This window comes from Lactuca sativa, chromosome 7 (assembly GCF_002870075.4).
Source record: "Lactuca sativa cultivar Salinas chromosome 7, Lsat_Salinas_v11, whole genome shotgun sequence".
Classification (NCBI taxonomy): domain Eukaryota; kingdom Viridiplantae; phylum Streptophyta; class Magnoliopsida; order Asterales; family Asteraceae; genus Lactuca; species Lactuca sativa.
In genome coordinates this window covers 150931843-150982934 of record NC_056629.2, presented here as the reverse complement: position 1 = coordinate 150982934, position 51092 = coordinate 150931843, and the positions used below count along the sequence as shown (strand labels likewise).

Genomic DNA, 51092 nt, shown 5'->3' with positions numbered 1-51092 from the left:
TACGGAACAAGGAGGTCAGGTTGGTAAAAGTGCAATGGCAGCACCAAAGGGGCTCCGAATGGACTTGGGAGCCAGAGGAGGACATGTGGGAGCACTACCCGGAGCTATTCCCAGCTGCAGACTTCGAGGGTGAAGTCTAGTTCAAGTGGGGGAGAGTTGTTACATCCGAAAAAAAGGTATGTCTTCGAACCTTTGAATAAGAATTTTTAGCATAAATGGTCCCTTAGTACGTTGGGCGTACTTAAGTATACGCTTAGCGTACAACGTCCTTTTCTGGCCGCGGGTGTTTGGAGGTACGCTGGGTGTACCATGAGCTACGCGGGGCGTACGTGCCAGAGAGCAAAACCCTAAATTCTCGGACTTGAGGCCTATATAAACGACTTTAAGCTCCTTGGAGTGAACCCTAGAGAGCCTCAACTGCCCTTAAACATTATTACACCTCTGGAAACCTTGAGAGAGCACCTTTGAGCCTTATAAGTGTGTATGTGTGGTCTTTAGTGTCCATTTCAAAAGGAGGAGTTAGTAAAGCAAGCTTGGATCAAGTGGGTGCTTCTGGATCTTGCATCATAATCATCTTTCAGAGCTTTTGGAGGTAGTCTTGGACCTCATTTGTTGACTTGGTCATCCCCATTTGATTAGAAAGTCAGATCTAGGGTCCTTAAGCCATCTAGAAGCATAAAAATAGGATCTTGGTGGTAGTCTTGACCTTGAGCATGAGTTAAAGACCTTGGGAAGGTCTTGATGATGGTTTTGGAGGTATAAGGAACATGCAAAGACATAAAGTTAGAAACTTTATGCCTTAGGACGTGTTAAAGAACTCAAATCTAGCTTTTGGACGTAAAAGAATGGGATATTAAGCACCTAATAGGGAAAGTGCTTAACTCGGGCGAACATCGGGCGTACTCAGTGTACGTTGTACGTAGCCTTTGAGAGCCCAGTACGCGACGCGTGCCAAGTGGTACGCTGAGCGTACGCAAAGCAGATTGGGCCGTTTCTGTTTTGGGGCTGGCAACTTTTGGGCCTTATCTAGGTTATTGGGATGAATGCATTCTGTGAAATATGGGCTATATCTTTGGATTTGGGTCATGGACTTTTGGTTGGGCCTTATTGGGCCAAGAGGCCCACTAGTAATTTTGGACTTGGACTTTGGGCCCATTATCAAAGGAAGATTAATTGGGCCGCATGAATAGGGTTGGGGCTTGGGTCTTTCCCTCCTGATTATTTTAAGAATCTAATATTATGTAATACTATTATCCAGCCGCGAGATTTCCGGATTATTAGGAGAGCAGCTTTGGTTTTCGGCAGATGGAGGTGAGTCTCCTCACCATACCCATGGGTCTAAGGGACCAAGGCCGACCCATTATATGATATGTGATACGTGTTAGCCATTCTGTGGAACTATGTGCTTTGTGATTATGTTGGTATGGAAGACCTCGGGGGGTTCCCGGGGCACTTAGGTATAAGACTTGGGAGGGTTTCCTTGGCATCCTAGGTCGAAGACCTCGGGGGGTTCCCGAGGCATTGGGCTAAGACCATGAGGGGATTCCTATGGCACCCGGAGTAAGACCCTGTAGGGTTTCCAGGGCTTCCCTATGTGTTGGCTTGCATGGTTTATATGTTTGTATAGCTGATCAGCATGTATTATATACTTTGTGCTTATGTGTGGATGTGCCCTGGGGAACTCACTAAGCTTTCAAGCTTACCGTTTGTGGATGTGTTTCAGGTACACCCGAGCCCAAGGGTAAGGGCAAGGCGTGATGGCACGGCGGACACTCTATCTCTCTTTTCTTACTACCTTTTGAGACACTCTGATGTTTTAAACAAATTGTAATAAAGGTGGATTTGAAAACAATAGTGATGAAACTTATGGTTAATGCAAGTATGTTTATTAATTAAAAATGAAAAAAAAATTGCTGAAAATTTGGGTTGTTACAATTAACCCCCTTGGTCGGCCTCCCTATCAGACTCTTTGCCCAGAGAAAACCCTAGAATCGCCTACCCCTCTTGTTCATTGAGTTTTGTGAGTGTTTGAGTGATTATTTGAGATCTTTGAAGGAGGTTTTGAAAAGAGAAGTATCAAGCTTGGAGGAGTGAACTTGGATCCAGAAGCTCTACATCAAGGGCTACATCTTTGAGGTATAAAGTCATAACCTTGACTTGTAGCTTATTAGATCTTATAGTGTGTAGTTTAGGGCTTGGTTTCGGGACTTTGGCTTGGATATCCAAAGAAAAGATGTTTCCAGAGGTTGAGGGAGTATATCTAGCCTCTATAAGACCTCTAGAGGATTAAAGTTTCAAACTTTAATAGCCTCCATGTCCCATTCATGCAATATGTCCATTATAAATCCAAAAATGAACGATAGAGGGTGTTTCTTTCATGCATGGACATAAAGTTGGAAACTTTACATGATTAAACCACCTTAGGACCTCAGATCTGTAATATGAAACGTTGAAGCAAGGAGTTGAGGCTTAATGAATCAACACCCTCTTCAAAGGAGCTAGGGTTTAGGTCTAAAGCTTATTAGATGATCTTTGGGGGTAAAGTTGGAAACTTTACCCCTTCTAGTCGTCTCTATGGTTAGGGATCTAAAGTTTGGAACCTTTGGATTCAAGAAAAAGGGCTTAATGCATTAAGTGGGTTGACAGACTGGAGAGCTCGACAAGTTCACATGGGATCTCGACGAGTTGGGTTGGAGTTACCACGATTCTGTTGGAAAACAGAGGAACTCGGCGAGTTGTAAGAGAACTCGACGAGTTGGATCGCAACATCGCGATTCTAGCTTTGGGATGGACTCGACGAGTTATTGGGATAACTCGACGAGTTATTGGGATAACTCGACGATTCAGGTCAACTTGGAGCATTGATTTGACTTTGACCTTGACCAGGGTTGACTTTTAAGGGGTTTGAAGGGTTGAGTTGGATCTAAGGAATTTTTTATGATTAGGTGAAAGGCGAGATAGTTATTGTGAGGTGAAAGCCGGTAAGTCGTTTTATTAGGCGTGTAGTGGGTAACCTTTGGAGGTTCAACTATTGGGTCGGAGTCGACCTGGTACTCAGTGTTGGAAGGGACAATTGAGAGAAGTTGGGGCTTATGATTAAGAGTGTCAGAGGATCATTTCGTTCTGACTTAACCGTTTTCTTGTGCTTGAGGATAGAGTTTTGAGGATCATTTCCTTCAGAAGAGTTCCTATAGCTGTTCAAGCGGTGGGTCCTTAGTAGGTTATGACCTTTCCGTTCCTCTTGAGTTCGTTCTGGATCGATTAGAGAATCAGAGTTGGTAGAGTGTTCTTAGAGTCTGTTTTTCGATAAGCACTTAGCATGATGATATTTCGCGAGGATGGTCTAGCAGGGAGGCAGACCACTAGAGTTTTCAAGTTTTGGAGACTCAGATCGAGTATCGCGGCGACAGAAGGGTTTGTCCTTCTTCGGGGTCTAGAGTTCCTGTTGGGTTCAGGTGTCTTTGGAGGAGATTGTTGAATGATGTGAGGTCCTTTCGGTGGTGCTTCTCGGGTTTTGGGTTCGATCTTGTGTTGATAAGGAGCAATTTTGAGGGTGAAATCTAATTTAAGTGGGGGAGAATTATAACATCCTGTTTCGGATCGTCTGTGATTAGGGTTCATGGGCTGCAACCCGGGCATGAGCAAGTCTCGGGGTTGCGATGAGTTTCTAGAAGCGTAGGGTATCTCGTCACCTTTTTTGTGGGTATAAGGTTCTTTGGAAACGGAGTCATATCGAGGAAGCAATGGAAGTTTGGAGTTTTGGCAGGATAAGTCCTTAATTTGAGAAATGTGGCAGCTGAGTACGCTAGGCGTACATGTGTGTACGCTTAGCATACTCATGGGCATGAAATTGAAGCGAAGTCACCCAGTACGATGGGTGTACTAGGTCCAGAAAGAAACCCTAATATTTTGGAGTGTCTCTATTTAAGGAACATTATGTCTTCATATCCAGCCACAATTTCCAGATTTCAACTCTCTCAAAACCCTAAATCTCGTTCTTTGAGCTTTGGTGTCCATTGTGAGCTTATAAGTGTTCTAGTGGGATTTTTGGAGTGAAGAAGGATCATGGAAGAGAATAGAGTTGGAGTCCAGGCTTTGGATCTGAGCTTTTCTATGGATGGAGCATTATTTGAAGGTATAAAGCTCAAAGCTTTCCCATCCTTTTTTTATTTGTGCATGATATGGTCCATTTTAGGGTTTTTGGTCCCAAAGCTTGAAGCTTTATGAGTTGTTGCACTCCAGAGCCTAATGTTTGTCCTTTGAAGTGTTTCTACTGGAGATTATCCATAAAAATGAGGTCTTGGACGTTTGAATCAAGCCATGCATGAGGTATAGGCATCTTGAGCTAAGAAAGTGAGAGTTTTGTGTGTTTGTGACCTTATCAGCCATGCAAAGGCTTAAACTCACTGACTTTATGGAGTAAGAGCCTTTAAGGAGTCCAAATGTGGGGTTTGATTTAATGTCTCAACGGGTTAAGACCAAAGGATTAGGAAAAAGCAATCTTGGTTGTACGCTGAGCGTAATTCCTGTACGCCCCGCGTACTGACCAGGTGTCCCCGATGGCTAATCTGGATTCGTGAGTATGCTGAGCGTACCAAGAGAGGTATGCCCCGCGTAATCTCAATGTGGACTTTTGGGCAAAGTCTCATTTTGGGCCTTGAGTGTTGGGCCTAGAGTTTAGGCTTGTTGTAATACAGTTTTGGACCAAAGGAATACACATTTGTGCTTTGGGCCCTTGAGTTGGGCTTGCCATTTAGATTTGAGAGTTGGGCCTCGGGAGAGCCCATTTATTATTGGGCCTTGGTGGGCCGAATGAGTTTTAGTTTATTGATGGGCTGGTTAGTGGACTACCCTTAGACCTAATGAGTGAGAGTTTGGACTTAGTTTCTAATTGGGTTAATTGTGGGTTTGGTTTAGAGATAGAGGCCGATACGCAACAACAACGTTTATAGGGGTTGTTCTTCATCCAATGTGAGTCTTCTCACTATACTTACCATGAGTGGTACCTTTGTGTGATTGAGATGTTTATTGTGCTTACCTGTGTATCTTAATATTCTGCATTATGTCTTTGTGATTTCTGCTGAGTATTGTTATTATGAACTTATTGAGTTGAGACCGGAGGGTCCCACTGAGATACATTGACGGGAGGGTCTTACTGAGTTATAGCCTAGAGTGGCTAATGAGCTGTGTGTGGTATTTTGGGGAACTCACTAAGTTTCGTGCTTACCGTGTTATGTGATATGTGTTTCAGGTTTCTTTGGATCGCGGGAAGGCGCTGACTTGATTGTACACACCATCAAAAGATTTATGTTTTGAGGATCCTGGATTATCAATCAAACAATTATGGAGTTGCGATTGTAAATTAAATAATGAGATTTTTGTGAAATGTGTTATGAGAATTATGTGGTTTTTAAATGAAAATTTTGTTTGAAAATTTACTGTCTTACACTCCTCTAAGATGTCATTCGTAAGAAATGATGCGCATTGTGAACTTCCTTCATCAATAAATATTCTTCTAAGCTTATACATCTCCTTTTTTCGTGCATATATTTCTCTACGACATTTTCTATAATTTTCTACAATAATATTTATTATGAAATATAATTACGTAACGTTTTATGTAATTGCATACAGGACAGGTCCTTTAATATTTCGTGCCTAGGGAGAGATGAGTAATAATGCCCCAATGTTTGTATTGTTTAGTGTCGAACATATATAACAAAAAACATATATTAATGCAAACAAAAACTTGCAAAATCACCTAAAGGGATGCTTGAGATTAATTACTTAAGACAACTCATGTTTTAGTTTATAGAACGTGTTAAATTATCTATACCAAGACAATGTTCTAACAGTGTGTTTTGATTAACATATGTGGCCGAAATACAAAACGTCAATAAGTTATTATTGTTTAACAAATTCAGATTATACATATAATTTATATGACCAAAATACCGTCCTTATATATATATATTATTGTCATATTTGTTTTTTTTTTTTTTTTCACATATAACAATTTCATTTTTATCACTTGGAATAATATTTTTTTAAATAAATTTTATCAGCCAGAGAAAAATGAAATAGTTGTTCATTGTTCTTCTCTTCGCCTCTTCACCCTTAATCTCATTCGAGTTTTTTTATTTATTTATTTATTTTTTTAATTTTGATTCCGCCTACAAAAACGATCAAATAAATCCAAGGTTTGATTAAGACCGGAGGGAGTGGGAGAGAAGCTTCTCTCACTTTTATGGGTCATACCCTCATTTCTCCTATTTTTCTTCCCCTCACCTAAAACCCAAGATATGGGTGAGAAGACTTCCTTCACTGTTTTTATTTTTTTTAAATAAAATTAATTGCTTTTTATGATTTATAATTTTTAGATTAAAAATAACCAAAAAAATTAATTAAAAAGAAAATGAATTTCATTAATTAAAATAAAAACTACAATAAACCTAAAATTTTAAAAACTAGAAAATTAAAAAAAAAAAAAAAAAACACAAACTAAAAACCAAACAAACCAACGACCTACGGAAAATATTTTTTCAGAATTTTTTCCCTCTTCTTCATCACGAGCTCGAGAGCCGGTCCTAAAAGATGATCGTTGTTTTCAATAAAAAAACATCATATCATCCATTTCTTGTCTCTCCGCCCGCTCCTTTTTTCTTGTTTCTTCTTTTTCTTTGTCGAAAGCCAAACGTTCGGAGAAATTAAGATTATATCGATCAAACGATGCTGTTATTTTCCGCATTTCATTAACGTCCATTCTGAAATTAGATGCACCCGAAGAAGTCATTTTTCCCTTTCTCTTCGCTTTGTCCCTACCCAATGGGCGGACAATTTCTTCTAGCTCGAGTTCGTCATCCTGATTTAAATCTAGACCGACCCGAACACCGGAGGATGTTGTGTAACCACTAGAGCCTGTTTTCGTTCGCTTTGATTGTTAGACCCTAAAAATAAAATCATGCTCGTATTTTTTTCCACCTACGACATCAGACCAATAATTTCCAACAATTATGCCACTTAAATGGTTTTCCGACTTCCTCAAGGTAAAGCTGCAAAGCTTCTTGAACTATTTCTTTGTCGCATTGGCCGCTTTTTCGTTGGGTTTTTAGGTTGTTGTACAACCCGTTTATTTTTGAAACCCCCTTTGCTATTTCTCGAAACTTTGAATCCAGTTGATGTTTCGTACGGTAGTCGTCATCTTTTCCTAGCTCCTCTCAAAACCGTTCTAAAATGCGAAACCAAAAATGTTCTTCCGGTTGTGCGTTTCCTTGAATCAAATCTTCAGAAATGTCAGCCCAAGCTTTGACCAAAACTAGCTCTTCGTGTGGAAGCCATGTTGTCGGATTTTGTCTTTCCGGTTGTGCGACACCCTCGCGCGCTTGTTTTTTCCCTTTACGCCTTTGTGGGGGTGGTGTTGGTTGAGTTTCGGGAACCATCTCTTCTTCTTCTAAGTCAGCCAACTCATCGACAAGTTGGCGTTGTTGTTGGGTTTGAGTTTGAGTTTGGGTTTGGGGTTGAGGTTGATTTGACAATTGTTGATCCGGAAACACAACAAAGTTTAAAAACATTTGCGGCGAAACATTTGGAACTTGGATCGGGTAATATTATCCAACATTTTGGTATTGGAATTGTAGTGAGGATTGAATGGGAACATCCATTTGGGGGCGATAAACTCCTTGTGGCGATGAATCGATAGCAAAAATATTTCCAGAAGGGATGTTTAAACTCGAACCATGGTTTTTTTTCCTTCGATCGGAAGTTAGGGTTTGATTGTCGGGATATTTTTTTTAGAAAAAAAATAGAGAGAATAGAGGGTTTGTTTGAATGTTGTTTGATGGTAAATAGTTGTGTATTTATAAGTTTTTAAAAAGGTAAAAAAAAAAATTGGTGTTAAATGCATTTAGCCGTTAGTAAAAAAAAATTATTTTTTTACCGTTATTCAACGGCTCATTCACAAAAAAAAAAAAAAAAAAAAAAAAAAAAAAAAAAAAAATTGCTTCAACCAATCATAGACGGAGAGAGAACACGGGAGAAGCTCCCCTCACCCGTTCCCGCGCAACCCTTCCCCGCACCGACGGTGCGGTGTTCCGCCGGGCGGGAACCTTCCCGCGGATCTTCCCTGCTACCATTTCGTCCAGCCTAATAATAACAAATCAATGTCAAAGACATTTATTCAAAACAAATATCGTTAATGAGAAATGGTACTAAGGTGTTTGTTTTTGTCTGTAAATTTTCTTGACTTCTTCTGTTTGCACCGCACACATCAATGCAGACATTAACCTTCACAAATTGTCTTCTAACATCTTCTAGCTTTAAAAAAAACACATCTTTATCTTTTTAGTGTTTTTATAAATTTATATTTATTCCAACTTTATTAATGATAAATAACTTGAATAAAAAAGAAAGTTACAATACTTTTAAAAAAAATTGACAACACAAACATGATATTTTTGACAAATTTATAAATAAAAATTTATTACAATAATGGTCGTTGAAGTTGTTTATATAAATATGAAAAAATATCATAATATATTTTTATATTTTTTGTGCTAAATTTTATAAACATTATTTAATATATGATCGCCAATTTCTTGGGAAAATATTAATGATATGTTTTAAATTGATTTAATTGAAAAAAAAATCAAAGTTTATTTCTATCCGTTTATGTATCAATTTTTTTGATTCATAATTACAATGTTGAAGTACAACTTTACGATCAAAATTGTTGGTTTTTATCAAATATATACGTTAATTTGTACCATTTTTATTTTCAATTTTTATACAATAATATATAAAATTTGATCTAGATTTGTTAATTATTTATAACAAAGTTATAAAAACATTAAAAAATCACTTTGAAATTTAAAAAAGTCAGTTTATTTATATTTAGTTTATTTACTAGCTTGCAGATGTTAAAAAAACAAATATTCTTTTTTTTTTTCACACTGTAGATATTTGGTCCACCTCTTCTACTGTCTACAGATATGATCTGCAGACTGCATATATTTTGTCTAAAAAAAACAAACAACACCTAATAGTTCACAAGAACTATAACCAATCAGATTTTAATGCCAAAAATAGGCCACTAGTAGCAATTTAGGGGGGGTGTTTGGGTTTGCTTTTCAAGTAAGTTTATTGATTTATTGGTTTTTTTAAAAGCTAATAAGTGAAAAAAATTAATTTAACAAACTCAAAATCACTTTTCAAATAACATTTTCATTAGTTTCAAAAAACATTTTTTATAAAAGCATGTAAGACTTGACTTTTTGAAACTAATTTTAGCTTTTTAACTAGAATAACTTCAAAAAACACTTTTTTAGCTAAATATTTTTTAACTTATAGAATTATTGACCTTTTCACCATAAAAGATAATCCAAAAACTTTTTAAAAAACTCATTTTACCACCACTATTAAAAATAAATACTTTTATCTAAAAAAACTTTTAGAATTCAAAAAACACTCCCCAACATACCCTTAAAACAATAAAAAAACAATTTTTATTATCTACTTTCTTAAAAACAATCATAAGCACTAGGGATGTGCGTTTGGATCGAATACCCGAACCGAAACCCGGACCGGACCGACCTAAATTAGGACCGAATAAGTTATTTAGGTCGGTTCTCGGGTATCTATTTTTGCCCAATTCGGGTTTCGGGTTATTCGGTCCGGGTTACCCGAATAAAGGTTTAACCGAGCCAAAAAGACCGACCCGGAAAGTGAATAGTCACTTAAATCGAACAACCCAAATAAACCGAAATGACCTAAATAACTCAAATAAACTGAAATGACCCGAATAAACCAAATAAGGAAAATGTATATTTAGTTCAAGAAAAAAAAATTATTAAATTAATATTTTTTTTCTTGAACTAGATATATAATTTCCTTATTTGGGTTATTCGGGTCATTTCAATTTATTTGGGTTATTCGAGTCATTTCGGTTTATTTGGGTTATTCGGTTCAAAACATAGTGTAAATGTTTATTTGGGTTATTTCGGTCATATCAGGTTAATAACCGAACCGAAACCTATATTACCTGAACCGAACCGGTCGGTATTAGTATAATCGGTCCGGGTTTCGGTTCCCATTTTTCATCCAATTCGGGTTCGGGTCGGTTCCGACCCGAAGCACATCCCTAATGAGCACAGTAACACCAATTCAAAAAACAATCAAGCAAATAGGTGTACAAAAAAAATGAAAATCAATAATTGAATAAAAAATTACCAACAGAAAACAAAATATCTAATTAGAACCCAAAAACTAGTGATTTCACTAATCCTCCATAATAAATAAAGAACTTTTTGTAGGGGTGAGCATGGTGCGGTTTTCAGACCAAACCGAACCGCAAACCGCATGGTGCGGTTTTTGCATTCTTAAAACTATTGGGTGCAGTTTTGCAATGGTTCGGTTTTTCGATTTTTAAATGCGGTTTCGGTTTGTATCGGTGCGGTTTCGGTTTTTAAACCGTGTTAAGAATTTGGTGCAGTTTTTTTTTTATGTTTTTTGGTGCGGTTTTTTAAAACTATAAGAACTGAAAACCATGTGCATATAAGCTTGTATTGTATTATTGTTTTTAATACATTCATTTTCAGCTCAAAACAAAATTACATAATCAAAAATTGTAAGTCGCTTAAAATACAACTTGTGACCACTCTCACAAACTAATTAATAATTGAAGGTTGGTTGATTTTGACTTAATTTGTTACAAGCTTATTACATGTAATCGATTAGTACGTTTGGCTAACAATAGAACATTTCTTTTGCACCCCATATAGTCTTATACAAACACAAAATAAACATATAATAAATATATTATCGTTTATAACTATTTTAAATAGCATGTATATAATATACATTGATTGATTTATTACTATACACGCTTGCGGTGCGGTTCGGTTTTGGTGGACCGGTTTTTAGGATAGAAACCGCACCGCACCGTTGACCTTCGGTTTTTGCAAAAATTAAATCCGCACCATTGGTTTTTGCATCGGTTTTGGTTTTTCGGTTGTGGTTTATTGCGGTTTTGTCGGTTTTTCTTTAGTCGGTTCGGTTTTTGCTCGTCCCTAACTTTTTTTCACATGTCACGCTCTCGTTGATTTGGTCATATGTTATTTTATGGTTATTTTCAATTAATCTTTTTTCCACATGACATTTTGTGGTTTTTTTTCATTTTATTAATTTCCACATAATATTTAAATTTAATAATTGCAATAAATGTAATAATCAATGCATATCAATTTCATTAATTGACTTCCTTCTAATATCAAATTCTCTAAATTAAAGTTTCATTAGTTTCTTTTTTTTTATTTATCTAAATTATTTGTTCAATTTAAAAGAAAAACAAACAATTTAATTTTAATAATTCAATATTTTTTAATTTTTTTCTTATAAATTCAAACTTCTCAAAATGTTTATAATTTCATATTTTTTTTCTTTAAAATGAACTCATATAATACATGAGTTTTACACTTAGTAAGTTAATAAACATCCACAATAGTAAATTAGAATTCAGAACAGGAAAACTGTAAACAGGATTCTCAAATAAGAAATTAGAAATTACCTCAGACTCAGTAGTCCTCGTCGTCCTAATATTTCCACATTAGTAACACCATTAATCAAAACTATGAACTAGAAGAACTCGAATTCCGCTTTCCACATACTCGTTTCTCAAAGACTCCGATATTTAAAAACTAGAAATCTTTATGAAAATTTATGAACGCAACTAAAAATTTAAAAGACTCAAAACAATTGTTTTTTTACTATTGGAGACGTGAATGACTGAATCCTGAATGACAATCGAGTGAGCATAGGCAATGCTAACGTTGATTTTCCAGATTGCAACAAGTAACAAGTAACTAGATTCCTTCTCTTCTTAATTACTTAAGAATTAGGCGTTGATTTTTTTTTGTTTTTGTTTTTTTTTTTTTTTTTTTTTTTACCCCGTTTCACTTTCCAAGTGATGTCTCTTTCCCTTGTTGAAGTATTGAACGAAACATTTAGCCCAAGTAAAAGGTATACGCATAAGAGATGGAATAAATCTGATGCACCTCATGTTTTGATCCATGCGCCGTAGCCCAAGTCGCCCATGGCTTGGGCCTACCCTAAGTGAATACAATATACATATCATGTTGTATAGGCACATCATCGTCGTTTATTCACAACCTTTACTTAGATCATTTATGAGCCTCTTTCCACGCTGTAATAAATTAATTTTTTATTTAAATTGTCCATATATGATAAATTTATTTTTGGATTGTTTCCTACATAAACAAAATCAACAACTTAAGGCTAATGGGAGTCGCTAAGTATTAAGATATAACCCGGTCACATTCATTCCCTGATATTTATCACACATGTATATTACTTTGTCAATATTGTTCCCATGCATATCTCTCTCACAGTTAGTTGGATTCTCATTATATAAACCCATATGTATTCATTTGTAAATATACGAAAGATATAGAAACAAATCTTCACAGTATCTTCCCTAATTCCATTTCTTTATATGGTATCAGAGCTTTGCTCGATACACACCACGCCAGAAAAACTAATATTCTTCCCCTCCAAACACAAATGGGAACTAATGACAACGCATCTTCTTCTTCTCTCATTGTTAATACCACTCTCAAAGACATTACCATTGTTAATTTTCCAGCAACCCTAAAGCTCACATCTACCAATTATCTTGGGTAGAAAACTCAGATCGAAGCTCTACTACATGCCTTAGATCTATATCGCTTTATTGATGGCTCACACCTTGCACCTGCACCAACAATTACGGCTGATGGAACAAGCACACCCCACGCAGAATATCCAAAGTGGTTCAGGCAAGATCGACTTCTCTTTGGTGCCTTAGTTGGAACTCTTTCTCCTGAAATTGTACCACTGGTAACAAATGCATCTTCTTCCTGCGAAGCCTAGCAAACCCTAGCCAATACATATGCATCTCCATCAAGAGGACACATTAAACAACTCCAACACCGGCTAAAGCAAATCACCAAAACCTCCAACCAAACCATCACTCAATATATGCAAAGTATCAAAACAGTGGTGGACGAGCTCGCTATCCTTGGGAAGAAACTAGATCAGGATGACATCACTGATGTTGTTGTCAATGGGCTTGACCAAGCAGCTTACAAGCCAATTCTCAATGCTCTTCATGCAAGAGACTTACCCATATCCTTCACTAAACTACATGAAAAACTTATAAATCATGAATTATCTAATGCTCAATAGGTCTCATATGTTGATATTCATCAACCTGCTACTGTTTTCTACTCAAACCATCAGACTACTAAGAAAACATGGCCCCCTAAATCACAAAACACCACTTCTGGCTTACTGCCCATACCCTCAAGACAGTCTAATCAGGTCTCCTCAACCACTCGCCAACGTCCCTTTCTCGGGAAGTGCCAATGGTGTCACCAAAAAGGATATTCCCTCACCAACTGCTCAACCTTCAAAAGGATTTTTCCAACTGCAACTGTCCCTCCTTATCACAACCTGTAGGTTCAAAATGCCCAAGCTCATGTCATGAATCCCATCAACACCTCAAACACAACCAACTGGTTGTTTGACAGCGGAGCCACCTTTCATGCAACCAATGATCTCATTAATTTATCCATCCATGCTCCATATGATGGAACTGAAGAGTTAGTCATTGGTGATGGTACATGCTTAAAAATCTCTCATATTGGCTCTGTCATCCTTCACACACCTAAAGCACCATTAATCCTCAAAATTGTTCTATATGTTCCCTCTTTATCTCGCAACATTATCTCAATATCTCGTTTATGCATTGATAATCAATTTCTAATAGAATTTTACTCTTTTGTTTTTGTCATCAAGGATCTGGCATCTAAAGTTCCACTGTTCCAGGGCATAGCAACCAAGGGAATGTATGAATTACGGCCTGCCTTTTCGCCATCTATTTTCACCATTCATCACACCAGCTCTCTTCTGTGGCACCACCGTTTAGGTCAGCCACAAAATAAAGTTCTCAAGCAGCTATCTTCCTCCATTTCTTTTCATTCAAACACTGATAATAATTGTAATTCATGTCGAATTAATAAAAGTCACTGTTTACCATTCCACACTTCATCTTTTGCATCTAATACTCCATTAGAACTCATATTCTCCGATGTATGGTGCTCCCCAATTGAGTCATTTGATCACTACAAATATTACATCATATTTGTAGATCATTTTACCAAATATATATGGCTCTATCCCATGAAAAAGAAATCTGACTCACTTGATATATTCATTCGTTTTCAACATCTAGTTGAAAATTACTTCAACACCAAAATTAAACAATTTTTTTCAGATAATGGTGGAGAGTACATCAAACTCGCCACTCATCTTGCCTTATCTGGTATGTCTCATCTTACCTCCCCACCACATACTCCTCAACATAACGGATATGCTGAGAGACGCCATTGACACATAGTCGAGACTGGTCTTGCTTTACTCTCTCACTCTAAACTCCCTACCACCTTCTGGCCTTTCGCATTTACTACTGCTGCATATCTCATAAACAGGCTACCCACCACTACCCTTCATAATCTTTCTCCTTTTCAATGTCTTTTTCAAAAAGAACCAAACTATTCCAAACTCAAATGTTGCGGTTGTCTATGCTATCCATGACTTCACCCATATTCCCCAAATAAATTACACCCTCGTTCAGCCCCCTGTATTTTCGTTGGTTATTCTCCAACCCAAAGTGCCTACTACGCTTATGACCCTTTATCCAGAAAAATCTACACATCAAGACATGTTGTGTTCATTGAAAATGAATTTCCATATCCAAAACTTGCTAAATCTCCTACAACAGAATCTCCAATCGATTACAATCAATGGATTCCACTATCATTTCCAATTTCACAATCTGACCCTCCCCCCACTACTCCAACATCTTCCGCCACCTTCATTCCCACTCTCCAAAATCCTTCTCCTATACTTAATGATCCTCACACACCACCTCCTTCTCCTCCTCCACCTCCTCCATCTCTTCCCCCTCCTTCACCTCCTCCCCCCTCACACATGCCAACTCGTCCTCACCCAAAACCAAACCCTCGTTATTTTAACTCTGATTTCCAGTTATACACTACCTCAACTGAATATCCATCTGAACCATCCACAATATCTTAAGCCCTTAAACACCCATCATGGTGCAATGCCATGCAAGAAGAGTTCGATGCTCTCACCCGTAACAACACCTGGTCCCTTGTACCATTCTCTCAAGCTCAAAATTTAGTCAGATGCAAGTGGGTATACCGAATGAAATATAAACCAGATGGCTCAGTTGATCGCCTAAAAGCACGTCTCGTGGCAAAAGGCTTCCATCAATGTCCAGGTATTGATTACCGGGAAACCTTCGGCCCCGTTCTCAAACCAGCCACATTATGCCTTATTCTCTCACTCGTCATCTCAAATGATTAGCCTCTCAGACAACTTGATATCAATAGCGCCTTCTTACAAGGCACACTTCATGAAGATGTTTACATCTCTCAACCTCCAGGTTTTGTTGATCCCTCCAATCCCACTCATGTTTGCAAATTAAAAAAGCACTATATGGTCTTCGCCAAGCTTCTAGAGCATGGTATGATGAATTTAAAACTTATCTCATTTCCCTCAGATTTAAATCCACCATCTCAGATTTCTCTCTTTTCATTCTCAAAACTAACACCTCCATCATCCTAGTTCTTGTCTATGTTGATGACATAATTGTCACTGGTTCATCTCCCAAACACATATCCACCTTTATGTCTTATCTAGCCTCTAAATTCTCTCTAAAAGATCTTGGATCTTTGTCTTACTTCCTTGGTGTTGAAGTCCTCCCTCACTCTCAGGGAATCCTACTCTCTCAAATAAAATACATTCTTGATATCATTAATAAAGCCAAAATGACTGATTGTAAGCCTGTATCCACACCAATGATTAGTTCTGACACCTTACGATTAATAGGGGGCACACCACATCCGTCTCCAACTGCTTATCGCACCTTAGTCGGTGCCCTACAATACTTATCCCTAACCAGACCGGATATTTCCTTTGCAGTTAACCGTTTATCTCAGTTTATGCAGGCTCCAACATCCCTCCACTGGACAGCTTTGAAACGCTTAATCAGATATTTGCATGGCACACTTTATTATGGCATCATCATTCATCATAACTCACCGCTTACACTTCATGCATTCACTGATGCTGACTGGGCTGGAGACAAGGATAACTACATAAACACCACCGGGTACATAGTTTATCTCGGTGCAAACCCAATTTCATGGAGCTCAAAACATTAAAGCACTCTAGCCAGAAGCTCCACTGAAGCTGAGCCATTGCATCCACCACCACCGAAGTTCAATGGCTAATTTCCCTACTAAGTGAACTTGACATTTCATCTTCTACTATACCTACTATTTATTGCGACAACCTGAGTGCAACCTCATATTCAGCAAATCCTGTTTTTCACTCAAGAATGAAGCATTTAGCTCTAAACTTTCACTTTGTAAGAGAGAAGGTACAACAAGGATCTCTAAGAGTTCAACACATAGCAGGTGACGACCAACTTGATGATGCTCTAACTAAACCTCTTCCATGACCACGCTTTCATTATCTCATATCCAAGATTGGTCTTCTCACAGGATCGTCCATCTTGCGGGGGAATATTAAGATATAACCCGGTCACATTCATTCCCTAATATTTAGCACACATGTATATTACTTTGTCAATATTGTTCCCGTGCATATCTCTCTCACAGTTAGTTGTACTTTCATTATATAAACCCAGATGTATTCACTTGTAATGTCACACCCCCAAACCAAGGATGGCGGAAACGTCCGGGGGTGGAGGACTTCATGTATAGTATCATAACAACAAATGCAATAGTGATTTAAGCAAACACAACCAACATATATATAATTGAAAAAGTTACATCATTGTATGAATTACATGTTTTAAAATCAATTACAATATGTTGACAAAATATGAAATGTTTGACGCCTTAACGTCCCATCCTCAAAATGCTCTTGATTTCCTGTTTAGTGCTTTCCTGAGAATACAAGTTGTTTGAAAAAGTGTCAACTCAAAGGTTGGTGAGTTCATAAGCTTTTGGCAGTGAGAGTTTGAAAATCGATCCTTGTAAAGAGATGTATGACACCAAGAAAAATCTAATATTTTCCTTATAAAAGTCATGTAGTCCTAAATTCCAGGACCGAAATAAATGATGCGTGGTCTTAAATACCAAGACTGAAAATGTACCATAATATCTGTAATTATTGTTATAAAGAGTGATTTTAAATTGACATAAAACCTCTTTTGATTTATGAAATCCCTGTAAACTTATGTTGTTAGATCCCTATGTGAGCCGCTATAATCATACTAATGACCTGTATACGCCTACTACGACGTTTCTCAGGCGTTGCGAATATGAAAATGACACTTGTCACCCGCAGACCTGCAGGTCCGGCTGTAGCTAGTAGCGAGGTGTGGGGTGTCAAACCCAATATAGATCTATACACAACTCTCACGTTCTCCCTCCAGGAGACTCTGATTATAACTAGCAGGAATTAGATTCCGTACTCGGACGTACGGACGAGTATGTCTCACAATTTAGGTTAACATGTTTACGTGTGGTGCATAAGTGTAAAGCCTTTTCTTGTGGGAATAAAACCTTCCGAAATGTGTTTGTTGTGTTAATGGAAACATAAACCATACCTATTATAGTTTACCCAAAAACGTTTGTAGAGTATGAAAACTCTTTTATGAAAACTCTTTTGAAATGAATTCACACTTAACGTAATAAAAGTTCCCTGTTGTATAAATGTACCCTTCTGAAAATATATTTGTATTATGTATGTATCATAAACTATACCCTTTATAGTTTATCAAAATAAGGGTAGAAATAGTAAAGTACATAAACTATACTTAACATAGTTTAATAATGCATTTGTATGTAATTATGTACTTTAATTATAACACTTGGTCATTTCTATGTATTATCTAGTGAAATTTCATTTGCTAACGGGTGTATATCTAGATATGAATACAAAAAAAATGCCACATACTATGATAACACATAATCACATATTGATATATACCTTGCTCAACATGTTACAAGGTGATATGAAATTTATTGTGTTTTTCTAATTATAACAATTTCTGTAACTGTTATTGGAAAATTTGTAGAAAAATCATAAAATGTCCAAATCAAGTTCTGTAACTTCTGAGAGTTTGGAAAATGAGTCTAATTGGTTCGTAAATTTTTCCATAATTTTTAGGGACCTCTAACTTGTGTAACCAAGTCCATAATCACAGACTGGTCCGGATTGGTGTTTGAGATGATAGGCAGTTTTGTAAAAATCACCACAAATTGTAGAAAAATCTTATGGAGATGTGCAAGTAGTCATTTTAAAGCTAAGAAGTGGAACTATTTGCACCTAAAACAGTTTTGAAAACTAAAATGCTTAAGTTGTCCAAAACAGTCCGTGAATGGGGTCCAACTTTTCTGATATAGGCTGTTAGAAAAGTTTAGTTTTGTTCTTGTTGTTTTACTTGTATTCCCCCCCTAAAAACTTGAGAAAAAATGAAAATGTAGGGGTATGAACTCACCTTAAGTGATTTCAGTAGATGATTGTTGAAGAATGGAGGTGTTTAACTCAAGAACACTTGGAGATGCCTTGAAGATTTTTGAGAATCTAGCATCATAGTTATGGAGTTTGTATAAGCTATCAATGATTTGAGTAAAATGAAGTGCAATAATCACAAGGAGGATGAATTATACTTACCAAGAGTGGAAGAACACTTGATGATCAGCTTTGGGATCTTGAATTAGAGGGAAAAGTTGGAGTTGGATCTTTGGTGGGATGAAAGTAAATGAAAGAAAATGAGGAGAGAGGTTGAGTGACCAGCTCTAAAAACGTGGGGATGGCTTGTGAGAGGGTAAAAAGTACAAGGAAGTGACAAGGTATGGTGGGGAGGAGTGTGGGTTAAGCATGGAGTAGGTATGGGGTTGCTTGTGTCATAAAATAAGATAAAGTCAACACTCTACCTTTGTACTTTACCTACTCTCTTTTGGATAAGGTTTTATCCTTAAAATGTGATTAAATCATTAATTTAGGGGTCTTATATGTTAAAATAAAGTTTTGGGTGAAAATCCCGTGTTAAAACAATTAATAACGGGCCTAAAACGCAAATTTAGTCGAAAACCGGGAGAAAAAGGCTTCCCAGCGAGACCTCTCGGTCCTAGGCCGAGGTTCGGTCCTTGCTGGTGCCGAGTCGGAAGTGGGATGCGAACCAGAAGAAGAAAGCGAAGGCGAGGGGCTTAGTCCGAGGGCTCGGCCCGAAGGTCAGAAGCGAAAGTGGTCAGACCCGAAATGTGCCGAACGTTCGGGTTCGGGTGAGGCATGCGAGGTTCGGGCCCGAGAGGACCTTTCGGGTTCGGTTCAGCAGCCTTCGGCTCAGAAGGGTTCGGTTCCTAAGAGGGCTCTCGGGTCCTAAGAGGGGTTTCGGGTCCTAAGAGGGGTTTCGGCTCCTTAAGTCCGTTTTTCGCGTAGACTTCCGTTTTTGGGCTGTTTTCGCCAAATTCAAGGGTCGGGATGCCCCGAGTGATTATAGAAAGTTGGGAGAGATTTCGAGAGAGATTTGAGAGAGATTCCACATACTCAGAGAGATTTGGGAGAGATTTGACATACTTGGAGAGATTTCACATACAAAGAGATATTTAGGAGAGATTTCACTTTCTTAGAGAGATTTGGGAGAGATTTGACATTTTTGGAGAGATTTCTCATTCAGAGAGAGATTTGGGAGAGATTTCACATACTTAGAGAGATATGGGGGAGATTTCACATACTTAGAGAGATTTGGGAGAGATTTGACATTCTTGGAGAGATTTCTCATTCAGAGAGAGATTTGGGAGAGATTTCACATACTTAGAGAGATTTGGGAGAGTTTTGACAATAAAGAGAGATTTCTCATTCAGAGAGAGATTTGGGAGAGATTTCACATACTTAGAGAGATTTGGGAGAGTTTTGACAATAAAGAGAGATAGAGTAAAAACGACTGAGAGTGGCTTCATGTGTGACAACAGTGAGTGTTTGGCTCCTCAATGCAAGGTCCGTGAACCCCGTTAAGCCATGTTTTAGGATCTTACACACTCCGATGAGTATGCAACATTGTTTTATTGTTCTTGTTCCTTGATTAGCACTAAGGTTAGGAAAAATTAAACACACAATTTTTCCAAGTGATGTTTTCTCATTAAGATAGTGAGTTATACATAATTACATAATACAAACCCTAATATACAAGGTTTAATTGAGTTGACCGGTTTGACTCGTTGACTTTGTTCGGCTCAGACTTGACCCGAATTTGATTATTGTCACATCATCCCCCCGTTAGAGGAAATTTCGTCCCGAAATTTATGCTTTGGCTGGGACTTCAAGAGTTTGGGAAAAGATGCGGGTATTTTTGTCTCATTTGGTCTTCGCGTTCCCAGGTGAACTCAGGTCCTCGTTTAGCGTTTCATCGAACCTTCACGATGGGAATACGACTTTGTTTCGTTCTTTTGACCTCCCGATCCATAATCTCAACTGGCCCCTCTACGAAGTGGAGATTTTCGTTAACTTCGATCTCGTCAAGAGGTATTACAAGTGTCTCGTCAGACAGACACTTCTTTAAGTTGGATACGTGAAATGTGGGGTGTATGTTATTAAGTTCATGAGGTAATCGGAGTTTGTACGCCACATGACCAATACTGGCAAGGATTTCGAACGGTCCTATGTACCTCGGGTTTAGTTTCCCATGTTTACCGAAACATATCATTCCTTTCCAAGGGGAGACTTTTAGTAATACTCGATCTCCGACCTGGAATTCTAAGGGTTTGCGTCGCTTGTCTGCGTAACTCTTTTGTCGATCACGAGACGCCTTCATTCTTTCCCGAATTTGAACAATCTTTTCTGTGGTCTCCCTTATGATTTCAGGACCAGTAAGGGTACTATTAGGGACTTGCCCCCTAGCTAGCTGAGTATCCCCCACTTCGGCCCAACATAGGGGTGATCTGCACTTACGACCGTAGAGAGCTTCGAACGGAGCGACTTTAATGCTGGTGTGATAGCTGTTATTGTAGGAGAATTCAATCAGCGGCAAATGAGTATCCCATGCCTTACCAAAGTCTATCACACAGGCTCTCAACATGTCTTCTAATGTTTGTATAGTGCGCTCGCTTTGCCCGTCGGTTTGTGGATGGTAGGTCGTACTCATGTCTAGCCTAGTTCCCAAGAATTTCTGCAGGGACTGCCAAAATCGCGAAGTGAATCTACTATCTCGATCGGAGATAATGGATATTGGTACACCATGCAGTCGCACAATCTCCTTGATGTATGTCCTGGTTAACTTCTCCATCTTGTCGGTTTCCTTTATTGGCAGGAAGTGTGCAGACTTGGTCAATCTGTCCACGATTACCCATATGGTGTCAAACCCCCCTGAAGTCTTAGGCAGCTTGGTTACGAAGTCCATGGTTATCCGTTCCCACTTCTATTCCGGTATATCAGGCTGTTGTAGTAGTCCCGAGGGTTTATGGTATTCCACCTTGACCTTGGCGCAAGTCAGACACTTGCCCACATAAGTAGCAATCTCGGCTTTCATATTCGACCACCAGTATAACTTTTTGAGGTCTAGATACATCTTGTCGGACCCTGGATGGATGGAGTATCGAGTCTTGTGTGCTTCATTCATGACCACGTCTCGGAACCCGCCGAACTTCGGAGTCCAGATTCGGTTCATGAGATGACGAGTTCCATCATCCTTGACTTCTAAGTTTTTATCCATTCCCCTTAATGCCTCATCTGCCACATTCTCTGGTTTCAAGGCTTCTAGTTGGGCTTCCCTGATTTGCGTGGCTAGGTGGGAATGGATGGTCATTGTTAAGGATCTTACTCGGCGGCCCGAGTATTCCTTCCTACTTAGGGCATCAGCCACTACATTGGCCTTGCCTGGGTGGTAGCGAATTTCGCACTCATAGTCGTTCAATAGTTCAACCCATCTTCGTTGCCGCATGTTGAGCTCTTTTTGATTGAGGATATGCTGAAGACTTTTGTGATCGGTGAAGATGGTACATTTTGTGCCGTAGAGGTAGTGCCTCTAAATCTTTAAAGCGAACACTACCGCTCCCAGTTCAAGGTCATGGGTAGTGTAATTGACTTCGTGTGTCTTAAGTTGTCTTGACGCGTAGGCGATGACTTTCCCTCTCTGCATGAGCACGCATCTGAGGCCTTGTTTTGAAGCATCGCAATATACCACGAAGTCATCAGTTCCTTCCGGAAGAGACAAGATTGGTGCGCTGCATAGAGCTTGCTTTAGTGTCTGGAAGGCGGCTTCTTGTTTATCTTCCCATTTGAACATCACGCCTTTCTGAGTCAGGGTGGTGAGGGGTTTAGCAATCTTGGAGAAGTTCTGTATAAATCTTCGGTAGTAGCCCGCGAGTCCCAAAAATTGTCGGATTTCCGTTGGCGTTGTGGGTGCTGCCCAATTTTCAATCGCCTTGATCTTTGAGGGGTCCACATGTATTCCTTTCTTGCATACCACGTGGCCAAGGAATCCCACTTCACGGAGCCAAAATTCACACTTTAAGAACTTGGCTTAAAGCTTCTCGGATCTTAGCGTCTCCAATATTAGTCTCAGGTGTCGCCTGTGTTCTTCTTCGTTTCTTGAATAAACCAAGATATCATCGATGAATACGATCACAAATTTATCCAAAAAGGGTCGACACACTCGGTTCATCAGATCCATGAACACCGCAGGCGCGTTTGTTAACCCGAATGGCATCACTACAAATTCGTAGTGTCCATAGCGAGTTCTGAATGCTGTCTTGGGGATATCTTCTTCTTGAACTCGCAATTGATGGTAACCCGACCTCAAGTCGATTTTTGAAAAGTAGCTCGCTCCCTGAAGTTGGTCAAAAAGGTCATCGATTCGGGGTAGGGGATATCGATTTTTGATGGTAAGTTTGTTTAACTCCCTATAATCGATGCACATACGAAAGGATCCATCCTTCTTTTTCACAAATAAAACTGGTGCTCCCCAGGGTGAAAAGCTCGGTCTGATGAATCCCTTGCTTAGTAGCTCGCTCAATTGACTAGACAGCTCTTGCATTTCTGCCGGTGCGAGACGATATGGTGCTTTGGCTACAGGGGTAGCACCGGGAACCAAGTCGATTCGAAATTCGACTTGTTGTGCGAGCGGTACACCTGGCAGATCTTCTGGGAATACGTCGGGGAAGTTGCACACTTCCGGAATGTCCTTGATGTCCTTTACCCCTTGATTCTTATCCACGACGTGAGCTAAGAAGACATGGTATTCTTTTCGGAGATACTTTCGGGCTTTGACGCAAGAGATGATTTGCAGGTTCCCGCTAGGCTTGTCGCCATAGACGGTGAGGGTGTTGCCATTTGGCAGATTGAGGCGGACGGCCCTTTCGTAACATAAAATGTCGGCACGATTAGGACCCAACCAATCCATACCAATGATGACGTCTAAACTTTTTATTGTGACCGGCATTAGATCGATTTTGAACAAATGGTTGTCTAAAGTGAGGGTACACCCTATGTAAATATCGTTAGCACGCTCAACCTTTCCGTTTGCCATTTCTACGACGTATGAATCTTTTAATGACTGGGAATTTTGCCTAAGTAAATGTTTGAATTGGTGGCTTAAGAAACTTCTTTCTGTCCCACTATCGAAAAGTACGCATGCATAAGAGTTATTGAGGAGGAACGTACCGGTAACCACCGAGGGGTCCTTGACTGCTTCTCCGTGTCCCATCGTCAGGACTCTCCCTACACCACCAGCATTAGTGTTTCGTGCTTTTGGGCAGTTTCGTTTGAAGTGCCCTGCCTCTCCACAGCCGTAACAGGCTTGGCTTACCCCAGTGCTGGTGACAGGGGTGGCTTGAGTGGTGTTTTGGGTCGACCCTTTACAGAATCGTGCAGTGTGCCCCTTCTTTTTGCAGTTATTGCAGTGTAATTCCCGACAGACATCATTGTGGTGGAAGCCACATTTGTTGCACTTGGGGAGTGTCCCGACATATTGCTTCCTTGGGGCCGGAGTGGATGGAGTAGTAGCAGCATGGATCGCGACAGTTTGTTGTTTCTTGGAGGATCTTGGTGTCGACTATTTCTTCTTGTTACTCCAGAACTTTCTTTTATTGTTTTCTCCTTTTGTTTGACCGTGGGTGGCGATCACGGTACCACGGCTGGTCCTGTGATCGATGAGTTGCTGTGCCAATTCCTTGGCACTCTCAAAGGTAGCAGGTTTCGAGGCCAGTACACTATCATGAATCTGGGATGATAGCCCCCAAAGGTATCGTTCTACCTTTTTCTCCTCCGGAGTGACCATTGCAGGGCAGAGGAGTGCTAGGTCATTGAATCGGGCAGTATAAGCTTCGAGATCCGTCCCCGTCATCTTGAGGTTCCAGAATTCTTCCTCCAGTTTCTGCACTTCGCCTCTTGGGCAATATTCCTTCAACATTAAAGCTTTTAAATCCTCCCAGCTTATAGAGTTAGCCACTGCAGGAGTAAGTGACTTAACCCTGCCGTTCCACCAGGTTAGAGCTCTTCCGGTGAAAGTGAATGCTGCATACTTGACTTTGCTCGCTTCGGGGCAAGCACAAATCTCGAAGACTGCTTCGGTTCTCTCGAACCATTGCATTAGTGCGATGACGCCCCCGCTCCCATTGAAAGAATCGGGTTTGCCATTTGTGAAGTCCTTATAAGTGCATTCCTTTGTGCGCCCCGAACTGTCACCCTGATTAGAGGGTGTAGCACCAGATCCGGATCCACCATTACCGTTAGGGCCGATTTGTGACATAGCTGCTGCCACAGCTGCCGTCACTGCAGCCTGGAACATTGCTGGATCAAATTGTGGTGGCGGCGGCGGAGGAGGTGGTGCTGTGCTACCGGAAGGTCTTGGTCTTTTCCTTGGTGGCATAGTTCTGTCATAATTATAAAATGACAAGTCGGTAAGGCCTCAATAGTAATAATGAGTCGAGTGTTACTGGTTTCATCTCAATTGTATTTTGTCCCAAGTTTATTACTTTAGAAGGTAATTCATCGAAAGGTTTATGCAATTAAACTTATGAATTTGATAGTGTTGACCCAAGCAGAGTCATATGTTTGTTTATGTCAACATTCCAGAAAGCAAAGTACATGCCAAATCCATTGATAACTTGCTAGTACATATAGTTTTGAAAAAAAGTTTGACCTCACAAGGGTCTACATTACATCATAATAAAGATAAAGTTTTCGGCAGTACAAAAGCCCCTTTAACTAGTGTGATCACTTAGTCGCAAGGTCAGACTATTCGCAATAAAGAGTAGCACCAACGCATACTCGAAATCCTAGATTTATAACAAAACATGAGTAGTGCGAACACTACTTGCAGCGGGTGATATCCGGTCCATGGTGGCCCTGGGATGAGGTCGAGGCTCCCTGAAGTTCCGCAATCCGGCGTTCGGCCGCGATCACCCTCTCCTCGAGAGCTGCGTGCCTCTCCTGGTACTCCCTTACCTCCGCTCGAGCAGCGGTAAGGTCCTCGATGAGTTGTTCTACTAGATAGAAGTCCCTCTCTAAATCCCGGGTGCGTGCATCGGTGGCTGCCGTAATAGCGCTAAGGTTTCGAACCTGGTCTGCCACTTCCCTACTCTGGTTCCCCAAGTTCGTGATGTGTTGGACCATAACGGGGAGAGCTCTGTCAGCCGGTCCTCCATGGCTGAGGTCATAGTAACCTCGTTGGTCGCCATAGGGTGACCTCTGGCGTTGTTGCCGGCTCCACCTCTCGATCATGGTTGCGCAGCGGGGCTCAGGCCCGTTGTGCCCCCAACGGTTTGCAGGTACCCTCGCGATATAAGGAGGGTTGAAGACTTCCTCCTCTGGCTCTTCTTCACCTTCGTCCTCATCCATGTCCACCTCGTCGTCTTCCTTTTCTTCTTCTTCTTCGTCTACCTCTTCTTCTTCTTCTTCGGTTTCTTCTTCGGGATCCTCTTCAATTAGTTCTTCGGGCTCTTCCTCAATCCAGCCGGCATTTCCCTGGTTGGGAAAGTATGGGTCTCCTGGTAAATGGTATCCTGCCATGTCGTCTGCGCGAGAATAGGGGTGTAAGAAGCAGATAACGGTTAATAATAATAATAATAATAATAATAATAATAATAATAATAATAATAATAATATCGCGATATAGCAACATACAAATATTCCTATAATATTTTAAATGTTTAGATTTGGTTCTTAGGGCACTCTTTGTAGTGTGAAGTTAGGTTATTAGATTTGTTGCCCCCTACGACTATCCCCCGATATGAGTAAGTCACTTCTTGGACAAATATAGTTGATCAGGCTATATCCTTCCCAGAACTGATTACTCATACCAAGGCATACTCATAGCGTTCAACTCCTCTTCTTTTAGTTTATGTTCTTCTAGTTATGACACTACGCGAGTATGTAATGCATGTAGGTATACTTTTTAAACAAGAACTATTCGTTTTCTAAAAGTATGACCCGTTAGAATGTTTTAAAATCAGAGACTCTTAGTCCCAAATGTGTTTATAGTTTGTATATCCTATGTTGTTTGATATACTTAATTCACTATAAACCGTGCTCTGATACCAATCTGTCACACCCCCAAACCAAGGATGGCGGAAACGTCCGGGGGTGGAGGACTTCATGTATAGTATCATAACAACAAATGCAATAGTGATTTAAGCAAACACAACCAACATATATATAATTGAAAAAGTTACATCATTGTATGAATTACATGTTTTAAAATCAATTACAATATGTTGACAAAATATGAAATGTTTGACGCCTTAACGTCCCATCCTCAAAATGCTCTTGATTTCCTGTTTAGTGCTTTCCTGAGAATACAAGTTGTTTGAAAAAGTGTCAACTCAAAGGTTGGTGAGTTCATAAGCTTTTGGCAGTGAGAGTTTGAAAATCGATCCTTGTAAAGAGATGTATGACACCAAGAAAAATCCAATATTTTCCTTATAAAAGTCATGTAGTCCTAAATTCCAGGACCGAAATAAATGATGCATGGTCTTAAATACCAAGACTGAAAATGTACCATAATATCTGTAATTATTGTTATAAAGAGTGATTTTAAATTGACATAAAACCTCTTTTGATTTATGAAATCCCTGTAAACTTATGTTGTTAGATCCCTATGTGAGCCGCTATAATCATACTAATGACCTGTATACGCCTACTACGACGTTTCTCAGGCGTCGCGAATATGAAAATGACACTTGTCACCCGCAGACCTGCAGGTCCGGCTGTAGCTAGCAGCGAGGTGTGGGGTGTCAAACCCAATATAGATCTATACACAACTATCACGTTCTCCCTCCAGGAGACTCTGATTATAACTAGCAGGAATTAGATTCCGTACTCGGACGTACGGACGAGTATGTCTCACAATTTAGGTTAACACGTTTATGTGTGGTGCATAAGTGTAAAGCCTTTTCTTGTGGGAATAAAACCTTCCGAAATGTGTTTGTTGTGTTAATGGAAACATAAACCATACCTATTATAGTTTACCCAAAAACGTTTGTAGAGTATGAAAACTCTTTTATGAAAACGCTTTTGAAATGAATTCACACTTAACGTAATAAAAGTTCCCTTTTGTATAAATGTACCCTTCTGAAAATATATTTGTATTATGTATGTATCATAAACTATAACCTTTATAGTTTATCAAAATAAGGGTAGAAATAGTAAAGTACATAAACTATACTTAACATAGTTTAATAATGCATTTGTATGTAATTGTGTACTTTAATTATAACACTTGGTCATTTCTATGTATTATCTAGTGAAATTTCATTTGCTAACGGGTGTATATCTAGATATGAATACAAAAAAAATGCCACATACTATGACAACACATAATCACATATTGATATATACCTTGCTCAACATGTTACAAGGTGATATGAAATTTATTGTGTTTTTCTAATTATAACAATTTCTGTAACTGTTATTGGAAAATTTGTAGAAAAATCATAAAATGTCCAAATCAAGTTCTGTAACTTCTGAGAGTTTGGAAAATGAGTCTAATTGGTTCGTAAATTTTTCCATAATTTTTAGGGACCTCTAACTTGTGTAACCAAGTCCACAATCACAGACTGGTCCGGATTGGTGTTTGAGATGATAGGCAGTTTTGTAAAAATCACCACAAATTGTAGAAAAATCTTATGGAGATGTGCAAGTAGTCATTTTAAAGCTAAGAAGTGGAACTATTTGCACCTAAAACAGTTTTGAAAACTAAAATGCTTAAGTTGTCCAAAACAGTCCGTGAATGGGGTCCAACTTTTCTGATATAGGCTGTTAGAAAAGTTTAGTTTTGTTCTTGTTGTTTTACTTGTATTCCCCCCCCCCCCCCCTAAAAACTTGAGAAAAAATTAAAATGTAGGGGTATGAACTCACCTTAAGTGATTTCAGTAGATGATTGTTGAAGAATGGAGGTGTTTAACTCAAGAACACTTGGAGATGCCTTGAAGATTTTTGAGAATCTAGCATCATAGTTATGGAGTTTGTATAAGCTATCAATGATTTGAGTAAAATGAAGTGCAATAATCACAAGGAGGATGAATTATACTTACCAAGAGTGGAAGAACACTTAATGATCAGCTTTGGGATCTTGAATTAGAGGGAAAAGTTGGAGTTGGATCTTTGGTGGGATGAAAGTAATTGAAAGAAAATGAGGAGAGAGGTTGAGTGACCAGCCCTAAAAACGTGGGGATGGCTTGTGAGAGGGTAAAAAGTACAAGGAAGTGACAATGTATGGTGGGAAGGAGTGTGGGTTAAGCATGGAGTAGGTATGGGGTTGCTTGTGTCATAAAATAAGGTAAAGTCAACACTCTACCTTTGTACTTTACCTACTCTCTTTTGGATAAGGTTTTATCCTTAAAATGTGATTAAATCATTAATTTAGGGGCCTTATATGTTAAAATAAAGTTTTGGGTGAAAATCCCGTGTTAAAACAATTAATAACGGGCCTAAAACGCAAATTTAGTCGAAAACCGGGAGAGAAAGGCTTCCCAGCGAGACCTCTCGGTCCTAGGCCAAGGTTCGGTCCCTAGGCCGAGGTTCGGTCCTTGCTGGTGCCGAGTCGGAAGTGGGATGCGAACCAGAAGAAGAAAGCGAAGGCGAGGGGCTTAGTCCGAGGGCTCGGCTCGAAGGTCAGAAGCGAAAGTGGTCAGACCCGAAATGTGCCGAACGTTCGGGTTCGGGTGAGGCATGCGAGGTTCGGGCCCGAGAGGACCTTTCGGGTTCGGTTCAGCAGCCTTCGGCTCAGAAGGGTTCGGTTCCTAAGAGGGCTCTCGGGTCCTAAGAGGGGTTTCGGGTCCTAAGAGGGGTTTCGGCTCCTTAAGTCCGTTTTTCGCGTAGACTTCCGTTTTTGGGCTGTTTTCGCCAAATTCAAGGGTCGGGATCCCCCGAGTGATTATAGAAAGTTGGGAGAGATTTCGAGAGAGATTCCACATACTCAGAGAGATTTGGGAGATTTTTGACATACTTGGAGAGATTTCATATACAAAGAGATATTTGGGAGAGATTTCACTTTCTTAGAGAGATTTGGGAGAGATTTGACATTCTTGGAGAGATTTCTCATTCAGAGAGAGATTTGGGAGAGATTTCACATACTTAGAGAGATATGGGGGAGATTTCACATACTTAGAGAGATTTGGGAGAGATTTGACATTCTTGGAGAGATTTCTCATTCAGAGAGAGATTTGGGAGAGATTTCACATACTTAGAGAGATTTGGGAGAGTTTTGACAATAAAGAGAGATTTCTCATTCAGAGAGAGATTTGGGAGAGATTTCACATACTTAGAGAGATTTGGGAGAGTTTTGACAATAAAGAGAGATAGAGTAAAAACGACTGAGAGTGGCTTCATGTGTGACAACAGTGAGTGTTTGGCTCCTCAATGCAAGGTCCGTGAACCCCGTTAAGCCATGTTTTAGGATCTTACACACTCCCGATGAGTATGCAACATTGTTTTATTGTTCTTGTTCCTTGATTAGCACTAAGGTTAGGAAAAATTAAACACACAATTTTTCCAAGTGATGTTTTCTCATTAAGATAGTGAGTTATACATAATTACATAATACAAACCCTAATATACAAGGTTTAATTGAGTTGACCGGTTTGACTCGTTGACTTTGTTCGGCTCAGACTTGACCCGAATTTGACTATTGTCACATGTAAATATACGAAAGATATAGAAACAAATCTTCACAGTATCTTCCCTAATTCCATTTCTTTATACTAAGGGCTTGCTAGGAAGAAAGAACACTGCCCCTAGCACTCGCTAGGGGGCTCGTTATATGAAGCTTGTTACGTGCGTAACGAGAGGAGAGGGAGAAAGAAGGTGGCTGTGATTAATGGAACATTTTTTTTTCAAAATAAAAACTATTAAAAATAGCATACTATTTGAATGTTATCACTTCCTACATTTTAAGAACTTGGATGCTATTATTCTTTTTTTTTTTTATCCTAGGTTGCTTCAAAAAATCTTATATGGCTTAAAAAATCTTATATAACAATAGCATATTACCACTTCCGATGTATATTGTATACTGTTATAAATTTATCAACTTTGATGTATCTTACTTTTTGAACTTTTGGTTGTTACAGAAAGAAAAAAGCACCCACCTATGTTACGACACTTGGCATGGTCCATTTATTAAAAATTTGGAATAAGCGGTTTATTTTTTTGTTTTTTTTTTATACGTGGGGTTATAGACAAGATTATAAGAGTAGTGGTCAGTGGCGGTCGCAGACTGTTTTAGTAGAGGTGTTTCTCGTACTTCAAACCGGTGCATCTAATAGAAAAAAAAATTGCACTATGTGCCGGAAATTAAGCAGTGGCCCGGGACCCCCAATGCTCCACTAAGGTCCGCCACTGGTAGTTGTATAGAAGCATAGAGCAAAATATATTGTTTTGATGGTAAAATAATAATTAAACACATGATAAATTGGTGATTAAGATTTAAAACTCAATGAAAAATAAAAATAAAAATATTGATGGCTATAATTAATAACAAGAAACTATTAGTGGATTATAAACTTAATTTCAAAAATAAGAGCTAAGATATGAACTTCTAATGGACATTTATACAATCAATAAAGCATCTAATTCCATTAAGGGAACCTTTTCTTTTTAGAAGCATAAAATATATGTCACATGAGAAAGTGGTTTGCTTCGATCACCATCACCATTATAGAATATATGGAATGGAAATTATCTTTTTCCATTGGATTTCACATTTACAAAATGGTTTACATTTTGTTTTCTGAGATAATACCGTATAATATAAAGTTACAAACTCAATGTCAATGGATTTGTTTATCTTTTAAATGTGGTCAACTAAATATAACGACTAAATAAGTAATTGCATTTCAGAATGAAGCAATCTAAGTTTATAACCAATTTAAATCTCACACGTATAATCTCAAGAAAGAAATGAATGATAGAAATGATTAGGGTTCTACCTTTAAGGTGTTACGTATGGATACTAATTTTGAAAATAACGTTTCTAAGGGGCTATTTGGTATGTTTTTTACTAGGTCCAGTAGGACGTTGTGTTGGCTCAAACAAATAGACTATTTGATACCCCAATTAGAAATTACTCATTCGTTCTTATAGTCTGCGATATGTCTTTTATCGGATCTAATAAAAAGGTCCGGTATGACTAAATCATGTATTGAATCAATTATATCTGATTTAATCGACAACTATCAAACAACCCTAAATCATTTTAGGTTAGGTGTATATGAATTGAAAATGTCATTATCCATAATTTTAGTATGCTATATAAACATACACACAATAAAAATGACACAACTTCCGCTTTCATACATACATGTAATTGTGATGATTACAGTAATACCTTATATAATGTACTCTTCAAATACAATTGCATAGTATATTAGATGCATACTTTAGAAATTTTAATAATTGTATTTAGGTGTTTAAGAGGTAAATTCTTGAATTTATATTTTGTGTAGCTGGCTTTATTTTAACGTTAAGACGCTTTAAAGATGATTATAGAGGTTTAAAGTTTAAATATTATAATTGAATGTTATTTGGTAGACTACCATAAATATCTAAATGGATCTCCGGTTAGGATTCTACTTGCTTAAACTCTTAAACATGATTTATTGGCAATATTTTCGAATAGGAAAGTTTTGTTAAATACGTGGCAAACATGATTAAACAAAAACCATTATTGTATTTATATCTTCCAATTGCATTTCTAAATGTTAACTTTTAAGCTAATCATATTAGTTATATTTTCACACCATATCATTTACAACTACTTTTTATCAAATTTGAATCATATAAGTAACTTAATCAACGATAGGATTTCCAGAATAGTATTTAGACTGATAAATAATTATATACTTTTAGAAAAATAAGTGTATTTTGTTGTTTATAATTCTTGACTCAAAAGATCAAGCTAAAAATAAAAATGCACAAAACAAACATAAATTATACCACCATATAACAAGCTAAATACAAAAATGCACAAAACAAACAAACTGGTTGGTCTCTTGGTGATCATTAGTGCCAATAATAAATTTCCCCAATGACAGATGTAACCATATGTTCATATCCATTCATCCGAATAGTATATGCAACCAAGTTTTAACAATATTTTCAATAACTTAGACAAACATATGAAATAACACAAACCATGTACAAGATTCATTAGACATTTTCACATTAACTCACACTACAAAATTGTTCAATATGCTTTCTTAAACAATTCCATATTGCTATGCATTGCCAATTCGTTTGATCGACTATGATAACATTTAAATCAAAACTTAGATACAATCTAAAAAAAAAACTGATATAAAATTTCTAATTTCACAATGCGAGATTGCATTGAGAAGTTGCATTTTTAGATTAAATTTTATCATATTTAGTACAATGGAAACACTAAAGTTCTAAAAGTCTTACGTGTTCGCTGTAGTATTTGCAGCCACTTCGAAATTGTGTGTTATGGTTGCAAAAGTTTCCAAAATGTATTTATCGTCAAAATAAAAAAATAAAAAATAAAAAAAACCGAAAAAGTAGTTGTAAGACAATTTTTGTGACTTTTTATATATATATATATATATATATATATATATATATATATATATATATATATATATATATATATATATATATATATATATATATATATATATATATATATATATATATATATATATATATATATCAAAGTATCTCATTCTATAAAATTCGTGATCACCATATAAAAAATTAAAATATAATAATTTACTAAAAAATCATAAAATATTTGTTGATAAAAAGTTAACTGGTAGCCGATAACAAATGACATTATATCTGGAAAATATAAAATGATATATAAACATATATTTATTATAATTAATATGGTTTCATGAAAGAATTAAAAAGAACAAACTTTATAAAATAATTAAAAAACTATTTAAATTGCTTTTCAAAAGTTTATTTTATTTTATTTTTATTTATAACAACCTAAAAAAATAAACGTTATACATACGATTGCATAGTTCAATCTATTTTTGTCAATGCGTGAAAATTGTGGAGGGAATGACACGTAACCATGTAAACGGTAATGCTCTCGCGTGTCACCCTAGTCACAGCTGCCCGAACCCCTGCCCGAATTTCCCAACATTCAACGCCATTTTCTCACCGTATTCCACAATTCCCTCCGCTATATCTCTCAGCAAAGTCGGTTTCACGATTTCACTATATATACACACACACATTCCTCAGCAACTTTTACGCTTTTGTTACTCAATTTCACGTTTTCCATCTCTCTGTGAAGTCGAAGAATCCAGAATCGAAGCTTGAAGCTGTCGTATTATACTGAAAAGTAAGAGGGTTAGTTTACTTCAAGTTTGGTTTCTTCTCGAAGCTAGCTGAAGCAGAGGATAGTGGATATATAGTTGAGGATAATCGAAGAACGAAATCTATTGTGTTGATATATGGCGGTGGAGTATGAGTGTTGCGAGTATCAGTTCTTCGTGCACATAGGGATCATTGCGTTTTTGGTTTTGTTTGCTGGTTTGATGTCTGGGCTTACGTTGGGGCTTATGTCTTTGAGTCTCGTTGATCTTGAAGTTCTTGCTAAATCTGGTACTCCGAAAGATCGTAAATATGCAGGTATTTGTTTAAATTGTTTCCTTACTTGTTTCTGTTTATGGTTTGATTAATCGGTTTGATTTTGATGCCTGTATTTTGGCTCAAACTCTTCTAGATTCATAGATTCCTTTGTTTAATTGTTTAATCTACTCCTCCTTCCACTATTTCTAACGGTTCTCAGTTTTTGATGATTTCGAAAATTGTTATGACATCTCATCTTGTAATTTCGAGCTCTCATAGTCATTACATGACATGAAGATTGCTGAATATTACAATACCTAAACTTATTAGGGTTTTTTTTGCTATCCGATTACTTTATGTTGCAACAGAGAAGATATTACCAGTGGTCAGAAAACAGCATTTATTACTTTGCACTCTTCTGATTTGCAATGCTGCTGCAATGGAGGTACATTGAACACATTATAGATTTGAATCGATTGTTATAACATTTCATAGTTATAACTTTTCAAACTTGAATCGATTGTTATCTTGTTTAGGCACTTCCTATTTTTCTGGATTCTCTAGTGACAGCTTGGGGTGCTATCCTCATTTCAGTGACATTAATACTTCTGTTTGGTGAGGTGAGAGTATTCATCAATCAACTAATCATCTAAACTCTAAATCCAGAAAACTAACTACTACTTATACATATATCATCCACAGATCATACCTCAATCTGTTTGTACTAGATATGGACTTGCTATTGGCGCATCTGTAGCTCCATTTGTTCGTGTTCTTGTTTGTGTCTGTTTTCCTGTTGCATATCCAATAAGCAAGGTGATATGATATACTCATATACTCATATATATAATATACCCCTGTTCCACTTCTATTTCACTAATATTCATAAAATATTTCATATCAGCTTCTAGACTATCTCTTGGGTCATGAACATGTTGCTCTTTTCCGAAGAGCCGAATTAAAGACACTTGTCAATTTACATGGTAACGAGGTACAGTATAATTAATCTGTTCAAATACAGTATAATCTGTTCTGTTCAAATACAGTATAATCCGTTCTGTTATATCATATCATGTTAAATCAGATTTTGTGATGATGTAAACAGGCTGGAAAGGGTGGTGAGTTGACACATGATGAGACAACAATAATTGCAGGAGCACTTGAACTCACAGAAAAGACAGCAAGTGATGCAATGACTCCTATATCTGAAACTTTTTCAGTTGATATAAATGCCAAACTTGATAGGTTTCTTGATTTTTTTTTTCATTAGTTTAAGATCTTTATAAATTATAATTATGCATTTTTTTATTATTGCAAAAAACAGGGATTTAATGAATATAATCCTGGAAAAAGGGCATAGCAGAGTACCTATCTATTACGAGCAACCTACCAACATAATTGGACTTGTTCTGGTAATTTATAAATTAATAAATTCTATTCCACAATATTTAATTTATTAAATAATAATATATTTAATGTTATGGTTATGATTTGTTAGGTCAAAAATTTGTTGACCATTCATCCGGAAGATGAAGTACCTTTAAAAAGTGTCGCAATACGCCGGATTCCAAAGTACATTGTTATTTTTATATTTATTTGACATTTTAATATCTTTACAAATTGTTTATTTATATAATATTTTAATTAAACATTTGGTTTCTTTTAGGGTTCCGGAAACTCTTCCATTATATGATATCTTAAATGAGTTTCAAAAAGGTCATAGTCATATGGCGGTTGTTGTGAGACAATGTAACAAGACCTCAGAGCAAGTGGGCCCCACAAGTCCATTGCCAGGTCTGTTCGTCTGAATGAGTCTAAATGACCATATTACCCTTACACTTTTGACAATCTTTTATCAAGTTTAATATGTAACCTAAAATTTATAGATGGGAAGAAGGAGGTGCGGATAGACGTTGATCGAGAGAATAGCTTGAGGGCAAAAAGGTCATTTCAGAAATGGAAGAGTTTCCCAAACAATGGGAACAATTCTAGTAGAGGTGGGTATAGGAGTAAGAAGTGGAATAAAGATATGTATTCGGATATTTTGGAGATAGAAGGAAAACCACTTCCGAAGCTTCCTGAAGAAGAAGAAGCTGTTGGGATAATAACAATGGAAGATGTTATCGAAGAATTACTTCAGGTAAATTTAAACAACTTTTTTTTTTCTTTTCTAAATTATCATTTTTTTATTAATGTTTTTTTTGGTGAAATGTAGGAGGAGATATTTGATGAAACTGATCATCATTTTGAGGACTCATAACGTGGTTTGGTTGAAGTTATCACATAGATGTTTTTTTTTTAGTTTAAACACCGGCTAAACTTGAAAATGTACATAAACAATCTTGTGTCTTATTTATTTATTTTTTAATGTCATAGGAATGTTTTTGATTTGGGGTTTATTTGATAAATTTGGGGGTTAATTTGTAGCTGCAAATTCATTAGTTAATATTAATGGTTCAGAAAATTTACTAAAAATATATTTGAATTTGACGAATTTGAAGTTAGAAACATTTTTCTGAAAGTGTATGTTAAGTTTTTATTTATTTATTTGGTCTATGCATTTAATATAATAAAAAAAGTTCCAATAAATTTATAATATATTCACCATTTATAATAAAAAAATAAAAGAAATATAATAAACAAAAATGAGCTATTTGGGTTATTTTGTATTATTCGGTTGTTATTTTAGTATCCAAAATCTAAAATAATAATTCACATACGGTCCACGTCAATCCAAAATACTTGTATCCAAACTATACAGTTCAGTTCAAATTGTTCAATATCTGTATGGGTTGAATATCTATATGGGTTAAAATGGTGTCATGATAAGAAAAGGGAAGAAAATGGTGACTAGATTTGAATGCATGACAAGAAAAGGCAAAGCATGGAGTGGTTGTTGCTAAATGCGACTCAGTGTGTAAACAAGAATATTGGCAAAAGCTCCAAAAAAATTAGATAAAAGAATAAGAATCCAGATTGTTTAGTTGTGTCATTAAAGATATCTTTAGAACAAAATCTACAAATAAAGATATGGATGTTTCTACCAATTATGCCATTTGAAAACTTTACATCTTATAAAGATGTCATTATATGCTCAAACTGACTGAATACCCTTTTAGATTAAATGTGGCTACATAAAACCTACTTCGTTTCTAGACCAAATAAATCCCATGAAATTTTACCTTACAATTTAGCAAATAACTTTTGCAACACTCATCAAATTTACGAACCGAACAAGTGCTTGTTCATTTTCGTTCCTTTAAGTTAGCCGAACAAGTGAACAAACACGAACGGATAAACGAACGAGTTTTTTTGTTCATGTTTGTTCGTTTAACAAATTACCATGTTCACGTTCGTTAGTTTATGTTTGTAAATATGCTAAAGAACAGATAATCAAACACAAATGAATATATATATATATATATATATATATATATATATATATATATATATATATATATATATATATATATGAACGTAAACGAACATATAATATAGTAATGTAATAAAAAACAATTGAACGTATATGAACATAAATAAACTTAAACAAACGAACATAATCGAACGTTCACGAACATAATTAACGAACGAGATCATTGTTCATGTTCATTCGTTAAACTAAACGAATGAGAAATTGTATTTATGTTCATTTATTTATTAAATAAACGAACATAAACAAACTTCCCGCTGAGCAGTTTACGAACTGTTCGCGAACATTCGGTTCGTTTACATCCCTAATTTTACCAATATTCATCAATTTTATCAATACATTAAACCAAGTTTTTTTTTTGGCTTAACCCTTAGTCATTTAGTCAAGATTAATGAAAAACATCAACTCCTATTAGTAATCACAAATACAATTTTAACAATCCATCAAAGCACATAAATAAAGCAAATAGCAGATAATATCAATCAATAGCATCCCCTGGGATAAGGCATCATGAATCAGGCAACTCTAGCTTTAAATTCCTGAAATACCTAGCCTATTCTCTAGCATGCAACTCTAATATCTCATAAGTATCTCATAATGTAAACAAGTAATGGTATTTTAGGAAATCAGCGTTCGGGTTCTGGCTGATTGTACACACTGCTCCAACTCGCTTTCTCCTAAAAGCTCTTACTCATTTTAAAAAATTATTTCTTTTTAGAAAATTTTCTCAAATCCTCAGTTTGACTCCATACATACCCGAGAGTACGTCCGAATCCCTCAAACCAAGGCTCTGATTCCAACTTGTAACACTGTAAATTTTCAAATAAATTTTTTATTTTTAAAACCGCATAAAACACAATCTCATAATTCTCAAAACACAATTGTATAAGTTGTTCAAAACACAAGACAACAAAATGTTGATAATATCCTAGAATTCTCAAAACATAATCTCTAGCTTGTGTGTACAATCATGGCGGTGCCATCCCGCGATCTCGATATCTACCTAAAACATATATAATTCAACACGGTAAGTACGAAACTTAGTGAGTTCCCCAATATACCATACACAAATAATCATCCTCTCATGACTAAATCTCGATAAGGACTCTTTGGTCTATGTGTCTCAGTGAGGACTCTCTGGTCTCACAACTCGGGTTGGACCCTCCGGTCCTAACCAATAAAGCACAAAATAATATACAACATAAATCACAAAGACAAATGCATGAGATCACATAACTCAGCATAAGCATACAAGGCCCTCCGGTCGATAACTCAAATAAGACCCTCCGGTCACGCATTATTAGCACTCAGGTAAGTATAGTGAGAAGACTCACCTCAACTGCTACGCCAGAAACCCTACACTGTCGTTGCTGCTGTGTACTGACTCCTAAACTGGGCCAAAACAACCTAACACTATAATCAAAGACTATACAAGGCTTCACCTCAACACTATGCCCCATAGGTGGCCCAACTAACCAGGCCCACTACTGACCCAACTCATTGGGCCCACCAAGGCCCAAGACCAAAAAGGTCCACTAATGGCCCAATTTTCCAAATTGGGCCCAAACCCTTACTTGGGCCTTACCCTAAAGCCCACGACTTAATGCAAGTCCAAAAAAACACCCTTTCTCAGATGGCCTAACCAGTCACCAGCAATCGGGCCCAAGAGGACATCCAAAACCGAAGCCCAAATATGCGAACCAACTCAGACAGAGTACGCAGGGCGTACTCAGTGGTACGTTGCACGTACTCGCTAAATGGCTTGTACGCTGCGCGTACTCGCTTGTACGCCCAGCGTACGTCCCACATAAGCCCAAACTCTAAATGCTGCTGTATTTAAATATGCAAATAAAAAATAAAGTGTTCAATAATCAATTTTTTCCTTCATTGATATATGCTTAATGAATATTCCTTTGTTTTTTTTCAATTTATTTTAGTTCATTGAACTTTTCGTAATGAATACTGAATGCGTTCTACTAATTTAAGGTAACTAAACATAAAACAATACAATCATAGATCCATCGAATGGATTTGAGAATGAATGATATGAAATTAAAATAAGATGATCACCTCGTCAGATCGATTTTGCTTTGAAATCAATGACGATTTTGCGTTAACAGCGACAACAATTTGATCGATGTGCAATTTCTACGATTATCGACATCGATTTGATAATTTTGAAGTTAGAAGATGATATTTTGGAAAGAAAATCATAGAGAATTTTTGTTTTTTTTAATTAAATGATGTTATAGTCATGTAATTAAATTAATAAAAAAGTGTAAAAGACAATCTTACCCTTATGATCTTAAATTCAATCCAACGACCCACTTTTAGTTCTCGGGTTTTCAAAACACTATAAATTCTCAAGCGATCTCAATCCTATATATATATACATACATACATACATATATATATATATATATATATATATATATATATATATATATATATATACACACACTAGATTATGACCCGCGTTAAACGCGGGGAACACATAAATAAAATGCAAATTTATATAGATATTACAAAATAATTATAAAAAAAGTAGGGTTATTGGTATTATTGAAATGTGTAGAAATTACACTAAAATAGGTAAATATATATAGCATTGAAGGGCCTCTTTATAGACAACATTTTTTGTTTTATTAGTTCAATGACCTTGTTTGTCACATATAAGTACCTTCAAACATTTTTTACTTGTGACATGAAAAACAACTATGTATAGCCAACCATGCGTGAAAATGGGTCTACTCAAGTATAATCCAACATTTAACAATGTAATTTCAAAAGACATTGTTATTTTATGGCTATATTGCGAAATATAACTGTTTATTTCAAAAAATAGCAACTTATTTATGTTCCTTCAAAATGAACCACATAAAACTCCCCACAATATTAAATATAAAGAAACTATAACCAATAAATCTGCAACGAAGCTAATCATCTCCCTCCATTTCATCTCTAATATCAGATCTTTTTTTCCTTAATCTGAATTATTGTTACTATCATCGACAATGTTAAGATTCATTGATGGCTTCTTTTTTATTTTAGGGATAATATGACAGAAATCATTTATCAGGTCCATCATTTATGTTTATATCTTCGTTTTTTTTTCTTGATTTTGATATGCCTTCTTCGGTTTACCACCATCTTTTTTTTCAGGCTCCTTTTTTTATGAAATAACATTTTTTTTGTGAAATTCTTTCTACGATTTTGAGTATGTGCAGGTATGTTGATTTTTTTTTGAAGTAAAGAAAGTAGGGTTTTTGTTTGTTGTTGGTTCCTAGGTTTGGTTCTTATTTTTTGTGATTTCTCATAATCCATTGCGTTTTATTTTCCATCTTTATCTATAATCTTTATGTATATAACACTTTATCCATATAGTCATTCACTATAGAGTTAAATGAAGGAAAAAAGAAACACCCCTTTAGTTTTATTTACTTTGCAAATTATCGAGCCTCCATGCAAAGCTTACAACATAATGAAAAAAACAAAAAGCCCTTATGAGGTAAATGCCAATTACGATTCTACCCCTTTTCCTCTTGTAACAATTATCTCACTTCAAAACATCTACTTTTGTGTTTCAGCATATTATTGATAGCATGAAAGATCCAAGCATTGTTGCATTTTGGTTAATCACAATGCCTCAAATTATGGGAGGATTTAAATATGGTGATGAGGTCGGACATAAAATATGGTGGTAATACAAGGTTCTTCTATTTCTTATTTATTTATTTACTTATTTTTTAATTCAACTTTATTACGAAATTAAATAGCTTCTTTTGTTGATATTAGTGTTTCTTATTTAGAAAAATATGCAATATGATCAACTTTGTGATGCTATAGCAATGAGAAAAATTGGATGAGCAGGAAGTGAGATAAATTTATAATTTATTAACTTCAATGAAAAATTAATTAATTACAATTTTATTATTGAATTTGAAATACAATAGGGATTATATCAATGGATCCTGAATGTGCAATAAATGATCCAGTGATAGTATAGAACATTCCTTACTATAAAGCAAAGAGCAAATTAGGGGCAGAAGTGATGAAGCTTAATCTACCACCATGACGTCAAAACTGGGGGGGGGATCAGTATAAACAAAAGTTTTTTCATTTATTTTTAGTGATTTACATATTTGGTCCCTGTGTTTAGTTGATTTTTTTGGTTTTGGTCCCTAAAAGAATCAGGTTGTAGTTTTTGGACCTTGTTTCACTGTTTCATAAAACTTTTATGATTGTCTAAGTTAACAGCCTAACTATTAGTTTTTTTTAAATCAACATTTTGCCTTTGAACCCAAACTAAAAAATATATAGCATAACAACAAAATTTATATATATATATATATATATATATATATATATATATATATATATATATATATTAGAGTAGATTACATTTTTGGTCCTTGAGTACACCTGATTTTTTTTAGAAGGTTCTGAGGGGCGTTTTTGGTATTTCAGGGTTAAATGTTGACTCTAGTTGAGTGCACACTTCTATTATACTGTGCATTCTTCCTGCCCATGTATGATACCGATTCTCTTTGAAAAAAGAATACGGGAGCCTATTTTCATCTTTCACAACATGCTTATATTTAACTTTAAAGCTCACATCAATTGTTGAGAAGGTATATTTCTTATTCTTATTCTGTTACTACCGGAGACATAAAAAACTTTCTAATGAGGGCGTTCATGTTTTTTGTACAACCCGTCTGTTATATTATGTCATGTCATCTCTTGTCTTGTCTATTGATTTTTTACAAATGTATACACACACATGTAACATCATAATTTCATTATATATAACATTCAATTTTAATATTGAGTTTATTGTTTTCGAAAATAGGATCATAGTTACCGATTAAAAAGATGGAACCAAGAACCGAACAAAACATAAAAAAAAAAAATTCAAAAACAACATTATACATCCAAATTATAAGTATTGAACAAAGAACCATACGAATGAGTAAAAACATATAATTTCGAAAACAATATCAAACTTACAGATTAAAATGATTTAAGGAAGAAATACATACATTTATTCGACTAATCAGACTGATGGGAAGGTTGAAGTTTTTTTGCATTTGTTTTCTACGTAGGAATTATGACATAATGTTTGTGTAAATCGATTATTAAAAGGTTTGAAATATATATAAAAGTCAATATGATGAAAATTAGCAGGTAATCAATTGAAATCTCATTTAAACTTAAAATAGAAGATATAATGCTTGAAAGTGTATCGGTTCATAAAAATATCCGAAACTTTTGAAATTTGAAATTAATAGTTTCCGAGATTTCAATATATAATATAATTTGGAAAGCAATTTTGAATGGAAATAGAGCCTAAACTTAAGGTTTACATTAATAAGGAACCAATTTTGTAGTTGTAAGTTTGGAAAGAAATGAAGTATCATTTTAATTCAATTCCCACATTTAATTTCCTAATATAACGGGTTGACTTCTTGTTTGATCAAGGTGACGTAAGCAAATTGATCTAAGGGTGTAAAACCTATAAAGAAAACACAATCAACGATCAAGATTGTTTTAGATGATGTCATAAGGTTTCTCTTTTAATAATATATATATATATATATATATATATATATATATATATATATATATATATATATATATATATATATATATATATATATATATATATATAGGGTTAGGTTCATGTGAGAACAGTATTTATTGTGAGAACATGAGAACACTACTTTATGTTACTATTCTGCTATGAATTTTGTATATAAAACGTTATGATATTATTCATCAACAAATATATAAAGAGTCACATATTTAACATTCACATTAGAATTTACTAAATTACTATATATATATATATATATATATATATATATATATATATATATATATATATAAATTTTATAGTAGAATGACAAAATAAAATTGAATATAATCATATTGTAATTACTACAATACTATACATATTAAATTCAAACAAGAATAATAACATGCAAATGGTGTTCTCACGTTCTCACAATAAATACTGTTCTCAAATGAACTTAATTATATATATATATATATATATATATATATATATATATATATATATATATATATATATATATATATTACTGTACTTTTTACTATAAATTTCGTTATCAACTTTATAGAAATACAAAAGATAACGACTTGTTGAACATCTTACCATTTTTTTTATTATCTTCTCAAAAACAATCTAGAAGTATTCCTAAGAGTTCACATTAGCATCTACTTTGTACCTTCTACAATATAAAACGTTTGAATGTATATTTGTGAGATGCGTAACAATTGTTGAGGGAGTGACACGTAACCATGAAAACAATGATGCTGGCGTGTCACCGTAGTCTCAGCTGCCCGTACTCCTGCCCGAATTTCCCGAAATCCAACACCATAGTACTCTAACGGAATAATCTTTCAACTTTATTCATCACTCTGTAAAGTGGAAGAATCGGGACTCGTAGGTTGTAGCCATCATATTATATTTCAAAGGTGGTTTAGTTTCTTCTCCTCGAAGTTAGCTGCAGTAGAGTATATATAGTTGAGAATAACAGAAGAAAGAACTCTAATTGTGTTCATATATGGCGGTGGAGTATGAATGTTGCGAGTATCAGTTCTTCTTGCACATAGGGATCATTGCGTTTTTGGTTTTGTTTGCTGGTTTGATGTCTGGACTTACGTTGGGGCTAATGTCTTTGAGTCTCGTTGATCTTGAAGTTCTTGCCAAATCTGGTACTCCAAAAGATCGTAAATATGCAGGTATATATTTCCAGTATAATTAATCACCTTCATGTTGATGTTGATGTCTATGTTGGCTCAAGTTTCCCTTCCAAATTTTCACGATACTTCTCAGATTGTGATGATTAAGCAAATTGTGATGACATCCGACATTTCATCTTGTAATTTTGAACTCTGGTAGTTATTACCAGACATGAAGATTGCTAAACGTATTAGGGGTTTTTTTTTTGCTAATTACTTCTCACTTTTTATCGCAACAGAGAAGATATTACCAGTGGTCAAAAATCAGCATTTACTACTTTGCACCCTTCTGATTTGCAATGCTGCTTCAATGGAGGTACATTGAACACATTATAGATTCAGATAAGTTGATTCACATTCATATTCATAGTCATAGCTTTTCAAATTTGAATCGATTGTTATCTTGTTTAGGCACTTCCTATTTTTCTGGATTCTCTAGTGACAGCTTGGGGTGCTATCCTCATTTCAGTGACATTAATACTTCTGTTTGGTGAGGTGAGAGTATTCATCAATCAACTAATCATCTAAACTCTAAATCCAGAAAACTAACTACTACTTATACATATATCATCCACAGATCATACCTCAATCTGTTTGTACTAGATATGGACTTGCTATTGGCGCATCTGTAGCTCCATTTGTTCGTGTTCTTGTTTGTGTCTGTTTTCCTGTTGCATATCCAATAAGCAAGGTGATATGATATACTCATATACTCATATATATAATATACCCCTGTTCCACTTCTATTTCACTCTGCTAATATTCGTAAAATATTTCATATCAGCTTCTAGACTATCTCTTGGGTCATGAACATGTTGCTCTTTTCCGAAGAGCTGAGTTAAAGACACTTGTCAATTTGCATGGTAACGAGGTATGTCAAATTCAGTACAATTATGTTATGTCATGTACAATGCTTGATTTTGTGATCTTGTAAACAGGCTGGAAAAGGAGGTGAATTGACACATGACGAGACAACAATAATTGCAGGAGCACTTGAACTCACAGAAAAGACAGCAAGTGATGCAATGACTCCTATATCTGAAACTTTTTCAGTTGATATAAATGCCAAAATTGACAGGTTTTTTGATATGATTTCATTAATGGGGAAATAGACTTATTGAGGTAACTAACTTTTCTTTGTACATATCTAGGTAACGAACTTTTTTGAAGTATTCATATATGACCATTATGACCGGCTGTAGCAGGTTATATCCGGTCATAACCAGTCATATGTGAACACTTCCAAAAAGTTCGTTACCTAGATTTGTACAAAAAAATAATAATTACTCAGATGTGAACAAACCGAAAAGGTAAGAGTAAATTACACGAATGATCCTTAACTTATTTTAACTCGGATGATCTCTACTGTTTATTTTTGTTGTGCGTTTGGTCCGTGTCTTACCTCAAAAGACTTTTGTGCCATTTTTAATTTATTTTTTAATTAATTTTCTTATTTATGTATTTATTTTTTTATATATTTAAAAAAATTAATAGACCCCATATATCTATATCTCCTCACCCACAACCCGCTGTCTCTTCATTGAAATTTCCACAACCACAACCCAATAGAAGGGTTGTGGTGTTGGTTCGTCGGAGTTGTAGGACCGAAAAAAAAGGAATGGTGAAGACGTCGATGTCACTAAAGATGGAAAGGAAATAGAAGTTGAGGATGATGAGAAATGGGATGGTGACTGGTGGGACCCAATTTAAATTTCTCAAACGTGGTTTCAGGTTTAGGGTGAGGATATACAGATATGTGGGGTCTATTAATTTTTTTTAAATATATAAACAATAAATACATAAAAAAGAAAATTAATTAAAAAGGGCACAATAGTCTTTTGAGGTAAGATAGAGACCAAACACACAACAAAAATAAATAGTAGGTATAATTCGAGTTAAAAAATATGTTAGGGACCAAACGCACAAATTACCCAAACCACAACGACCATTCATGTAATTTGCTCTTAGTTTTTCGGTTTGTTCATATCTTGGTAACTATCTTTTTTTTACACATCTAGGTAACAAACTTTTTGGAAGTGTTCACATATGACCATGATAACCGGATATAACCTGCTAAAGCCGGTCATAATGGTCATATGTGAACACTTTCAAAAAGTTCGTTACCTAGATGTATAAAAAAAGATAGTTACCCAGACATGAACAAACCGAAAAGTTAATTACCTTAATAAATAAGTCTATTTCCCTCATTAATTTCATTAGTTTACATCTCTCCAAGATCTTTATAAATTATAACTATGCATTTTTTATTATTAATGCAAAAACAGGGATTTAATGAATATAATCCTGGAAAAAGGGCATAGCAGAGTACCTATCTATTACGAGCAACCTACCAACATAATTGGACTTGTTCTGGTAATGTATAATTTAATAAATTCTATTCCGCAATATTTACAATATGAAATATTCATTTAACTTATTAAATAATAATATATATTCAATTTTTTGGTTATGGTTTGTTAGGTTAAAAATTTGTTGACCATCCATCCGGAAGATGAAGTACCAGTAAAAAGCGTCGCAATACGCAGGATTCCAAAGTACATTGTTATTTTTATATGTATTTGACATTTTAATATTTTACAAATTGTTTATTTATATAATATTTTAATTAAATATTTGGTTTCTTTTAGGGTTGCGGATACTCTTCCATTGTATGATATCTTGAATGAGTTTCAAAAAGGTCATAGTCATATGGCAGTTGTTGTGAGACAATGTAGTAAGACCTCAGAGCAGGTGGGCCCTACAAGTCCATTGCCAAGTAAGCCTTCCATTTAAGGATATACAATTAATGATGTCATGTCTGTCTTGTCTGGATAAAGTGATGTATACATAAGGTTTATTTCTTTTGTTTTTTTCTAGACCGGATAAACTGTCTAAATGAGTCTAAATGACCATATTACCCTTAAATTCCTACAAACAATTTTGACAATGTTTATTATTTGTAAGGGTTAATCTAAAATAAAACCTTATATTTTCTATTTTTTCTGGATTAAAACTAAATTTATTTTTTGCCTGAAAAACACCTTGTATTTTTTCATTTGTTCCGAAAAAGCCTTCAACTTTGTATTTTTTTTCCGAAAGAAAACCTCTACCTTCTAAATGCTTCCAAATAAACCCTCCACCTTTTTAGTTTTTATGGAAAAAATCCTCACATTTTATAATTTCTTTTCGGAAAAATGACGAACGGTTGGATCGGAAAAAATGAAAAAAATACAAGGTCTTTTTCAGATAAAAAAAATTGAGGTTTAATCCATAAAGAACACAAAATATAAGTTCTTTTTAGAGATTAACCTTGATTTTAATGTGAGAAAAGTTGGGTGTATATGAGTAAAATTATTGAATGGGTGTGTTTCTTTTCTACACCAAATAAACCGACTTTCAGTAAATGACCCTTTTATGCTTACATTCCAAGCAAACAATTTTCATCAACTTTAACATGAAAATAGTTGGGTGTATGGGTATATCAACTTATTGCAATCTAAAAATTATAGATGCGAAGAAGGAAGTGCAAATAGACATTGATCGAGAGAATAGCTTGAGGGCAAAAAGGTCATTTCAGAAATGGAAGAGTTTCCCGAATAGTGGGAACAATTCTAATAGAGGTGCCTATAGGAGTAGGAAGTGGAATAAAGATATGTATTCGGATATTTTGGAGATAGAAGGAAAACCGCTTCCAAAGCTTCCTGAAGAAGAAGAAGCTGTTGGGATAATAACAATGGAAGATGTCATCGAAGAATTACTTCAGGTAAATTTAAACAACTTTTTTTTTTTCTTTCTAAATTATCATTTTTTTTATTAATGTTTTTTTTTTGGGTGAAATGCAGGAGGAGATATTTGATGAAACTGATCATCATTTTGAGGATTCATAACGTTTGTTTTGGTTGAAGTTGGATGTTTTTTAGTTTAAACACTGATTAAACTTGAAAATGTACATAAACGATCTTGTTTTTCCTTTATTTTATTTTTAATGTCAGGAATCTTTTTGACGTGATTGAGTCTCTTTTCTTTGATAAAAGTTGGTAACAGATGTTTATAAATGAGAACTTGTTGAGAACAATTGAAATCATCATCAATTCATTGTAATGGAACGCATATAGTCGAATAGGTTGTGGAAACAACTAAAAGTTTATTTTGTGCTCAAGAAAAATCTTTTGAAAATGTTAAGAAAAAGGAAAGCATAGAATGGTTGTAAACAAGAATATTGGCAAAAGCTCCAACAAAATTAGATAAAAGAATTAAGAATCCAGATTGTTTAGTTGTGTCATTAAAGATATCTTTAGAACAAAATCTACAAATAAAGATATGGATGTTTCTACCAATTATGCCATTTGAAAACTTTACATCTTATAAAGATGTCTTTATATGCTCAAACTCACTGAATAGTCCTAGACCAAATAAACCACATTAAATTACCATATTACCATTTACAATTAAACAAATAATTTTTACCGATATTCATCAATTTCAACTTGAGAAGAGCTAAAAGGGTTAGTGTTTTAATACATTAAGCCAAGTTTTTCTTTGGCTTAACACATTAAGTCATTTAGTCATTCAGTCAAGATTAAATAAAAACATCAACTCCAATTAGTAACCAACTGTACACAATCACAATTTTCACAATCCATCAAAACAAATTTAACAGATTACTTATGGTGTTTACTTCTTTTCTTCTCCCTTTTCTTCTTTTTGTCTTTAGACTTTTCTTTCGATCTGTGTTTTTTCCTTGAACAATCTCTTTTCACCCTTTTCTCCCTTCTTTCAGAACAATCTGAATCAGAAGACGATTTTGCCCTCAGACTATGAGGCCTTTTTGGGCCAAGAACAGCCCGATTATCCCACCATTCATCATATCCAATGTCATCTACATCTTTCCCTTTGGACACTTCGGGAAGATATGGCCCTGTTTCATCCATCCTGGACCCCACTGCACCCCTACCCCGCTTCGCCCTGTCATCACCAAACAAGTGAGACCCCTATACCCTATCTGAAAATTAATATATAAAAAAAAAAAGTCAAAATGTGGACACAATTACCCTTGATAGTTGATACCCTGTTTGTTACCTAGGACAGACAGTACATGACATAACAGGTTGTACTGTGTTCTGTGTTCTACTCTGACTGATGTCAAAAGGACAAAAATGTACCCAAAAAGGTGAAAGAGTAGAAAGAAAGAGTACCTTGAGTGCAAAAATTCTTCAATCTCTTTGTCCTTTAATTCATCTTCACTTGGACTTTTGCTTGATGAACACAAAGAACTATGCTTTCTTTCATAATCATCAAATCTTACATTTGCATTCTTTTGAGATTCATGAATCACATTATTTGCACGTTTTTGCTCATATTTTCTAACTCTATCATCCATTTCTTTCTCTTTTTGACGTGCTTTCCACATCTCATTTACTTCCACAGCTCTATTAGCTTCAAGAATTTAATATAATATCATAATTCATAAATTACACATAGAAATCGCTTTATATTCTAATAGAATTAAATTCATAAGGGAAGTGATAAATTACCTTGTTGTACACCAAGAACAGTTGCAGTGAGAAAACGTGAATTTGGTCGACCCCTTACATTAGGAGGATGAAGATATGCATCTATTCCATCTCTTGCAGCTTGTCTCCTTAATTCTGCTGCTTCTTTCATCAGAATTGCAGCAATTCTGTTTTCTGTTTCAAGATCCATCTAAAATAGAAATGTACGTTTGAAATTAAAACAATAACTTCAATTAGGTTCAAATATGGATTAAAGCCTCGACATCGACACAGAAACACTACCTCTGGACTTGAATACTCGACAAAAAAGTACAGATGCAATACGGATTTTAAACTTTTCAATGAAAACCAAGGATTATGTTGGTGTCAAATTCGCAACAAAGTTCGTATCAAGTTTGCGTTCGAAAAGTACTAAATGTTAAATAGAATATCGATAGTTATTTCGTAACTAAAATTTTGTAATTTTACTTAATCAAATCGAAAGGGTTTTGTAAACCCTAACTACTAAAATCTTCAATACAATATGCAATAAAGCTTCGATATCTATCTAAAGAAATAGATTACCTCAAATAATGGAGCTAATATAACGTTGGCGTTGGCCGGAAGAGACGGGGGGCGATGGTGGTTTCCCGATCGTGAAAATTGCAGAGTTGAAAGAGTTCGAAAGGGGAGATTCGACAGGGATTTAATGGCGATGGGTATTTAGGTCTTTTGCTTTTAAATGCGCGTGTAGTTCATATTTTACCTTATAGTTACAAAACTAGTCCCTAAGGTATTAGTAATCTATATATTTGTTCTAATGAATTTTTTTTCTTGCAACTCTGATCCAACTATCAAGAGTAAATTACTGAAATCGTCCCTATGGTTTGGTCAAAATTGCAAGCTTGGTCCCTAACTTTTTTTTTGCACTCGGATTGTCCCTGTGGTTTGATTTTATTGCGTTTTTCGTCCCTATAGTTTGGTTAAAATTGCACATTTGGTCCCTAACTTTATATATGTAAGGGATAAAAAACGTAACAAAATCAAACCATAGGGACGATCCGAGTGCAAAAAAAAAGTTAGGAACCAAACGTGCAATTTTGACCAAACCATAGAGAAGATTTCAGTAATTTACTCAAATATCAACTATTTTGCAAGAAAATAGTATTTCCTTCGTCGACTTTACATTGAGTTCATCAATACGAATCATTTATATGTCATTTTAAGTTTACATAAAATATTTTATTTTAAGTCTA

At 35.8% G+C, this 51092-nt stretch overlaps 3 protein-coding genes across 5 annotated transcripts; 1 reads left to right on the top strand and 2 right to left on the bottom strand.

Annotated features, from left to right (window-relative positions):
• Window positions 1-6607: 6607 nt before the first annotated feature.
• Window positions 6608-24979, bottom strand: LOC111911465 (zinc finger CCCH domain-containing protein 14-like). Its single transcript, XM_023907248.2, has 2 exons — window positions 24796-24979; window positions 6608-6918 (listed from the first exon to the last, which is right to left on the bottom strand). Exons 1-2 carry the CDS (start codon window positions 24977-24979, stop codon window positions 6608-6610), a joined length of 495 nt encoding a protein of 164 aa, XP_023763016.2.
• Window positions 24980-33577: 8598 nt separating this feature from the next.
• LOC111911496 (DUF21 domain-containing protein At4g33700) lies at window positions 33578-48331 on the top strand. 3 transcript variants are annotated; one of them, XM_023907277.3, is made up of 11 exons: window positions 33578-34209; window positions 34518-34594; window positions 34686-34769; window positions 34852-34965; window positions 35054-35140; window positions 35255-35394; window positions 35474-35561; window positions 35648-35721; window positions 35816-35943; window positions 36036-36289; window positions 48187-48317. In XM_023907277.3, exons 1-11 carry the CDS (start codon window positions 34032-34034, stop codon window positions 48229-48231), a joined length of 1269 nt encoding a protein of 422 aa, XP_023763045.1. In that variant the 5' UTR covers window positions 33578-34031; the 3' UTR covers window positions 48232-48317. The 3 variants fall into 3 exon arrangements, with proteins under 3 accessions (XP_023763045.1, XP_023763043.1, XP_023763046.1); XM_023907275.3 differs by lacking the exon at window positions 48187-48317 and adding an exon at window positions 36365-36522 and having other exon boundaries at window positions 33579-34209; XM_023907278.3 differs by lacking the exons at window positions 33578-34209; window positions 34518-34594; window positions 34686-34769; ... (5 more) ...; window positions 35816-35943; window positions 36036-36289 and adding exons at window positions 44109-44344; window positions 44584-44660; window positions 44756-44839; ... (5 more) ...; window positions 46993-47120; window positions 47854-48107 and having other exon boundaries at window positions 48187-48331.
• A 519-nt stretch (window positions 48332-48850) lies between these two features.
• On the bottom strand, window positions 48851-50564 carry LOC111911495 (NKAP family protein UM04995). Its single transcript, XM_023907274.2, has 4 exons — window positions 50422-50564; window positions 49879-50047; window positions 49540-49780; window positions 48851-49309 (listed from the first exon to the last, which is right to left on the bottom strand). Exons 2-4 carry the CDS (start codon window positions 50045-50047, stop codon window positions 49006-49008), a joined length of 714 nt encoding a protein of 237 aa, XP_023763042.1. The 5' UTR covers window positions 50422-50564; the 3' UTR covers window positions 48851-49005.
• Between the last annotated feature and the right edge of the window lie 528 nt (window positions 50565-51092).

Coding starts and splice junctions, on each gene's coding strand:
- LOC111911465 (XM_023907248.2), bottom strand. CDS start 24,979: ATGCCACCAAGGAAAAGACCAAGACCTTCCGGTAGCACAGCACCACCT. Junction 6,919..24,795: donor TGCTACACCCTCTAATCAGG/GTGACAGTTCGG, acceptor GAACGAAAACAG/GCTCTAGTGGTTACACAACA.
- LOC111911496 (XM_023907278.3), top strand. CDS start 44,167: ATGGCGGTGGAGTATGAATGTTGCGAGTATCAGTTCTTCTTGCACATA. Junction 44,661..44,755: donor GCAATGCTGCTTCAATGGAG/GTACATTGAACA, acceptor TATCTTGTTTAG/GCACTTCCTATTTTTCTGGA. Junction 47,121..47,853: donor CCCTACAAGTCCATTGCCAA/GTAAGCCTTCCA, acceptor TAAAAATTATAG/ATGCGAAGAAGGAAGTGCAA.
- LOC111911495 (XM_023907274.2), bottom strand. CDS start 50,047: ATGGATCTTGAAACAGAAAACAGAATTGCTGCAATTCTGATGAAAGAA. Junction 49,781..49,878: donor TGTTCTTGGTGTACAACAAG/GTAATTTATCAC, acceptor AAATTCTTGAAG/CTAATAGAGCTGTGGAAGTA. Junction 49,310..49,539: donor GAAGAATTTTTGCACTCAAG/GTACTCTTTCTT, acceptor TGGTGATGACAG/GGCGAAGCGGGGTAGGGGTG.